The following is a 72,089-nucleotide window of genomic DNA, read 5'->3' on the forward strand; positions in this document are numbered from 1 at the left end:
GATTGATGTGAAGGGGAAAAAAACGATTTAATCAATTTTAGAATAAGGCTGTAATGTAACAAGACGTGGAAAAAAAATCAAGGGGTCTATTTACTTTTTGAATGCAGTGTAGATGTTATTTCATGCTACTGAGACTTGTATGGATGACACCAGTATTGCCAGCATTTGTTTTATTCACTGGTCTATCTGGAGTGTTCAGAGTGTAGACTAAAGAAGTGAAGTATTGCTTGCTGTTTGGGGTTTTAGGCTGGGTTTCTGTACAGCACTTTGAGATATCAGCTGATGTACGAAGGGCTATATAAATAATATTTGATTTGATTTGATTCAGAGTGTAGACTAAAGAAGTGAAGTAGACAAACTGCCAGTGTTTTAAAGTTCTATGAAATGAGTCTATGTAGTTACTAACCCTTGTGATTTTGAGTGGAGGACTATATAGCTCATCATTTTCACCACTTTTGCCTCTTTGTTTTTGACTCCTACCCAGTTTTAGAATAGTTTGATTCCCCTTCCCATACAGCCTACTGAAATGAATACATACACTACCGTTGAAAAGTTTAGGGTCACTTAGAAATGTCCTTGTTTTTGAAAGAAAAGTATGTTTTTTTTGTCCATTAAAATAACATCAAATTGACCATTAATACAGTGTAGACGTTGTTAATGTTGTAAATGACTTGTAGCTGGAAACGGATGATTTTTTAAAATGGAATATCTACATAGGTGTACAGAGGCCCATTATCAGCAACCATCACTCCTGTGATCCAATGGCATGTTGTGTTAGCTAATCCAAGTTTATCATTTTAAAGGGCTAATTGATCATTACAAAACCCTTTTGCAATTATGTTAGCACAGCTGAAAACTGTGGTGCTGATTAAAGAAGCAATAAAACGGCCCTTTTTTAGACTAGTTGAGTATCTGGGTCATTTGTTTCTTTCAAAAACAAGGACATTTGTAACTTTAGAATTTATTAATTTATTTCACCACTAATGGTAGTGTATTAATTAATTAATAAATAAAAATTGAACCTTTATTTAACTTCCTTTACATACTGGTTATTGTCCGGAATTTCGGATGACTGACGTGCCCAAAGTAAACTGCCCAAAAGCCAGGATATGCATATACTTGATGGCATTGGATAGAAAACACTCTGAAGTTTCTAAAACTGTTAAAATAATGTCTGTGGGTATAACAGAACTGATATGACAGGCGAAAACCTAGAGGAAAATCCATCCGGAATATTCATTATTTGAGGTCACAGGTTTTTTCAATGCTTGCCTATGGGATATACAAATAGATAGGACCCAGATTGCAGTTCCTTTTGCTTCCACTAGATGTCAACAGTCTTTAGAAAGGGTTTCAGGCTTGTTTTTGAAAAATGAACAAGTATTTGTAGTTTTTCCAAAGTGTCCCCCATTAGAAAAGTAGCCATGTTGCGCGCATCAACGAGAATGCGCTCTTCGTTATTCGTCTTCGCTATTGAACACACTATTCTCCGTATTAAATATGATTGTTTATTTAGATATTAGAATACCTGAGGATTAATTAGAAACATCGTTTGACTTGTTTGGACCAACTTTACCGGTAACTTTTTGGATTTGTTTGTGTGCATGTTGAACGAGTGAATTACTGAATCAAGCGCGCCAACTAAACTGACAGTTTTGGGATATAATGAAAGACTTTATCGAACAAAACAACCATTCATTGTGTAGCTGGGACCCTTGGGATTTCAATCAGAGGAAGATCTTCAGAGTTAAGTGATTTATTTCATTGCTGTCTGTGATTTTGTGACGCCTGTGCTGGTTGAAAAAGTATTTTGATGTGGGGTGCTGTCCTCAGATAATCGCATGGTATGCTTTCTCTGTAAAGCCTTTTTCAAATCTGACAACGCAGTTGGATTAACAAGAAGCTTTTAAATTATGTCAGACACTTCTATTTTCATGAATGTTTAATATTCCGATTTTTGTATTTTGAATTTCGCGCTCTGCAATTTCACCAGATGTTGTCGTAGGTGTCCCACTAGCATTTGGACATGCACCCAAACAGGTTAACTAGGCAAGTCAGTTAAGATCAAATTCTTATTTTTAATGACAGCCTAGGAACAGTGGGTTAACTGCCTTGTTCAGGGGCAGAACGACAGATTTTTACCTTGTCAGCTCAGGGATTCGATCTTGCAACCTTTCGGTTGCTCTAACCACTAGGCTACCTGTCACCCGGTATGGCCAGAAAAGGACTGGTCACCACTCTGAGCCTGGTTCCTCTCTAGGTTTCTTCCTAGGTTACTGCTTTCTAGGGAGTTTTTTTGTGGCCACTGTGCTTCTACATCTGCATTTCTTGCACTTTGGGGATTTTCGGCTGGATTTCTGTTAACTTCACTAGGTAGGGGGCAGCATTTAGAATTTTGGAAACAGCGTGCCCAAATTAACCTGCCTGCTACGCAGGCCCATAAGCTAGGATATGTATATAATTAGTAGATTTGTATAGAAAGCACTCTGAAGTTTCCAAAACTGTTAAAATAATGTCTGAGTATAACAAAACTGATATGGCAGGCGAAAACCAGAGGAAAATCCAACCAGGAAGTACTATTATTTTGAAAGGCTGTTTTTCCATTGAAAGCCTATCCACCATTCAAAGACTTAGGACCCAGTGGAAATCTGTCTTCCTCAACATGTGATCAATCTTTAGGCATTGTTTCAGATCTCTATGGCATTGTTTCAGATCTCTATGGCTTCCTCAACATGTGACCAGTCTTTAGGCATTGTTTCAGGCTTTTACTCTGAAAAATGAGGGAGATACACCACTTTCAATGAGAGGACAGTGGAAATTTCCATCCATGAGCCAGGCACGTGATCGGGAGCGCGCATTTCTTGTTTACCTTTTTCCATTGACGAAGCTTTTGTCCGGTTGAAATATTATTGATTATTTATGACAAAAGCAACCTGAAGATTGATTTTAAACATCGTTTGACATGTTTCTACTATCTTTAAATGTGTTTTTTGTTTTTTTGACTTTTTGAGAGTGCTTATTGTGCCTTTGGATTTCTGAACTAAACGCACCAACAAAACGGAGGTATTTGGACATAAAGATGAACTTTATCGAAGAAAACAAACATTTGTTGTCTAACATGGAGACCTGGGAGTGCCACCAGATGAAGATCATCAAAGGTAAGTGATTAATTTTAATGCTATTTCTGACTTTTGTGAAGCTCTCCTTGGTTGGAAAATGGCTGTATGGGTTTCTGTGTCTAGTCGCTGAACTAACATAATCGCAGAGTGTGCTTTCGCCGTAAAGCCTTTTTGAAATCTGACACAGCGGTTGCATTAATGAGAAGTTTATCTGTATTTGTATGTTTAACACTTGTATCTTTTATCAATGTTTATGATGAGTATTTCTGTTTTTTGATGTGGCTCTCTTTACTTTCATCGGATGTTTGTTTGAGACAATAGCATTTCTGAACACAAACACCAATTTCAAATGAGGTTTTTGGACATAAAGATTAACTTTATCGAACAAAACACACATTTATTTGTAACATGAAGTCCAGGAGTGCCATCTGATGAAGATCATCAAAATGGTGATTAATTTAAATTCTGACTTTTTGAACCTCTTTGGCTGGAAAATGACTTGGTTTTCTGTGACTACAGCTGACCTAACATAATCGTTTGGTCTTGTCATTTCCCGTAAAGCCTATTTGAAATCGAACACTGTGGCTGGATTTACAAGAAGTTTGTCTTTAAAATGGTGTAAAAAATTTTAATTATGGGATTTGAACCAGACATTTTTAAGCACTTTGTGACAACTACTGATGTAAAAAGTGCTTCATAAAATACATTTGATTAACATGTATATCACAACTGACTCTTTTTTCTGATGTTCACACAGGATACCATGTTGAGACATTCTCACATCCAGAGAGCAACAGCAGGAAGATCAGAGAGCTAAGAGGTCTCATCACTGCCCACATTGTGAAGAGATTTTCCCATTTCTATCAAAGCTAAAAATACACCTAAAAATACACACAGGAGAGAAGCCTTACTCCTGCTCTGACTGTGGAAAATGCTTCAAAACATCAAGGTGCTAAAACTTCACCAGAGAACAACACAGGAGAGAAGCCTTTCTTCTGCCCTGACTGTGGAACTAGTTTCTCTCAGCTTTGCCACTTAAAATCACATGAACATATACATACAGGGAGGAATTCTCCTGCTCTGATGTTTTAAAACATATTTTATTGTGGGAGAAATCTTTCTTCTGCCCTGACTGTGGAAATGCTAAGTTTTTCTCAGCTTTCGGGTCTTAAAATTGAAAGCATAAATATACACACAGGGAGAAGCCATATTCCTGCTCTGACTGTGGGAAATGTTTTAAAACATTATATGAGCTAAAAGTTCATCAGAGAACACACACAGGAGAGAAGCCTTACGTCTGCTCTGACTGTGGAAAATGTTTTCACATCATCAACATCATCTAAAAGTTCATCAGAGAACACACACAGGAGAGAAGCCTTATTACTGCTCTGACTGTGGAAAACTCTTTAAAACATCAAATGTTTGCTAAAATGTTCATCAGAAAACAACACACAGGAGAAATGCCTTTTTCTGCTCTGAAAGTGAGGCGAGTTTCTCTCATCTGGGCACTTAAAAACACACATGTATGTAACTGGTGAGTCCTTAGTGCCTGCTCTGACTGTGGAAAATGCTTCAAAACATTACTGAGCTAAAAGTTCATCAGAGAACACACACAGGAGACAAGCCTTATTACTGCTCTGAGTGTGGACTAGTTTCTCTAAATGAGTTTTTTCCATCTTAAAAACACATGAACGTATACATACAGGGAGAAGCCATACTCCTGCTCTGTTTGTGTGGAAAATGGCTGAGCTAATAGTTCATCAGAGAACACACCATGAGAGAAGCCCTAATCTGCTCTGACTTTTGGGTGAGTTTCTCTCACCATAGCAAGCCTAACATTTGAAATGTAGTCACACAGGCTGGAATTTACAAGATCCTGCTCTTTAAAATGGTGTTAAACTTCTAGCCAAACTTGAATGTTTGAGAATTTAATTATGGGATTTCTGTTGTTTTGAATCAGCAACTTTGCCTGCACTTTCTACTTTTTAGCTATTACTTAGCATGTGGGACTTAGCATGCAACAGGTTAACACTTTTGACAACTACTGATGTTAGCATTCATAAATTACATTTGGTTAACATTTATATGAATACCAACTGACTGTAAAATAACTAAGAATTTAATTCAGAACATACAGGATACATCAGAAGCTAAGAGGTTATACTGAACAATTTTAAACACAACAATTTCAAAGATGTATAGTTTGTATAAGGAAATCAGTCATTTTAAATAAGAGGCCATAATCTATGGATTTCACATGACTGAAGGAGGGGCTCTGCCATGGGTGGGACTTGGGAAGCAAAAACACACTTGGGAGCCAGGCCCATTCAAATGAGTTTTTCCCCACAAAGGTCTTGATTACAGACAGCTTTAAAAAATCAAATGAGCTAAAAGTTCCTCAGAGACAACCTGCAGGAAGAAGCCTTTCTCCTGCCCTGACTGTGGAACTAGTTTCTTCAACTTTCCCACTTAAAATCCAGACGTATACATACAGGGGAGAAGCCATAGACCTGCTCTGACTGTGGAAAAGCCACTTTACAACATCATACTCATCTAAAAGTTTTAGAGGGGGAGAGAAGCCTTATTACTGCTCTGACTAGGTATTCCTAAAACATCAAATGAGTGTCTCCAGAGAAGGTGGTGATTGACTCCGCTGTCCTTCTGCGTCAGGGAGTTTGTTCCACCATTGGGGGCCAGATACACACACGAGAACAGTTTTGACTGGGAAAACGTTTTAAAAACACTTCCTCAGTGGTAAAAGGGACCAGCAGGCCAGAGGAGATGAGCCACGTGCCCTTGTTTGGGTGTAGGGCCTGATCAAAGCCTCAACTGAGCTAAAAGTTCCCCTCACACACCGGAGAGCAAGCCACCTGGTCTGACTGTGGATGCGAGCTTCAAAAGCCAGTGGAAGAGCGGAAGCGGGGTGACATCAGAGAACTTGGGAAGGTTGAGAAGCCTTTTACTGCTCTGACGTTCTGGATGAGTTTAGGGGTCTTAATGGCACAGGCTTAAAAACACACCAAGTAATACACACAGGAGAGAAGCCTGGATTAGGACCTTCTGCTCTGACTGTGTGAAAACGGATGTTTAGAGCATGAACCTTAAAAACACGCCTTGATGTTAGTTGAACACACAGGGAGTTGTCCAGGATCACGCCAAGGTTCTTAGCGCTCTGGGAGGAGGAAAATGGAGTTTAAAACATCAACTCAGCTAAAAGTTGATCAGGAACGGGCAGTCCTTGGGAGGAAGCCAGCTCCGTCTTCTCTGAGGTTCTTTTGAGGTTATCCGTCATCCACACTGATATGTCACCAATGTATACACATGCAGAGATGTCTTACACCTGCTCTGTGGATGGGGGAAAGGAGAACGTTAGCCAAAGGCTGCGTGTTTGAATCTCATCAAGAAGGATCTGCAGTTTGAGCTAATTGGATTTGCAAATTCTTACTACTTTTTACCTAGGTCAGCATGTTAAGATATAGCATGCAACTCTTCTGCATGTTATGCTAACACATTCCCTAAACCCATTTAACTGTGACATTAAACCCCTGGCCCTAACCTAGTCCGTTAGCACAAGGTGCACTTGTGTAATGATAATGCTGTTTTATCAGCATCTTGATATGCCACACCTGTCAGGTGGATGGATTATCTTGACAAAGGCTGAAATGCTCACGAACAGGGATAGTAACTGAAAACAATTCTAACAAGTTCAAACAACAGTTTGTATAAGGAAATCAGTTTTTTGAAATAAATTGCTGGAATGTTTTATTTCAGCTCATGAAACCAACACTTTACATGTTTAGTTTATATTTTAGTTCAGTTTATATTGGTATTGTAATGTAACCTAACATACTAAATGGGAGCCAGGCGGATGTTTTTGTAATCAGCATGAGTTTTGCTCTGAGAAAAGGTTGTCCCTCTGCATTATTCTGTGGGAATGAACTAGTAGACACTTCTTTAAAAAACAATTTTTGAACCTTTATTTAACTAGGCAAGTCTGTTAAGAACAAATTCTTATTTACAATGATGGCCTAGGAACAGTGGGTTAACTGCCTTGTTCAGAGGCAGAACAACAGATTTTACCTTGTCAGCTCGGGGGGACCTTTTGGTTACTGGCCCAATGCTCTAACCACTAGGCTACCTTCCGCCCCTAACATGTATCAGATAGAGATGGTGTGATGATCACTTTTCACCAGTTTAGTTTGGGGGGATTATTTTACAACTTTATTTAATGATACACAGTTTATGAAATGAATCCATGTGTTTATTAATTGTCTTTAAAACTAGATGAGTTATTTTAGTTACTGATCATGAATGTGTTTGGATAACTGCATTGAAGCAAACTTTATTGATCTGCCAATGAAAAATAAAGTTAGAATATGTACACTATGAATGGTTCTTAACCTCTTCTTCTCTTTAGTATTCAGTTCTTCATATTAGATCTGACAGTATGAATGGTTCTTATGGTTGTATTCAGTTCTTCATATTAGATCTGACAGTATGAATGGTTCTTATGGTTGTATTCAGTTCTTCATATTAGATCTGACAGTATGAATGGTTCTTATGGTTGTATTCAGTTCTTCATATTAGATCTGACAGTATGAATGGTTCTTATGGGCTGAGTGCCTGGATTGTTTTTGTATGACTACAGTCAGGAGTTCTCTCTGACCCTGTGACGTCACCAGCACATTAAGTACATTCATCTTAAGATAGCCAGGTGAGACAACCACATATCACAGTAAACACATTTCTCCTCAATTAGTCAGTTTCACATTATTATTATTATTATTATTAGTAGTATGTTGGGGGGGATACTCTTTAAAGAAGGGTTTCAGACCTTTTCGGGCAGATGGGCAGGACTCTGCTTTAGCATCAGAAGGATGCTGGTGACCATTTACCAGGGCAGTGCTTTGACTGGGCTGAGAGGGAGCTTGACCTCCTGTAGCAGTGGGACATGAGACCAGAGGTGGCAGAACTGAGTGCTCGGGTTGGGATACAGGGTTTGAGCCTGAAAGAGATGGGGCAGTTCTCTTGCTGCACCAAACACCATTGTCTTTAGTGGATGTGAGCTTTACTGGAAGCCAGTGGAATTTACAGAGGAGCAGGGTGACATGGGGGAACTTGGGAAGGTTAAATGCCTAGATGGACTGCAGTGTTCTAGATAAGTTCAGTGGAGACCCATCATTCAGGGCAGGTGAGCCACCTGTTTTGAGCCCCACAGTTTTAGGATAAAACAGTGTGAAATAAAAATCTGTTTGCAAACAATGTAAAAAAACAAATTGAGTTATTAATAAAGCATACAAACATGGTCTTTTTTGTTTTCTGGGTTCCAAAAAGCTTCAGAAAATACGGAGCGTTTGTGCCGTGATTGGCTCAGTGTTCTGTCATTCATGGGGACAATACGTCACTGCCAAGTCTAAGGGTAGAACTTGAAAATTCAAGCCCCTTGGGTGCTGCCATAGAGTTACATTATAAGTGCCAATCCAAGAAGGCTCAAGGTCATTGTCCACAGATAAAATACCTTCAAATCATGTGATATCTACAGTCGCTTTGATTGGACTGATCATGTCAACATCATACTTTCAACATCTGAGCTTGCAGTCATCATCATTAATCAAGTCGACAGTCTACTGGCAAATCCTTTTTAATCTTTGTCATATGAAGAGAAATAATGAGAAATTATAGATAAAATGTATCGGTGCTCATCGGCCATTGGACATAAACATCACACAACAAATTGCAAATTCAACAATGAGTGGTTTGGAAGGAATCAGTGGCTAACTGCAAACATTGCAAAGCAATCATTAGCCTGCTATTCATTGGAGTGGCTGTGTGGTCCCAAGTCTAAGATTAAGGGGCTCTTTTCCTAGTTTAAAACTGTAAACATTCAACATTGGCCGTGCTGTCAATGAAGCTTGATTTGTGCCACGCTCAAATCAACTTAACTCGGTACTGCAAAATCTGACTTGTGTGAGTTCAAAACAACTGGGAACTTGGGGAAAAACAAGCTACGACTGAGAAAATACGTTTTGAACTTTCATCCAACTCAGAATTGTAAATTGGGAACTCGGGCCTTTCTTTCTATGACCTGAAGATCACTGACGCATCATTTTGTCCCCTGAGTTCCCAGTTGTCTTGAAAGCACCATAAATCCAGAGAATGACAGATTTGTTGACGAAGTTTGATGACAAAATATGCCCACAAATTACTGCCTCGCCACCTTCCTGTTCAAGTGAGCACAACACAACAAGGTGAGTCCAAAAATGTCTTGTATGCTGCTGCATAAATTATGTAATATACCAGGGAGATGTGTTTACTGTAGCTAAGAAAGTAATACTAAGTGTATGTTGTGTAGTAAGATGTTAGTAGCCCATGTGCCTCACCCTAATAATTTTATCTAGTTTCACATCTTAATTTTGCCTACTGTTCTGACTTGGTGGTTCACATGTAGCCTATAACCTGTTTTTGAGAAATGTAATCATTGAATATTGTAAGAATTTTCATTGTCTGCTTACATGCCCCTTTATTTATCCTACGGTTCTGACTTGGCGTACAGGAGAACACTGTAAGAATGGCCCATGTTCTGAATTATGTTGCTGTACATTTCAAAAGTGCTGAACAAATAGTTACATTGACTACGTCCGTCCTAGCTCGCTCATTAATGTCTTAATCGAAATTACGGTTTGCCTCATGTACTTCCGGGTTGGAGCGAGTGGTCGCATCCACACTTCGGTCCGCAGGCTAGTATAACTTTTCATTACATTTCATTACATTTCATTATAGTACAACGGTTGATTTGTCTAATCTTAGCAATTTCTTCTTAGCTAGCTACATAGCCGTCATTGTATCAAAGATAATTGCGTAATTATCGTATTTCGTCGTCCTAACCTAGTCTACACTGCTATCTGCCCAGCAGCTAGCCAGCTAGCAAACGTCCACCGTTTACCGAATAGCAGCACTGTAGAAACTTTTACACTCAACTGAACGACTTGATTAGTGTAGTGTTAGCTAGCTACATAGTTGTCTTTGCTGTCTTCGTATCCAAGATAATTGTGTAGTTTAGAGTGTGTAGTTTTAGAGTGATTATCTTAATTTACCGAGGTTAGCTAGCCAGCTATTTGTCGTCCTTAACATAGGAGACACTGCTAGCTAGCCAACAGCTAGCCAACGTCTACCGAATAGAACTTCCGCACTCAACAACCCGGTCCGCTTCGCTCCACAGGTAGTATCACATTTTCATTTCATTTCATTACAGTACAACGGTTTGATTTGTTTGATCGTAGCTAGCTACATAGCTAGCTACAAAGCCGTCTTTGTATCAAAGATAATTGTGTAGTCTAGAGCGATTTTCTAGGTTAGCTAGCCAGCTATTGTTGTTCTTTTAACGCAACGTAACATAATCAACACTGCTAGCTAGCCAGCTAGCCCCGAATAGCAGCACTGTAAAAACTATTACACTCAACGGAACGACTTGATTAGTGTAGTGTCAACAACGCAGCCACTGCCAGCTAGCCTACAGAGTCAACAACGCAGCCACTGCCAGCTAGCCTACTTCAGCAGTACTGTATCATTTTAATCATTTTAGTCAATAAGATTCTTGCTACGTAAGTTTAACTTTCTGAACATTCGAGACGTGTAGTCCACTTGTCATTCCAATCTCCTTTGCATTAGCGTAGCCTCTTCTGTAGCCTGTCAACTATGTGTCTGTCTATCCCTGTTCTCTCCTCTCTGCACAGACCATACAAACGCTCCACACCGCGTGGCCGCGGCCACCTAATCTGGTGGTCCCAGCGCACGACCCACGTGGAGTTCCAGGTCTCCGGTAGCCTCTGGAACTGCCGATCTGCGGCCAACAAGGCAGAGTTCATCTCAGCCTATGCCTCCCTCCAGTCCCTCGACTTCTTGGCACTGACGGAAACATGGATCACCACAGATAACACTGCTACTCCTACTGCTCTCTCTTCGTCCGCCCACGTGTTCTCGCACACCCCGAGAGCTTCTGGTCAGCGGGGTGGTGGCACCGGGATCCTCATCTCTCCCAAGTGGTCATTCTCTCTTTCTCCCCTTACCCATCTGTCTATCGCCTCCTTTGAATTCCATGCTGTCACAGTTACCAGCCCTTTCAAGCTTAACATCCTTATCATTTATCGCCCTCCAGGTTCCCTCGGAGAGTTCATCAATGAGCTTGATGCCTTGATAAGCTCCTTTCCTGAGGACGGCTCACCTCTCACAGTTCTGGGCGACTTTAACCTCCCCACGTCTACCTTTGACTCATTCCTCTCTGCCTCCTTCTTTCCACTCCTCTCCTCTTTTGACCTCACCCTCTCACCTTCCCCCTACTCACAAGGCAGGCAATACGCCGACCTCATCTTTACTAGATGCTGTTCTTCCACTAACCTCACTGCAACTCCCCTCCAAGTCTCCGACCACTACCTTGTATCCTTTTCCCTCTCGCTCTCATCCAACACTTCCCACACTGCCCCTACTCGGATGGTATCGCGCCGTCCCAACCTTCGCTCTCTCTCCCCGCTACTCTCTCCTCTTCCATCCTATCATCTCTTCCCTCTGCTCAAACCTTCTCCAACCTATCTCCTGATTCTGCCTCCTCAACCCTCCTCTCCTCCCTTTCTGCATCCTTTGACTCTCTATGTCCCCTATCCTCCAGGCCGGCTCGGTCCTCCCTCCCGCTCCGTGGCTCGACGACTCATTGCGAGCTCACAGAACAGGGCTCCGGGCAGCCGAGCGGAAATGGAGGAAAACTCGCCTCCCTGCGGACCTGGCATCCTTTCACTCCCTCCTCTCTACATTTTCCTCTTCTGTCTCTGCTGCTAAAGCCACTTTCTACCACTCTAAATTCCAAGCATCTGCCTCTAACCCTAGGAAGCTCTTTGCCACCTTCTCCTCCCTCCTGAATCCTCCTCCCCCTCCCCCTCCTCCCTCTCTGCAGATGACTTCGTCAACCATTTTGAAAAGAAGGTCGACGACATCCGATCCTTGTTTGCTAAGTCAAACGACACCGCTGGTTCTGCTCACACTGCCCTACCCTGTGCTCTGACCTCTTTCTCCCCTCTCTCTCCAGATGAAATCTTGCGTCTTGTGACGGCCGGCCGCCCAACAACCTGCCCGCTTGACCCTATCCCCTCCTCTCTTCTCCAGACCATTTCCGGAGACCTTCTCCCTTACCTCACCTCGCTCATCAACTCATCCCTGACCGCTGGCTACGTCCCTTCCGTCTTCAAGAGAGCGAGAGTTGCACCCCTTCTGAAAAAACCTACACTCGATCCCTCCGATGTCAACAACTACAGACCAGTATCCCTTCTTTCTTTTCTCTCCAAAACTCTTGAACGTGCCGTCCTTGGCCAGCTCTCCCGCTATCTCTCTCAGAATGACCTTCTTGATCCAAATCAGTCAGGTTTCAAGACTAGTCATTCAACTGAGACTGCTCTTCTCTGTATCACGGAGGCGCTCCGCACTGCTAAAGCTAACTCTCTCTCCTCTGCTCTCATCCTTCTAGACCTATCGGCTGCCTTCGATACTGTGAACCATCAGATCCTCCTCTCCACCCTCTCCGAGTTGGGCATCTCCGGCGCGGCCCACGCTTGATTGCGTCCTACCTGACAGGTCGCTCCTACCAGGTGGCGTGGCGAGAATCTGTCTCCTCACCACGCGCTCTCACCACTGGCGTCCCCAGGGCTCTGTTCTAGGCCCTCTCCTATTCTCGCTATACACCAAGTCACTTGGCTCTGTCATAACCTCACATGGTCTCTCCTATCATTGCTATGCAGACGACACACAATTAATCTTCTCCTTTCCCCTTCTGATGACCAGGTGGCGAATCGCATCTCTGCATGTCTGGCAGACATATCAGTGTGGATGACGGATCACCACCTCAAGCTGAACCTCGGCAAGACGGAGCTGCTCTTCCTCCCGGGGAAGGACTGCCCGTTCCATGATCTCGCCATCACGGTTGACAACTCCATTGTGTCCTCCTCCCAGAGCGCTAAGAACCTTGGCGTGATCCTGGACAACACCCTGTCGTTCTCAACTAACATCAAGGCGGTGGCCCGTTCCTGTAGGTTCATGCTCTACAACATCCGCAGAGTACGACCCTGCCTCACACAGGAAGCGGCGCAGGTCCTAATCCAGGCACTTGTCATCTCCCGTCTGGATTACTGCAACTCGCTGTTGGCTGGGCTCCCTGCCTGTGCCATTAAACCCCTACAACTCATCCAGAACGCCGCAGCCCGTCTGGTGTTCAACCTTCCCAAGTTCTCTCACGTCACCCCGCTCCTCCGCTCTCTCCACTGGCTTCCAGTTGAAGCTCGCATCCGTTACAAGACCATGGTGCTTGCCTACGGAGCTGTGAGGGAACGGCACCTCAGTACCTCCAGGCTCTGATCAGGCCCTACACCCAAACAAGGGCACTGCGTTCATCCACCTCTGGCCTGCTCGCCTCCCTACCACTGAGGAAGTACAGTTCCCGCGCAGCCCAGTCAAAACTGTTCGCTGCTCTGGCCCCCAATGGTGGAACAAACTCCCTCACGATGCCAGGACAGCGGAGTCAATCACCACCTTCCGGAGACACCTGAAACCCCACCTCTTTCAGGAATACCTAGGATAGGATAAAGTAATCCTTCTCACCCCCCTTAAAAGATTTAGATGCACTATTGTAAAGTGGCTGTTCCACTGGATGTCTTAAGGTGAACGCACCAATTTGTAAGTCGCTCTGGATAAGAGCGTCTGCTAAATGACTTAAATGTAAATGTAAACACATAAGAAGCCAGGAATGGTATTTATAGCGGATTTTGAAAAGGCATTTGATAAAGTAAGACTGGATTTTATTTTTAAATGTCTCAAATTCTGTAATTCTCTTATAAAATGGGTAAAAATAATGTAGAGCAACACCAGGTGTAAAATAGTAAATAATAGCTACTTCTCAGAGATTTTTGAATTGTCAGGAGGAGTTAAACAAGGGTGTCCGCTGTCACCATATCTATTCGTTATGTCCATCGAAATGCTAGCTATTAAAATAAGATCCAATAACAACATTAGAGAATTAGAAAACCAAGGCTTAAAGGTTTTAAATGTTTTATTTTGTTTATTGTTTTTGCATTGTTGTTTGCTGTTCTTGGGGGTGGGGAATGGAATTAATTGTATTTTTATTTTTTTATTTCTTCCTGTGGGGACTGGGGGAGGGGTCTCGAATGGTTGAGGGACAGCTATTGGGGAACTGTGTATGTGTGGTGGGGGGTGGCATCAACAACGGCTCAGCTGCGAAGTGGTAGGCCACACAAGCTCACAGAATGGGATTGCCAAGTGCTAAAGCGCGTAGCTTGTAAAAATCGTCTGTCCTCGGTTGCACCACTCGCTACCGAGTTCCAAACTGCCTCTGGAAGCAATGTCACAACTGTTCATCAGGAACTTCATGAAATGAGTTTCCATAGCCAAGCACCCGCACACAAGCTTAAGATCACCATGTGCAATGCCAATTGTCGGCTGGAGGGATGTAAAGCCCGCCGCCATTGGCGTTCTCTGGAGTGGGCAATCAGGCTTCATCATCTGGCAGTCCGATGGATGAATCTGGGTTTGTCTGATCGTTAACTGTCCGAATGCATAGTGCCAACTGTAAAGTTTGGTGGAGGAGGCATAATGGTCTGGAGCTGTTTTTCATGGTTCGGGCCCCTTAGTTCCAGTGAAGGGAAATCTTATTTCTACAGCATACATTCTAGACGATACCGTGGCAACAGTTTGGGGAAGGCCCTTTCCTGTTTCAGCATGACAATGCCACCGTGCACAAAGCGAGGTCCATACAGAAAAGTTTTGTTGAGATCGGTGTGGAAGAACTTGACTGGCCTGCACAGAGCCCTGACCTCAATCCCATCGAACACCTTTGGGATGAATTGGAATGGCAACTGCGAGTCAGGCCTAATCGCCCAACATCAGTGCCCAACCTCACCAATGCTCTTGTGGCTCTTGTGGAAGGAAGTCCAAATAGCAATGTTCCTACATCTAGTGGAAAGCCTTCACAGAAGAGTGGAGGCTGTTATAGAAGCAATGTTCCTACATCTAGTGGAAATCCTTCACAGAAGAGTGGAGGCTGCTATAGAAGCAACGTTCCTACATCTAGTGGAAAGCCTTCCCAGAAGAGTGGAGGCTGTTATGACAGCAATGTTCCTACATCTAGTGGAAAGCCTTCCCAGAAGAGTGGAGGCTGTTATAGCAGCAATGTCCCAACATCTAGTGGAAAGCCTTCCCAGAAGAGTGGAGGCTGTTATAGCAGCAATGTCCCAACATCTAGTGGAAAGCCTTCCCAGATGAGTGGAGGCTGTTTTAGCAGCAATGTTCCTACATCTAGTGGAAAGCCTTCCAAGATGAGTGGAGGCTGTTTTAGCAGCAAAGGAAGGACCAACTCCATATTAATGCCCATGATTTTGGAATGAGATGTTCGATGAGCAAGTGTCCACATACTTTAGGTAATGTACTGAATTTTACAACGGAGGCATTACAAGGAATCTTGTCGATGAATGTTCCATTCACACAGTCAGCCTATGTTGGGATGTGATTTGGATTATTACTGAAGGAGGGAGGTAGGGATTTTTGTATTTTTTATTTGTTGCATTCCCCCCCTTTCCCGCAATGGATATTTAGAAAATGGTATTTGTACCCCTTTTTCATGGTATCCAATTAGTAGTTAGTCTTTTCCCATCGCTGCAACTCCTGAAAGGTCGAAGCCTTGCATCCTCCAAAACACAACCCAACCAAGCCGCACTGCTTCTTGATGCAATGGCCGCTTAACCCGGAGTCCAGCCGCACCAATGTGTCAGAAGAAACACAGATGGAACAAGAACATCCCTGCCGGCCAAACCCTCCCCTGACCCGGACGACACTGGGCCAATTGTGCGCCGCCCCATGGGTCTCCCGGTCGTGGCCGGCTGTGACAGAGCCTGGACACAAACCAGGATCTCTATTGGCACAGCCTTAGACCACTGCGCCACTCGGGAGGCCTGATATTTACATGTTTTATTCACTACCGGTGAAGTCTGCCATAAAACATTGAAGGAGATATAAGTTATCCTGTACGAGCTTTTGTGCTGAAAACATTACATTATTACAGGTGTCAAGGTTATGGGCATGTGGCAGCAGTATGTAGGAGGGAGGTTCCTGGGTGTGAGAAGTGTGCAGAAGGGCATGAGACAAAGGAATGTGAAAACATTGGGGAAAGTAGTGGAATGTGTTAATTGTAGGGGTTCCCATGGGGCTGGGGATCAGAAATGACCCCTGCGAGAGACGTAGGTTGAGGTTTCCAGGGTTAGTGTAGTGCAGAAGTTGTCATATGCTGAGGCAGTGAAGAAAGTAGAGGAAGATGGTCAAGGGGGAGGGATTATGAGAGGAGTGGTGTCGGTGATATATTTTTCAGTAAGATTGGATTTTTGGCATTTATAGCAATGGTTATCAACTGTACTGAAGGGATGGAATGTAGGTCGCAGAAAACTGAGGTGATGGTGGCAGCTGCAGAGAGGTATTTGTGTGTGTGAGACTTGACATCAAAAGAGTCACAGGGTGTGTGAAGTGGTGGTGTCCCATCCTTTCAGGATGTTGGCCTGAGGAAGACTAAATAGATTGAAATAGTGGAATAGGGTGGTGTATTTTAATTTATTTAAATTTGTGAGTGTAGATAGAAGCGTATTTTATATTTTTCCAAGCGAAGTATTAATTAACGAGTTGTACTCCAGTCTAGTAGGTGGCGGTAATGCAACATGCATTGGATGCCAACCGCCGTTAAACCTCATAGAAGAAGGAACACTAGAACTGTGCTGTGAAGACGATAGCTTTTGTATCCGTTTCAAATGCATTACTACAGGTATGTAATAGCACGTTTACACTTTATAATATCGAAAGAACATGTCATAACATGTTAGGTAGCAAATCCGTCAATGTATTGTCACGTTTGCTGAAGGTTTTATGACGTTGTTGTTGTGTGAAACCGAGTGAGTGAAGGAAGTGATAAGTCACATCGTTAGAGACTGGGTTTGTCTGAGTGAATGAATATACATTACTTCGTCAAGATACATTCATAAAGAATCCATGTATTTGAGATTTCGGAGTTCGTTTTACATGTTAGTTATTGTTTTGTTGTGTAATGTGTTTCTTACGAGCTGATAAAATGGCGGCGGCAACTCCGTCTGAGTCAATGGAATTCAGTCAGGCAGTGAGGAAGCATCAGAGAGACCAATAATACATAGTTAATAAATATAACAACTGGCAGACTCTACAGTGAAACGCTTCCTTCCAATAATACATAGTTAATAAATATAACAACTGGCAGACTCTACAGTGAAACGCTTCCTTCCAATAATACATAGTTAATAAATATAACAACTGGCAGACTCTACAGTGAAACGCTTCCTTCCAATAATACATAGTTAATAAATATAACAACTGGCAGACTCTACAGTGAAACGCTTCCTTCCAATAATACATAGTTAATAAATATAACAACTGGCAGACTCTACAGTGAAACGCTTCCTTCCAATAATACCTGGTTAATAAATATAACGGCAGACTCTACAGCTTCCTTCCAATAATACCTGGTTAATAAATATAAAACGAAACGCTTCCTTCCAATAATACATAGTTAATCCTTCACAATAATACCTGGTTAATAAATATAACAACTGGCAGACTCTACAGTGAAACGCTTCCTTCCAATAATACATAGTTAATAAATATAACAAACTGGCAGACTCTACAGTTATAAACATCTTTCCTTCCAATAATACATCAGATCAATTGAGAATGCTTACAAAACAATTCTTAGTATCATTTATAGCCAAGACACACCCCTCTCAACTCACATGACGAATAACAGATATTAGGAACATTACAAAGGAAGACTTTTACTGGAGAGAGTAAATAGCCAGAAGGCATTAGCTATAACTTATTGTTCAGTTTGCTCTCTTAGACAAGGTTCTACTTCTCATTCTTGGTACTTCATATTACCAAACCATTACCATCTTCCAATGGCATATATCAGTTGTCAATTCTAGATACTCCCATCTGAAATACAACCTCTTCTGGACAAGCTCACAGAGAGTAGTGAGCCTCTGGGTCATATACTAGGTCAAGATAAGTTTCGACACAAGAGGGGACATACAATGGTTCCAGACACTGCCATACTCCTCCTCCCAATATGGGAAAAGTAGGGAGTGACTGGTGTACAGATATTGTGGAGCCCTTCACATGGTTTAACAGATACCCTCACATATGAAGACAAGCCTGACCTCTCCCCTCTCTGGGTCCCAAGTGACTTTCCCCTGGAGAAGAGAGAGGAAAATGCAACTGCCAACAGTATTATCCAAAAGAAGACATTCTAATGACAAATATCTCACATAAGCATTATTATGTAAATAAAACATCTTATTTATCAATGTTACCTAACTAATTGTGATTCTGCTACGACACTATCTCTGTCCTCCATCCCTCTCCGTTGGACGGTAGCTGGGGACGGCCAAAGGCCAAAATAACACTATATAATACAGTGAATATTATTCAGGAAAATAGTACATAGTGCTGCCTAAAACATACTGTAACCTTGAACTAAATGGTTTTTGAGTAATTTATTTAATGTAGGGAATCTACTATAGATTAAGTGCACTTATGTTGTGCAATTTTAAAGTGTGCACTTTGTCTAAGGTGAATTAATGTTTTGTTGTCAGTGATTAGTTACCTGATAAATGGAAATGAGATAAATTAACAAGAAAACATTATAATATATTTTGTTATAATAAAGAAGTTATAATAACTTTTTGTGTCCGTTTCTCATTATATCTACAGGACGACTTGAATTAAGTCTGAGGTCGGTAACATCAACAGTGAGGACAAACCCAACCTGCCTCTCTCCTTCCACACTGAATCCAAACCTACAGTCACTGGGTCCTGATTGTGACAGTGGAGCCCAGTTTGCACTGCAGGATCCAGAGATGGCATCAGTGAAGCTGGAAGACTGCAGTCAAACACTGGAGCTGAATGTCAACATTAAAGATGAAGAAGAAGAGGAGAAGATTGGAACATCTGTTTCTCATGGTAAGAGCAGGTTCTATCTAACTAAGTTTGTTGTTCATTCCAACTTCCCACTGTGTATGATAAGTTGCAGTAGAACTGTGTCAATGAGAAGGTAGATGTTATTTCATGCTAGTAGGATGTTATTTCATGTGTTTTATTCACTGTGCTGTCTGGAGTGTTCAGAGACTAAAGAAGTGAAGTAGTAAAGTTCTATGACATGGCTGTGTAGTTACTAACTCTTGTGAAAGTGAGTGGAGGATGATATGGCTGTGTAGTTACTAACTCTTGTGATAGTGAGTGGAGGATGATATGGCTGTGTAGTTACTAACTCTTTTGATAGTGAGTGGAGGATGATATGGCTCATAATTGTCACGACTTTTACCCAGTTTTAGAATAGTTTTATTCCCGTTCTGTAATTGTACAGCCGACTTACATGAATTCATATGTCACCCGGTACAGCCAGGAGAGGACTGGCCACCCCTCAGAGCCTGGTTCCTCTTTAGGTTTGTTCCGAGGTTCCTACCATTCTAGCAAGTTTTTCGTGGCCACTGTGCTTCTAGATCTGCATAGGTTGCTCTTTGGTGTTTTAGGCTGGGTTTCTGTAGAACACTTGGACAAACTGCTGATGTAAGAAGGGCTTCCTAATATACATTTGATTGACATGTATATCACACCAACTGACTGGTTCTTCTGATGTTGTTCACACAGGAGACCACGTTGAGACATTCCCTGCATCCAGACAACAACAGCAGGAAGATCACAGAGCTAAGAGGTCTCACCACTGCCCACATTGTGTGGAGATTTTCCCATTTCTATCAAAGCTAAAATACACCTAAAAATACACACAGGAGAGAAGCCTTACTCCTGCTCTGACTGTGGGGTGAGTTTCTTCTCGACTCAACTTAAAAACACACCTAAAACGTCAGAGAACATACAGGAGAGAAGCCTTACTCCTGCTCTGACTGTGGGGAGAGATTCTCTCAAATGAGCAGCTTAAAAGCACACAAACAAGTACATACTGGAGAGAAGCCTTACTCCTGCTCTGTTGTGGGAAGTGTTTCTCCTGATCTTTCCAACTTAAAATCACATGAACGTATACATACAGGAGAGAAGCCTTACTCCTGCTCTGACTGTGGAAAAAGTTTCTCTTCACTGGGCACCTTAAAATCACATGAACGTATACACACAGGAGAGAAGCCTTATTCCTGCTCTGACTGTGGAAAATGTTTTAAAACATCAAATGAGCTAAAAGTTCATCAGAGAACACACACAGGAGAGAAGCCTTACTACTGCTCTGACTGTGGAAAATGTTTTAAAACATCAACTGAGCTAAAATCATCAGAGAACACATACAGGAGAGAAGCCTTACTTCTGCTCTGACTGTGGAAAGAGTTTCTCCAGATTGGATACCTTAAAAACACATGAACGTATACATACAGGAGAAAACCCTTACTCCTGCTCAGACTGTGTAAAATGCTTCAAAACATCAACTGAGCTAAAAGTTCATCAGAAAACACACACAGGAGAGAAGCCTTATTACTGCTCAGTCTGTGGAAAATGTTTTAAAACATCAAATGAGCTAAAAGTTCACCAGAGAACACACACTGGAGAGAAGCCTTACGTCTGCTCTGGCTGTGGCAAAAGTTTCTCTCACCAGAGCAACTTAAAAACACACCAACGTATACATTAAGGAGAAAAGCCTCATCAGTTCTCTGACCAGCTAAGAATAAAGTCACTCCATCACTTCATTCTCATCTCATAAAAGAAGTTGTAACGTTGAATTGGATCAAATGAAGAAAGCGGAGAACACTGTAATCCTATTGGTTCTCACTGTGAGAGAACTGTGCAGAGGAAAGGGAGCGTTATAGAATTTTAGCCTCTCTGTTCTTACCAATCAGTGTGCACCTTGTCAGTTTTAGTGTGTTTTGTTTTGTTAGCTTCTACTGTAAAGATTTGCACTTGGTGTTGAATACCCTCTGTTATTCTTCTCATTTTGAAATAAAACAGTCTGCCAATTGACTGGGTGGTACTGCTTCCCTCTCAGTCTGGTCTGTCTCTGTCTGTAGGGAGAGTTTCAACTGGGCAGCTTAAAAACACACCAACGTTTACACACAGGAGAGAAGTCTTACTCCTGCTCTGTGGAAGGGTGGGCGTGTAACTCAAACGTCTAGCCAAAGGTTGCTGTTTTGAATCTCATCAGGAGGAGCATTTTAGCTAATTAGCAACTTTGCAACTACTTACTATTTTTAGCTATGTCAGCATGTTAGCTAACATGCCCCTAAAACCATTTAACCCCTCACCCCTTTTTAGCTAACGTTAGCAACAACAAATTGAATTCGTAACATATCATACATATTACAAGTTCGTAACATATTGTATGAATAGCAATGCGTAAAATAACATAAGAATTGTAATTCTTAACATACGATTCATCCTGCAAGTCGTATTATACTGAACAACAATTTAAACACAACAATTTCAAAGATTTACAGTTTGTATAAGGAAATCAGTCATTTAAAATAAATGAGGCCCTAATCTATGGATATTATATGACTGGGCAGAGGCTCAGCCATGGGTGGGAGTTGGGAGGGCATAGCCCACTTGGGAGCCAGCCCATTCAATCGGCATGAGTTTTTCCCCACAAAAGGTCTTGATTACAGACAGAAATACTACTCAGCCCCCCAGACAATCCTGCAGGTGAAGAGGTCCTGGGCTGCCGTGGTTACATGTGATCTGCAGTTGTGAGGCCGGTTGGATGTACTGCCAAATTCTCTAAAAGGACATTAGAGGTGTCTTATGCTAGAGATATAAACATGAGTTCTCTGAAGCTCTGGTGGACATTCCTGCAGTCATCATGAGAAATGCACATTCCCTGAACTTGAGATATCTGTGACATTGTGTTGTGTGGCATTTTATTGTCCCCAACACAAGGTACACTGTGTAATGATCATGCTGTTTTATCAGCATCTTGATATCTACACCTGTCAGGTGGATGGATTATCTTGACAAAGGCTGAAATGCTCACTAACAGGGGGTCACAACATTTGAGAGAAATTAGCTTTTTCTGCACATTGCTGGAATGTTTTATTTCAGCTAAACATGTTTAGTTTATATTTTGAAGTTTATATAGTTTTGCTCATGAAACCAACACTTTACATGTTTAGTTTATATTTTAGTTCAGTTTATATTGGTATTGTAATGTAACATACTAAATGGAGTGGCACGGATGTTTTTGTAACATAAAATACATTTTGCTCTGAGACCAGGTTGTCCCTCTGCAGTATTCTGTGGGAATGAGCTAGTAGACACTTCTTTAAAAAAAAAATTTTTTGAAACTTTATTTAACTAGGCAAGTCTGTTAAGAACAAATTCTTATTTACAATGATGGCCTAGGAACAGTGGGTTAACTGCCTTGTTCAGAGGCAGAACAACAGATTTTACCTTGTCAGCTCAGGGGCAACCTTTTGGTTACTGACCCAACGCTCTAACCACAAGTCTACCTTCCGCCCCTAACATGTATCAGATAGAGATGGTGTGATGATCACTTTTCACCACTAGTTTGGGGGGATTATTTTACAACTTTATTTAATGATACACAGTTTATGAAATTAATCCATGTGTTTATTAATTGTCTTTCAAACTAGATGAGTTATTTTAGTTACTGATCATGAATGTGTTTGGAAAACTGCATTGAAGCAAATTTTATTGATCTGCCAATGAAAAATAAAGTTACATGAATATGTACTGGTCAACCTCTTCTTCTCTTTAGTATTCAGTTCTTCATATTTCTGACAGTATGAATGGTTTTAGTATTCAGTTCTTCATATTAGATCTGACAGTATGAATGGTTCTTATGGTTGTATTCAGTTCTTCATATTAGATCTGACAGTATGAATGGTTCTTATGGTTGAAAAGTACATTCATCTTTAGATAGCCATGTGAGTGTTTTTGATGACTACAGTCAGGAGTTGAAATGATTAATTATTATACATTCATCTTAAGAACCATTTATTTAAATACATTTCTTCAATAGTCATGAAATGTAGGACAAGTTCACATTATTAATGTTACTGAAAATATGGGGGTAAAACAAATTAGGATTTCAGACCTTTTCGGGCAGATGGGCAGAGACTCTGCTGTTGTTATTAAAGCCGCATACAGACATGGTCTCTCTTTTTGTTTTCTTGAGTAAGGCAGCTCCAAAATGCAGGTGTTTCAGCCAGCTCAGTGCTTTCTGTGGAGGTGGGGCAATAGAAGAAAATACGGACATTTGACCGTGATTGGCTCAGTGTCCTGGATTCGGAGGGGACAAGACGTCAGCTGATGTCATTTTAGGGTTGAACTTGAAAATGTCAAGTTCTTTGTATTGCTGTCAGAGAGTTACATTTGAAATAAACGCTGTTACCTGAGTTTAAGCTCAAGGTCATTGTCCATTCAGATAAAATGAATAAAATCATGGGTGATATCTACAGTTGCTTAAATTGACTGATCATGTCAACATCATACTTTCAAAATCTGAGCTAGCAAATCATCATGAATCAACCACAATCTACAGCAAATCCATTTTTAATGTTTGTCATATGAAGAGAAATAATGAGAAATTATAGATAAAATGTATCAGTGCTCATCGGCCTTTGGACATAAACATTACACAACAAGTTGGAAATTTCAAATTCAACAATGAGTGGTTTGTCAAGGAATCAGTGGCTAACTGCAAGCATTGCAAAGCAATCATTAGCCTGATATTCAGTGGAGTGGCTGTCTGGTCCCAAGTCTAAGATTAAGGGGCTCTTTTCCTAGTTTAAAATTGTAAACATTCACCATTGGCCGTGCTGTCAATAAAGCTTGATTTGTGCCTGCTCAAATCAACTTAACTCTCTTTTTGGTACTGCAAAATCTGTGTTTCAGTGAGTTCAAACAACTGGGAACTTGGGGCAAGCCGACTGAGAAAAACGTTTTGAACTTTCATCCAACTCTGAATTGTAAATTGGGAACTGTCCTGTCTTTCAGCTTCGACCTGAAGATCACTGCCAAGTCATCATGATTCCATGTTTTCCCCTTGAGTTCCCAGTTGTCATTAAAGCACCATAAATCCAGAGAATGACAGACATTTCCAGGGAATTTGATGACAAAATCATTTACATCATATACAGGCTTTGATTGGACTGATCACCTTCCTGTTCAAAATCTGAGCACAACACAACAAGGTGAGTCAAAAATGTCTTGCAAATCCTTTTTAATGTTTGTCATATGAAATAATGAGAAATTGATAAAACGTATCAGTGGCTGCATAAATGATGTAATATACCAGGAGATAATGTATACTGTAGCTAAAAAGTAATCAAGTGTATGTTTGTAGTAAAGATTACACAGCCAAGTTGCCTCATCCTAACAATTTGGTTTGTCAAGGAATCAGTGGCTAATTGCAGATGCCATTGCAAATCAATCATTAGTCCCCTGATATTCAGTGGAGTGGCTGTGTGGTCCCATTTGTTTAAGATTAAGTCAGCTCTTTTTATTTTAAAATTGTAAACATTTCAAATGAGGCTGTCGATGAACTGTTTTGATGTGTTCAAAACAACTTAACTCCGTACTTGAAAATCTGACAGTGGTGAGTTCAATTCAACTAGAACTGGGAAAAACAAGCTGGGCACCGTTATTTGGCAATTAAATTGTTTAAAATTGCTGGCATGCATCCCACTTTAATTATTTATTTATTTAACTACGTAAGTCAGTTAAGAACAAATTCTTATTTTTATGAAGGCCAAACCCGGACGATGCTGGGCGAATTGTGCGCTTCCCTATGGGACTCCCAATCATGGCTGGATGTGATTCAGTCTGGCTTCGAACCAGGGACTATAGTGATGCCTCTTGCACTGAGATGCAGTGCCTAAGACCGCTGCGCCACTCGGGAGCCCTTAAAAGGTTTACGCCCAACGTGGGGTAGGAGTTGGATGGCACAAGCTGGGAGCCCAGCCAACAGAGATTTGATGCATTTTGAATTTTGAGTTAGAGCAAAGGGTCTGAATACTTACGCAAATAAGGTATTCATTTTTATAAATTTGCTAAAATGTATAATAACATTTTTTGGCTTTGTCATTATGGGGTATTGTGTGTATTGATGAGGGGTAAAACATGCATTTAATTAATTTTTGTATACGCCTGTAATGTAACAAAATATGGAAAAAGTTCAGGGGTCTTGTATAATGCCGTGTATATGCTTCAAACTACAAATTTAAGGATCTGAAGTGGTAGAAACAATGGCATAATGGAACTGCATGTCCAATGGTTCTCTGTATTAGTATTACCCACATCAAGAGCGTTGTCAGACTGTCAGTTCGTATCGCTCTCGGAGCGTTCAGAGCCACACTGGACGCTCTGGCGGAGGAGGAGGGTTGATTCAAGCGTTCTGACCTCACAACGGCAGTCAAGCATCCAAGATAACTGGTTAACATTGGCTAGCTTGCTAGCTACTTTCAGTACAAATGAGAGAACTCTGACATTTTACTCGCCTTAGCAGAGCTGGTTAGGCTGTGTTCATGTTAACCAGAGCATTGGTGACTTTAACTGTGCTACAGGCAACAATTTAATAACGCTTTTTTTGCCGACGCTTACTGACACCCGCCGTATTCAAGGGGTGTTGAAGCGTTTGTTTTTCATCAATTATTCTTCCCTCTGGCACTCAGACCAGAGTGCTCTGAAATCAGAGTATATAGCCAGAGCGAATTTAGGAACGCAGGCTATGTCTGAGTGTTGGAGTGTGCCCCTTACAGGTTAGGATAATTAAAGTGGCAGGTTAGATGAATTACCGTGGCAGGTTAGGAGACTAGGGTTAGGGTTAGCTACAATGTAACAGATGTCAACAACTGTTGTCCCAACGCAAAAGAAACGGCCACGGACCAATGGGGTGCATCAATTGGTGTAAACTAGATCCGTGAAACGCCCGATACCAGAGAACGCCCCCAATTGCGGTCTTTTTTTTAAAACAAGACAATTTACTCATCAAGTCTGTAAACAAAACATCCATTGAATTATTCAAGTAATTGCCGAGGTTAACCATTTTAGATTCATGCTGTGAGGTGGGTGAGTTTATGCCACATGCAGATGCTGAAGGGAAAACACACCTCTTGACCTGCTTTGCATAATTTAGGTGCAGCCTCGTCTCATAGACTAGGTGTAACATAGTAAATATAAATCAGGGACTCTCAAAACAGAATTATGTTACGTTTTTCTGGTTACAAAAGACAGATGGTTACTTAATACATGGAATTTGGTGGTGCTGTACTGTAACAGCGAGCTGAGCCAGTTGAAAGTATTGACAACAGGGACATATTGTTGGTGACTGTGTGCTCCTTCATTAGTTTTGTGTTTTTATTATTTTACTTCTGGTACCCTCCTACCTGAGAGGCATGAGGCCTGAGTGGCGTTGCAATGTTAAAATTATCCCAGTGTGGAGATGAAACTCTTCTGCAAAGATACATCTTCTGCAAAGATACATGCTCTGTCCTCTCTGCTCTACCCAGGTGATTTAATGTAGATAATACTAATACAGAGATAACCACTTCCCTACCTAGTGTTTTAATGTGACTCATACAGAGATAACCATTGGACATGCATTTTCCATTATGCCATTGTGTTTACCACTTCAGATCCTTAAATTGTAGTTTAAAGCATATACAGGGCATTATACAAGACCCCTTGACTTTTTCCACATATTGTTACGTTACAGGCTTATACAAAAATTGATTAAATGCATTTTTTTACCCCTCATCAATATACACATAATGACAAAGCGAAAAAGTTTTTATAAATTTGTCAATTTATAAAAATGAATACCCTTTCCTCTGAGACTCAAAATTCAGCTAACGTACATCCTGTTTCCATTGATCATCCTTGAGATGTTTCTACAATTTGATTGGAGTCCACCTGTTCAAATTCAAATGTATGGACATGATTGGAAAAGGATCACACCTGTCTTTATAAGGTCCCACAGTTGACAGTGCAATTCAGAGCAAAAACCAAGCAATGAGGTCGAATAAATTTTCGGTGGAGCCTCAACCAGGTTTGTGGTGAGAAACAGATCTGGGGAAGAGTACAAAACAATTCTCAACTCTCTGTTGGCTGGGCTCCCCACTTGTGCCTTCAAACTCCTGCCCTACATTGGGCGCAAACCTTTTAAGGGCTCCCGAGTGGTGCAGTGGTCTAAGGAACCTCATCTCAGTGCAAGAGACATCACTACAGTCCCTGGTTCGAATCCAAGCTGAATCATTTACTGCCTTTTAAAATAACATGCCTGACTTACTTAAACAAATGTGGTTTCTACTGACAATTGATATTTACAAACTATGGCATAAGGGGACGGCAAGAGGCAATCCGCAATTTTGATTAAGACATTAATGAGCGAGCTAGGATGGACGTAGTCCAGAACATGGGCCGTTCTTACAGTATTCTCCCTGTACGCCAAGTCAGAACCGTAAGATAAATAAAGGGGCATATATGCAGACAATGAAAATGCTTACAATATTCAATGATTACATTTCTCAAAAACAGGTTATATGCTACATGTGAACCACCAAGTTGGACTCACCACGCAGTCCTTCGTGGGCATATTTTGTCATCAAACTTCATCAAAGTCTGTCATTCTCTGGATTTATGGTGCATTCAAGACAACTGGGAACTTGAATTTTAAAAAATGGAATCATGATGACGTCAGTGATCTTCAGGTTGTAGCTGAAGAAAGAGGTCCAAGTTCCCAATTTACAATTCCGAGTTGGATGAAAGTTCAAAACGTATTTTCTCAGTCGTAGCTTGTTTTTCCCCAAGTTCCCAGTTGTTTTGAACTCACACAAGTCAGATTTTGCAGTACCGTGTTAAGTTGATTTGAGCACGGCACAAATCAAGCTTCATTGACAGCACGGCCAATGTTGAATGTTTACAGTTTTAAACTAGGAAAAAGGCCCCTTAATCTTAGACTTGGGACCACACAGCCACTCCAATGAATAGCAGGCTAATGATTGCTTTGCAATGTTTGCAGTTAGCCACTGATTCCTTCCAAACCACTCATTGTTGAATTTGCAATTTGTTGTGTGATGTTTGTGTCCAATGGCCGATGAGCACCGATACATTTTATCTATAATTTCTCATTATTTCTCTTCATATGACAAAGATTAAAAAGGATTTGCCAGTAGATTGTCGACTTGATTCATGATGATGACTGCTATCTCAGATGTTGACATGATCGAACATATAATTTATTTCATACTGTTTTATTGCTATAACTGTGGGGCTCAAAACAGGTGGCTCACCTGCCCTGAATGATGGGTCTCCACTGAACTTATCTAGAACACTACAGTCCGTCTGGGTGTTTAACCTTCCCAAGATCCCTCATGTCACCCTGCTCCTCCGTACATTCCACTGGCTTCCAGTCGAAGCTCACATCCACTACAAGACAATGGTGTTTATTACGGTGCAGCAAGAGGAACTGCCCCATCTCTACTTTCAGGCTCAAACCCTGTATCCCAACCCGAGCACTCAGTTCTGCTACCTCTGGTCTCATGGCCGTCCCACTGCTACAGGAGGTCAAGCTCCCTCTCAGCCCAGTCAAAGCACTTGTGGTTGTCTCACCTGGCAATCTTAAGATGAATGTACTTAATGTGCTGGTGACATCACAGGGTCAGAGAAAACTCCTGACTGTAGTCATACAAAAACACTCCCAGCACTCAGCCCATAAGAACCATTCATACTGTCAGATCTAATATGAAGAACTGAATACAACCATAAGAACCATTCATACTGTCAGATCATGAAGAAGAACCATTCATACTGTCAGATCTAATATGAAGAACTGAATACAACCATCAGAACCATTCATACTGTCAGATCTAATATGAAGAACTGAATACAACCATAAGAACCATTCATACTGTCAGATCTAATATGAAGAACTGAATACAACCATAAGAACCATTCATACTGTCAGATCTAATATGAAGAACTGAATACTAAAGAGAAGAAGAGGTTGACCAGTACATATTCATGTAACTTTATTTTTCATTGGCAGATCAATAAAGTTTGCTTCAATGCAGTTATCCAAACACATTCATGATCAGTAACTAAAATAACTCATCTAGTTTTAAAGACAATTAATAAACACATGTATTCATTTCATAAGCTGTGTATCATTAAATAAAGTTGTAAAATAACCCCCCCAAACTAATGGTGAAAAGTGATCATCACACCATCTCTATCTGATTCATGTTAGGCGTGGAAGGTAGCCTCGTGGTTGGAGCGTTGGGCCAGTAACCAAAAGGTTACTAGATCAAATCCCCGAGCTGACAAGGTAAAAATCTGTTGTTCTGACTCTGAACAAGGTAGTTAACCCACTGTTCCTAGGCCATCATTGTAATTAAGAATTTGTTCTTAACTGACTTGCCTAGTTAAATAAAGGTTCAATAAAAAATTTAAGAAGTGTCTACTAGCTCCTTCCCACAGAATACTGCAGAGGGACAACCTGGTCTCAGAGCAAAATGTATTATATGTTACAAAAACATCCATTCTACTCCATTTAGCATGTTAGGTTACATTACATTGGCCTACCAATATAAACTGAACTAAAATATAAACAAAACATGTAAAGTATTGGTTTCATGAGCTGAAATAAAAAATTCCAGAGATGTTCCATAGGCACACAAATCTTATTTCTCTCAAATGTTGTGCACAAATTAGTTAATATCCCTGTTAGTGAGCATTTAAGCCTAAATAAAGGCCACACTTCATCACAGATGTCTCAAGTTTAGGGAACGTGCAATTCTCATGATGACTGCAGGAACGTCCACCAGAGCTGCCACCTCTAACGTCCTTCGTCCTTTTAGAGAATTTGGCAGTACATCCAACCGGCCTCTCACCTGCAGGATTGTCTGGGGGGGCTGAGTAGTATTTCTGTCTGTAATAAAAACCTTTTGTGTGGAAAAACTCATTCTGACTGGCTGGGCCTGGCTCCCAAGTGGGCCTATGCCCTCCCAAGTCCCACCCATTCATGAGCCCCTGCCCAGTCATGTGAAATCCATAGATTAGGGCCTAATTTATTTAAAATGACTGATTTCCTTATACGAACCATAAATCTTTGAACTTGTTACGTTTAGATTGTTGTTCAGTATAATATGACTTGCAGGACGTATCGTATGTTATTTTACGCTTTGCTATTCATACAATGTGTTACGTACTTGTAATATACATGATATGTTACGAATTCCAATTTGTTGTTGCTAACGTTAGCTAGGTTAGGGGTGAGGGGTTTAAGGTAGAGTTAAATGGGTTTAGGGGAAAGGTTAGCTAACATGCTAAGTAGTTGCATGCCAAGCTAACATGCTAACATAGTTAAAAAGTAGTAAGTAGTTGCAAAGTTGCTAATTAGCTGAAATGCTCAAGTCCTCCTGAATGAGATTCAAACAAGCAACCTTTAGCTAGACGTTTGACTTACAGAAACTCACCCAAAAGTCAGAGCAGACGTAAGCAGGCTTCTCTCATGAGTGTGTTCTCTGATGAACTTTTAGCTCAGTTGCTGTTTTGAAGCATTTTACACAGGCAGAGCAGGAGTATGGTTTCTCTCCATGTGTATGTTTATGTTTTTTTAAGGTATACAGTCGAGAGAAACTTAAACCACAGTCAGAACAGGAGTAAGGCTTTTCTCCGGTGTGTGTTCTCTGATGAACTTTGAGCTCACTTGATGTTTTGAAGCATTTTCCACAGTCAGAGCAGACATAAGCCTTCTCTCCTGTGTGTGTTCTCTGATGAACTTTTAGATGAGTTGATTTTGTGAAGCATTTTCCACAGTCAGAACAGGAGTAAGGCTTTTCTCCTGTGTGTGTTCTCTGATGAACTTTGAGCTCATTTGATGTTTTTAAACATTTTCCACAGTCAGTCAGAGCAGGTATTTTCCACATCAGAGCAGGACGTAAGGCTTCTCTCCTGTATGTATACGTTCATGTGTTTTTAAGATGGAAAGTTGAGAGAAACTAGTTCCACAGTCAGAGCAGAAAGGCTTCTCTCCTGTGTGTGTTCTCTGATGTACGTTTTAGCCCAGTTGATGTTTTGTAAAGAATTTTCCACAGTTGGTGAAGTGCCCAGTTGAGAGAAACTTTCCCACAGTCAGAGCAGAGTAAGGCTTCTCTCCTGTGTGTGTTCTCTGGTGAACTTTTAGCTCTTTTGATGTTTTAAAACATTTTCCACAGTCAGAGCAGAAGTAAGGCTTCTCTCCTGTGTGTGTTCTCTGATGAATTTTTAGCTCAGTTGATGTTTTGAAATATTTTACACAGTCAGAGCAGGAATAAGGCTTCTCCCCTGTATGTATACGTTCATGTGATTTTAAGTGGGAAAGTTGAGAGAAACTAGTTCCACAGTCAGGGCAGAAGAAAGGCTTCTCTCCTGTGTGTGTTCTCTGTGAACTTTTTCTTTTTGTTTTGAACTTTTCAGAGGCTTCTCAGTTGATGAACTTTTAGATCAGTTGAAGTTTTGAAGTATTTTCCACAGTCAGAGCAGGAGTATGCTTTTCACCTTGTATTTCTCCTGATTTTAAGTGGGAAGTTGATGTGAAACTAGTTCCACAGTCAGAGCAGGAATAAGGCTTCTCTCCTTTGTTCATGTGAATTTTAAGTGGGAAATTTGATGATTTAAAACTTTTTCCACAGTCAGAGCAGGAGTATGGCTTCTCACCTGTGTGTGTTCTTTGATGAACTTTTAGCACCGTTGATGTTTTAAAACGCTTTCCACAGTCAGAGCAGGAGAAAGGCTTCTCTCCTGTGTGTATTTTTAGGTGTATTTTTAGCTTTGATAGAAATGGGAAAATCTCTTCACAATGTGGGCAGAGATGAGACCTCTTAGCTCTCTGATCTTCCTGCTGTTGCTCTCTGGATGTAGAGAATGTCTCCAGATGGTATCCTGTGTGAACAACATAAGAAGAACCAGTCAGTTGGTGTGATATACATGTCAATCAAATGTATTTTATGAAGCCCTTTTTACATCAGTAGTTGTCACAAAGTGCTGAACAGAAACCCAGCCTAAAAACCGCATTGAGCAAGCAATGCAGATGTAGAAGCACAGTGGCCACAAAAAAACTCCCTAGAAAGCAGGAACCTAGGAAGAAACCGAGAGAGGAACCAGGCTCAGAGTGGTGACCAGTCCTCTTCTGGCCATACCGGGTGACAGGTAGCCTAGTGGTTAGAGCAACCGGAAGGTTGCAAGATCGAATCCCTGAGCTGACGAGGTAAAAATCTGTTGTTCTTCCCCTGAATAAGGCAGTTAACCCACTGTTCCTAGGCCGTCATTGAAAATAATAATTTGTTCCTAACTGACTTGCCTAGTTAACCTGTTTGGGTGCATGTCCAAACGCTAGCAGGACACCTACGACAACATCCGGTGAAATTGCAGAGCGCGAAATTCAAAATACAAAAATCGTAATATTAAACATTCATGAAAATACAAGTGTCTTACATCATTTAAAAGCTTCTTGTTAAGGCTTTACGGAGAAAGCATACCATGCGATTATCTGAGGACAGTGCCCCACGTCAAAATACGTTTTCAAGCAGCACAGGCGTCACAAAATCACAGACAGCAATTAAATAAATCACTTACTTTGAAGATCTTCCTCTGATTGCAATCCCAAGGGTCCCAGCTACACAATGAATGGTTGTTTTGTTCAATAAAGCCACCGTGCTTCTACACCTGCATTGTTGCTGTTTGGGGTTTTAGGCTGGGTTTCTGTACAGCACTTTGAGATATCAGCTGATGTACGAAGGGCTATATAAATACATTTGATTTGATTTAATGGACCTAAAAAACATACCTTTCTTTCAAAAACAAGGACATTTCTAAGTGACCCTAAACTTTTCAACGGTAGTGTATGTATTCATTTCAGTAGGCTGTATGGGAAGGGGAATCAAACTATTCTAAAACTGGGTAGGAGTCAAAAACTAAAAAGAGGAAAAGTGGTGAAAATGATGAGCTATACCATCCTCCACTCAACATCACAAGGGTGATAGAAGAATTTGAATGTTTAAAGTAATGACTAAGATATTTCACCCTGAAACTGTATCACTGTGTGTGAAATCCATTAGACACATAAGACTATAAGTTGGTAATATGTGCAGCGTTGGCAGGATAGAATTAGAACATTGTGTTCCTTACAGGACATTCTGTCCCCACCCGGAGTGGAGAAACTGTTAGGCTTGCAGAAAATCATGAAACATGTTGCAGAATATGATAAACAATGTAAGTGTACAGTGGAACAATACAGCCATCCTAAAGCGGGGTGGGGTTCTCGACTGATGTGTGTATAAAAGATGGGCTCTGAACTTGAGAGGGCAGAGCTCTCTGAATAAAGAACTGATCATTTGTATGCTGGGACTCTGTTTATTAAAACTTAGAGCCTTACAACCTCTAGGATACAGATGGAGTTATAAAATAGTTCAGGTAGAACATTGGGATAGAAATTCTCGTGACAAAGTGGGTTAGTAACTACACAGACTCATTTCATAGAACTTCAAAACACAGGCAGTTTGTCTACTCCACTTCTTTAGTCTAAACTCTGATCACTCCAGATAGCCCAGTGAATAAAACAAATGCTGGCAATACTGTTGTCATCCATACAAGTCTTAGCAGCATGAAATAACGTCTACAATGCATTCAAAAAGTATTCAGACCCCTTGGCTTTTTGTTTTTGTTACATTACAGTCTTATTCTAATTCTCATCAGTCTACACACAATACCCATAATGACAAGGGCAAAAACAGGTTTTTAGAAATAACATGAAATATTACATTTATGTAAGTATTCAGACCCTTTACACAATAGTTAGTTGAAGCACCTTTGGCATCGATTACAGCCTTGAGTCTTGTTGGGTATGAAGCTACAAGCTTGGCACAATTGTATTTGGGGAGTTTCTCCCATTCTTCTCTGCAGATCCTCTCAAGCTCATGGTCAGAGTCCTTTAGGTGCCTTTTGGCAAACTCCAAGTGGACTGTCATGTACCTTTTACTGAGGAGTGGCTTCCGTCTGGGCACTCTACCATCAAGACATGATTAGTGGAGTCCTGCCGAGATGATTGTCCTTCTGGAAGATTCTCTCGTCTCCATAGAGGAACTCTGGAGCTCTGTCAGAGTGACCATCATGGTTCTTGGCCACCTCCCTGAACAAGGCCCTTCTCCCCCGATTGCTCAGTTTGTCCGGGTGGCCCGCTCTAGGAAGAGTCTTGATGGTTCCAAAGTTCTTCCATTGAAGAATGATGGAGGCCTCTGTGTTCTTGGGGACCTTTAATGCTGCAGAAATGTTTTGGTACCGGTCTCCAGATCTGTGCCAACACAATCCTGTCACGGACCTCGACGGACAAATCCTTCCACCTCATCGTGACTTGGTTTTTACTCTGAAATGCACTGTCAACTGTGGGACCTTAAATAGACAGGTGTGTGCCTAATCATGTCCAATCAATTGAATTTACCACAGGTGGACTCCAAGTTGTAGAAACATCTCAAGGATCATCTCATAGCAAAGGGTCTGAAAACTTATGTAAATAAGCATTTTTTTTATTTTTAAATTACATTTTCAAGAATTTCTAAAAACCTGTTTTGGCTTTGTCATTATGGGGTATTGTGATGTCATTATGGGGTATTGTGATGTAGATTGACGAGGAAAAACATGTAATCAATTTTAGAAGAAAGCTGTAAAGTACCAAAGTGGGAGAAATGGGAAGGGATCTGACAGTGCCCTCGGAAAGTATTCAGACCCCTTGACTTTTTCCACATTTTGTTATGTTACAGCCTTATTCTATAATTAAATAAAAAAATATCCTCAGCAATCTACACAATACCCCATAATGACAAAGCGAAAACAGGTTTAGACATTTTTTCAAATGTATAAAACATTTTTTTCTTTTAAACAAGAGACTCAAAATTGAGTTCAGATGCTTCCTGTTTCCAATGATCATCCTTGAGATGTTTCTACAACTTGATATATACAAAATATTAAAAATCCACTACTGTTCAAACGTTTGGGGTCACTTAGAAATGTCCTTGTTTTGAAAGAAAAGCACATTTTGTGTCCATTAAAATAACATCAAATTGATCAGAAATACAGTGTAGACATTGTTATTGTTGTAAATGACTATTGTAGCTGGAAACGGCAGATATTTTATGGAATATCTACATAGGCGAACAGAGGCCCATTATCAGCAACCATCACTCCTGTGATCCAATGGCATGTTGTGTTAGCTAATCCAAGTTGATCATTTTAAAAGGCTAATTCATCATTAGATAACCCTTTTGAGGGCCTCCCGGGTGGCGCAGTGGTTAAGGGCGCTGTACTGCAGCGCCAGCTGTGCCACCAGAGACTCTGTGTTAAGAAGCAGTGCGGCTTGTTTGGGTTGTGTATCGGAGGACGCATGACGTTCAACCTTCGTCTCTCCCGAGCCCAGGAGTTGTAGGGATGAGACAAGATAGAAGCTACTCAACAATTGGAATCCACGAAAAAGGGGTAAAAAAAAAAAAAAAACTTTTTGAATTTGTCGCTGAAAACTGTGGTTCAGACTAAAGAAGCAATAAAACTGGCCTTTACAACTCTGCCTAGAAGGCCAGCATCCCGGAGTCGCTTCTTCACTGTTGACGTTGAGACTGGTGTTAAGTGACCCCAAACTTTTGAATTGAGCTTTGGTGCATCCTGTTTCCATCTCATCCTTGAGATGTTTCTACAAATTGATTTATAAAATATAAAATATATATGTATCAGATATAAATCATCAGGATGTGGTAGTCTACTGGTTATGTTCAACACTTCTCCAATCGTTGTTGAGATCTGATATTCTGTGCAGCAAACAAATCATAATTCAATATTGACAGTGATGATGCCATGGCCTATGTTGAAATGAGGTATGCCTAACTTGGTGATTGAGGGTATTAAACATTTTCAACGTTCTTGAGACAATGTGTGGGCAAAGGCAGGCGTTACAAGTTTAAATGTTTTGCTTCACTGTGAAGTCTTGAGTTGTTCAGGGATGTGTGATGTCAGAATTACAGAATTCAACCTAGCAATAGACTGGTCATAACTTATGGAGGTCTAATATATGAAGATAACTTATAGATAGAACCAGCTCTTACCATGACTAACAGTTGTCCTATTGTTCTCCTCCTCTTCATCTTTAATGTTGACATTCAGCTCCAGTGTTTGACTGCAGTCTTCCAGCTTCACTGATGCCATCTCTGGATCCTGCAGTGCAAACTGGGCTCCACTGTCACAATCAGGACCCAGTGACTGTAGGTTTCTACTCAGTGTGGAAGGAGAGTGGCAGGCTGGGTTTGTCCTCACTGTTGATGTTACTGGCCTCAGACTTAATCTGAGTCGGTCTGTAGTAATAAAGACAAACGGACACAAGAGTTATTTTCTTGACAGTTCTGGCACTTTATTCTGTAAAAATATTTTCTATTTTTTCTTGATCAATTATCTAATTTCAGTAGATCAGGTAGCTAATCCCTGACAAAATATTAATTCACATCAGACACAAAGTACACATTTTAAATTGCACAACATAAGTGCACTTAATCTATCGTAGATTTCCTAAATTCACAAAAATGCATAAATGACTCAAAAACCATTTAGTACAAGATCACAGTATGTTTCAGGCAGCACTATGTACTATTTTATGAATAACCTTGTCTTCACTGTATTATTTCACTCACAAAAAACAAATGTATTTCCCATTCACACCATATTAAGAATTATCAGGGATCATATAGTGGCAAGTCAAATTCAAGGACTTTTTCAGGCACTAATATTTATTTACTTGAAGCCCTGTATGAAAACCATGAATTATAGATAAACATAGAAACAACTAAATGTGTCTGAATATTAGTACAATATTAGTACACATGTATCAAGTACAAGTACGGAGCTAAAACAAGCAGGCACTTGGTCCTCCATGGAATGGGTTTGATACGTGAACCGATTCATCCGCATTAATCGACGCCATTCCATGCAGTTGGCCTCTCTCACCAATTGGTGAAGGATAACTTCAGCTAGCTTCCCTCTATTTTGACACTTCATCACACAGCTTCATGGCGCCATTTCACCACCAGCAAACTCCTAGGAAGACGACCGAAACCGTTGAAGCCGCCATTTGACTTGCCTCGTCCGAATCATCCAGGTCTCGCGAGCTTATATTGACGAAACTGTGTATATAAACTCGCGAGAACAGGATGGTTCGCACGAGGCTATTTACCAGCTCACAAACATTTTACACAAAACCAAGATCATGTAAAAACGAACTTAAATAAATGGAATCTTTATGAAATGACTTTGACGAAATGATGTACATACACTCAGACAAACCCAAAGTCTATCTATGTGACTTGTAAAATCGTTTTTAATCACGTTCTTCACTCACTCGGTTAGACTCCAAAATAACACATACAATTAAAACCATTACCAGACGTGAAACGGATTTGTTACCTAGCATGTTATATATTCTTTCGACATTAGAAAGTTAAACATGCTATTACATACCTACAATGATACATTTGAAACCGACATAACAACACAGTTCTGTCGTTTCGACCCGGAACTTCCTGTTCCCCACTTGGACAGTGCATCAGCGTCATCTTCTTCTCTGGTATACTGACATTTACACAAATATAACCTGTCTGCCGCCACCTACTGTACGGTTAGTAAACTGTAGAAAAATATACACGTCCAATGTTGAAAAGAGGGGGAACAACGACATCAAAACAAAATACAAATATAGATAAATAAAAACTTCCCACTCCTTCAGTCACAGTCCTATTCAAATCACATCCCTACACAGTCTCATGGGCCTCGTAGGGAGGAACATCTTCAGTCAGTATTCCCTGCAATCAGTGGTGTAAAGTCCTTAAGTACAAATATTTAAGTGGGGTATCTGTACTTTACTTTTGATATTTTTGACAACTTCTACTTTTACTCCACTACATTCCTAAAGAAAATAATGTACTTTCAACTCCATACAATTTCCCTGACACCCAAAATTACTCGTTACATTTTGAATGATTAGCAGGACAGGAAACATTTAAATTCGCACATCCCTACTGCATCTGATTTGGCGGACTCACCAAACACAAATACTTTATTTTAAAATTATGGATGTGGTCTTAAATTCAATCTGGAGTGCCAGAGTGCGCTTGGTCGTTCTTAATGTAGTGTCTTAACACTTAGTACTTATTTATGTAGTAAGAAAGACTCGGAATACAAGCAATTGAACTGGAGCTTCACATTTACTCAAACGAGTTAGTACCAGAATAACATAGAACAACACTGCGCATGACCAAGGGTGCTCCATCCTTAAAGGGGACATCAGTAATTAACAGAACATAACATTCCTTCTCTTATACAATCAGAGTTACTTTTACCAAACCACAACTGAAACATTTCCCAGAACTTGTTGTAGTTATTTTGCATCTTTTAATTTGAACTTGAACAGTTAGTTTTTGTTTGTTTGTTTATAAGTCTAGTCTGTCTGGTGGACGGTGCCTTTGTTCTGGGTAGCGCCTCGGATTGTCTGGAGGCTCCTGAACATCCTCGCATTTGGTTAATGTGACGCCCGCCACATTATGTCTGGGCTCACTTGAACCTGGTAAGTTCTGGGTCCCGTTTGTGTGTGTACGGTCCCTCTTGTCCATTTCCCTCCTCTTCTGTAGTCTCGCACCATCACTTCCTGTCCTGTTTGGAGATGACGCTCCCGGCCACCGGAGAGCATCTTGGCTTGTTTGTTCAGCACTTCATTACGCCTGTTTGGCCTCATGATGTCCAGCTGTGTGCGGAGAGGCCTCCCGAACATCAGTGCGGCTGGGCTTTCATTTGTTGTGGCATGTGGGGTGTTTCGGTAGGAGGCCAGGAACTTGGCCAGTTTTGTTTGCAAAGTCCCTTCGTCTCATTTTGCTGCACGGAGTCCTTGCTTTAGGGTTTGCACAAAGCGTTCTGCCAACCCATTGGTGGCAGGGTGGTATGGAGCTGAGGTTGAGTGTTTGATTCCATTTACTGACATGAATCTTGTAAACTCGTCACTTACAAAAGCTTGCGCGTTGTCACTTAACAGCTGCAGTGGCAAACCGAAGCGTGCAAACGTTGTTCTGAGACACTCTATCGTCTGAGCTGAGGTGGAGGAGTCAGTGCAAAACACCTCTGGCCATTTGGAATGGGCATCAACTATAACCAGAAACATGTGCTTTTCAAAGGGACCAGCGTAGTCCACATGAATTCTCTGCCATGGCTCTGCGGGCCATTCCCATGGGTGGACTGGGACAGGAGCAGGCATGTGAAGGGTTTCGAAACATCCGCTACAGTTCTTCGCCATGTTTTCTATCTGTTGATCCAGACCTGGCCACCAGAAGTGGCTCCTTGCGAGCAGCTTCATTTTGACAATTCCAACATGACCTTCATGTCAGTGCTGCAAAACTAGATGTTGGCATTTCTGGGGTATCATGACTCTCATTCCCCACATCAAACATCCTTGGTACGTTGTAATTTCGTTTCTCCGCTGGAAATACGGAGTCAGCTCTTGTCTGCCAGTAGCTGGCCATCCTGACATGGTGTAGGTGTACACTTTTGACAAGGTCACATCTTTCCTTGTCTCCTGTTTGATAACTGTGTTTGTGACTGGTAGTGCCTCTAGCTGAGCGGTATGGTACATGTCCACTGCATCCACCCTCTTTTGTCTTTCTCTTGTACACGGCAGTCTGGATAATCCATCTGCATTTGTGTGGAGGGATGACGGCTTAAACTCAATGTCATACATATGACTGGCAAGGAACAGGGCATATCGCTGGAACCTGGCTGCTGTCATTGCCGGAATGCCTTTCTTTGGACTGAAAATGGAAAGCAACGGCTGGTGATCTGTAACCAGTGTGAAACACTTGCCATATAGGTATGGGTGGAATTTCTTGCCGCCCCACACTAGTGCCAGTGCTTCTTTGTCGATGTGTGAGTAGTTTTTCTCTGCATCATTCAATGTTCGTGACGCAAATGCAACTGGCCTCTCTGACCCATCTTTCAGTGTGTGTGAAAGTACTGCACCTAATCCATAAGGGGACGCATCACAAGCCCACTTCACTGGCATTTCAGGGTCGTAATGCATCAGGACCTGTTCAGATGTTATGAGCCGTTTTGCCTCCAAAAATGCATTTTCACACTGCTCTGTCCACCGCCATGTCCTATTCTTTTCCAGGAGCTGATTTAGAGGCTGGAGTACTGCTGAAAGGTTTGGGAGGAATCTTCTGTAGTAATTGATCAGTCCCGTGAAAGATCTCACTTCTGTGATATTTTGTGGTCGTGGTGCCTGTACCACTGCCTCGATTTTGTCCTGTGTTTTGTGCAATCCATTGCAGTCAATCTCATGTCCACAGAAGACAATCTTGTCTTTGAAGAACTCACACTTCTTTAAGTTTGCCTGTAGACCATACTCTTTCAGTCTTTTCAGGACCTCTTCCAGGTTAGCCAGGTGCTCTTTGTCTGTGTGTTCTGTTATGATCATGTCATCCAGGATACACTGGGTTCCTGGGATTCCTTGCAAAATCTGGTCAATAGTTTGTTGCCAAATGGCTGGGGCTGATGCAATGCCAAAAACCAGGCGGTTATACCTGTATAGACCTTTGTGTGTGTTTATTGTCAGGTACTGTTTGGAACTCTCTTCAACCGGTAGCTGCAGGTAAGCCTGTTTCAGATTGATTTTACTGAAGTGTTTCCCACCAGCTAGTGCAGCAAAGATGTCATCCAGGCGTGGTAGGGGGTATTGGTCCACATGCAACATTGAATTCACAGTTACCTTGAAGTCCCCACACATTCTAACAGACCTGTCTTTCTTCACAATAGGAACTATGGGTGTGGCCCATTCGCTTCTGTCCACTTTCGTCAGGATCCCCGTTTCCTGCAAGCGATCGATTTCCGCTTCTACCTTTGGTCTCAGGGAGTATGGAACAGATCTGGCTTTGCAGAATTTGGGGGTTGCATCATCTCTTAGTACAAGTTTTGCTGTGAAGACTTTTACTGTTCCCATCTGATCACTGAAAACTGTGTTGTATTTCTTCCGCAAGTGTTCCAGTGTTTGGTCTGTGCCTTTCTCTTTGGAATGGAACGTGTGGAGCATTTTCAAGTCACACCAGTTCAGCTTTATTTTTGAAAGCCATTCCCTGCCAAATAATGGGGGGCCAGTTCCAGACACCACATACAGCTGTAACTGCTGTGTTTGCCCCCCATAATGCACTCTGACCTGCAACGCCCCCATTGGGCTCAATCTCTCTCCTGAGTATGTCTTCAGCAACACATTTGTGTTCTTCAGCTTGATAGCCTTAAAGTGCTCATTGTAGACGGTAGTGGAAATTATAGACACTGCAGATCCTGTGTCCAGCTCCATTTTGAGGGGCTTGCCTTCGATATCTGGTGTCACCCATATTATGCTACTGCTGGGAGAAGTCACTGTGTTCAACTCCATTGTACCAATTAATTCTTTATCTGAATCACTGCCACTGTTCTCTGCTAGTGCATTCACAGACCCTTTAATTTTCTCAGTGTTCCTGTTGTGACTGAATTTTGCTTTGCATGCTCTTTGAATGTGCCCCCTTCTACTGCATTTGTGACAAATTTTGTCTTTGAAACGGCAGTCCTCTGCTCTGTGACCATCTCTGTCACACCTGTTGCATTTTTCAGCCACACGGGGACGCTGTCGACTGCGTGAAAACTTGTGCAGGGAAATTTGTGACAGGTCAGTACTTCTTTTACTTTGCAACTCAAATGCATCTTTCGTCGCGATTTCCATAGCCACAGCAATTTCAACAGCCTTTGCAAACGTGAGCTCTGATTCTGTGAGCAAAACGTTTTTGAATGTGTTCATGTTTCAGTCCACAAACAAATCTATCCCTTAATGTGTCATTTAGGTTCTCTCCCAACTGGCAATGTTCAGACAGTTTCTTCAACACTGCTACATATGTACTAACACCCTCCCCCTCATTCTGATCTCTCTTGTGGAAACGAAAACGTTCCGCGATGAGGAGTGGTTTAGGTGATAGGTGATTTTGCAATATCTCCACAATCTCTGTGAATGTTTTATTTGAGGGCTTCAGAGGGGCAGTCAGATCTCTTAGCAAACTATGTTTTTGGGCCAATTAAACTCAACAACGCTGGTACTCTTTTATTATCAGCAATGTCGTTTGCAATGAAGTACTGTTCCAGTCGTTCAATGTAAGTTGCCCAGTTTTCTTGCGTGTCATCAAACACATCTATTTTCCACGGGTCTTTGATCTGCCGCCTCGTTCTCGTCAGCTCTCCCCTCGTCTTCACTGCTTGCTAGCTGTTGTGCTACAGGGTCAAAATCTTCCTATTTTCCTACGAACTCCATCTGTATTCGTGATGCACACTGCAGGTAATCATCCTCGTCGCCATTGTACTGTCTTAACACTTAGTACGTATTTATGTAATAAGAAAGACTCGGAATACAAGCAATTGAACAACACTGCGCATGACCAAGGGTGCTCCCGCCTTCAAGGGGACATCAGTAATTAACAGAACATAACACTTAAATTCAGAGCGTTGTCAGATTGTCAGTTCGTATCGCTCTCGGAGCGTTCAGAGCCACACTGGACGCTCTGGCGGAGGAGGAGGGTTGATTCAAGCGTTCTGACCTCACAACGGCAGTCAAGCATCCAAGATAACTGGTTAGCATTGGCTAGCTTGCTGGCTACTTTCACTACAAACGAGAGAACTACGATAATTTTACTCGCCTTAGCAGAGCTGGTTAGGCTGTGTTCATGTTATCCAGAGCATTGGTGACTTTAACTGTGCTTCAGGCAACAATTTAATTACGCTTTTTTGACGACGTTTACTGATACCGGCCGTATTCAAGGGGTGTTGAGCGTTCGTTTTTCATCAATTATTCTTCCCTCTGGCACTCAGACCAGAGTGTTCTGAAATTGGAGTATATAGCCAGAGCGAATTTAGGAACGCAGGCTATGTCTGAGTGTTGGAGTGTGCCCCTTACAGGTTAGGATAATTAAAGTGGCAATTTAGGTGAATTACCGTGGCAGGTTAGGAGACTGAGGTTAAGGTTAGGAAAAGGGTTAGGGTTAGCTATTTGATGTCATCAACTGTTGTCACATCAACTGTTGTCCCAAAGCAAAAGAAATTACGGACCAATGGGGAGCATCAATTGGTGTAAAGTAGATATCACGAAACACCCGATATCAGAGAACGCCCCTAATTGCGGTCTGCAATTACACCTCTTTCGGATCAAGGGGCAAGGCTTCCAGTCTGTAAGCATGCTTTCCACTGTGCTCATGCAACGGATGTGAAACGGCTAGCTTAGTTAGCGGTTCGCGCTAAATAGCGTTTCAATCGGTGACGTCCTTGCTCTGAGACCTTGAGTAGTAGGTCCCCTTGCTCTGCAAGACCCGCGGCTTTTGTGGAGCGATGGGTAACGATGCTTCGTGGGTGACTGTTGATGCAGGGGTCCCTGGTTCGCGCCCAGTCTGGGCGAGGAAACGGTATAAACTTTCCACTGTTGCTCAGAGGGCATTTTCCGTACTGCAGTTCAGCTGAAGCACGGCCCAATTCCTATTGATGGCCCCATTGCGAAGTCACGTTTTTTTTTAAACAAGACAATTTACTCATCAAGTCTGTAAACAAAACATCCATTGAATTATTCAAGTAATTGCCGTCGTCAGATTTTTTCCCATCACTCACAGCCTAGGTTAACCATTTTAGATTCATGCTGTGAGGTGGGTGAGCTTATGCCACATGCAGATGCTGAAGGGATAACACACCTCTTGACCTGCTGTGCATAATTTAGGTTAATTAGGTTAAGGTGCAGCCTCGTCTCATAGACTAGGTGTAACATAGTAAATATAAATCAGGGACTCTCAAAACAGTATTATGTTACGTTTTTCTGGTTACAAAAGACAGATGGTTACTCAATACATGGAATTTGGTGGTGCTGTACTGTAACAGCGAGCTGGGCCAGTTGAAAGTATTGACAACAGGGATATATTGTTGGTGACTGTGTGCTCCTTCATTAGTTTTGTGTTTATTATTATTTTACTTCTGGTACCCTCCTACCTGAGAGGCATGAGGCCTGAGAGGCGTTGCACTGTTAAAATCATCCCAGTGTGGAGATGAAACACCTGTGTGTTGCAAAGCCACATGCTCTGTCCTCTCTGCTCTACCTAGGTGTTTTAATGTGGATAATACTAATACCGAGATAATACTAATACCGAGAGAACCACTGCTCTTCCTAGGGTAATACAGAGATAATACTCATACCGAGATAACCACTGCTCTACCTAGGTGTTTTAATGTGGGTAATACTAATACAGAGATAATACTAATAGAGATAACCACTAATCTACCTAGGTGACTTAATGTGGATAATACTAATACAGAGATAACCATTGGACATGCATTTTCCATTATGCCATTGTGTTTTCCACTTCAGATCCTTAAATTGTAGTTTAAAGCATATACAAGGCATTATACAGGACCCCTTGACTTTTTCCATATATTGTTACGTTACAGCCTTATACAAAAAAAAATTATACCGCTCATCAATATACACACAATACCCCATAATGACATAGCGAAAAAAAGGTTTTTATACATTTTAGCAAATTTCTAAAAATGAATCCTCATTTGCATAAATATTCAGACCATTTGCTCTGAGACTCAAAATTCAGCTCAAGTGCATCCTGTTTCCATTGATCATCCTTCAGATGTTTCTACATTGGAGTCCTCCTGTGGTAAATTCAAATGATTGGACATGATTGGAAAAGCACACACCTGTCAAAATAGTTGACAATGCAAGTCAAAGCAAAAACCAAGCAATGAGGTCTCAGAAAGGTTCTGTCGAGCTTCGAGACAGGTTTGTGGTGAGGTACAGATCTGGAGAAGAGTAGAAAAACATTTCTCAAATCTCTGTTGGCTGGGCTCCCAGCTTGTGCCATCCAACTCCTGCCCCACGTTGGGCACAAACATTTTAAGGGCTCCCGAGAAGCGCAGCGGTCTTAGGCAATGCATCTCAGTGCAAGAGGTATCACTACAGTCCCTGGTTTGAATCCAGGCTCAATCACATCCGGCCATGATTAAGAGTCCCAAAGGGAAGTGCACAATTGGCCCAGCATATTCCGGGTTTGGCTGGGGAAGGCCTTAATTGTAAATAAGAATTTGTTCTTAACTGACTTACCTAATTAAATAAATAAATAATTAAAGTGGGATGCATGCCAGAAAAGCCACTAAACAATACATTAACTGCACAATAACGGTGCCCACAAACTGTTAGGACCCAACAGCATAGTCCCAACATCTTACCACTGCTACACCTGGCTATCAGCGGAGCCTTGTCTGTCATCAAAACAGTTCATTAGGCCTCATTTACTGCCTTTTAAAATAACATGGCTGACTTGCTTAAACAAATGTGGTTTCTACTGACAATTGAGATGTTCAAACTATGGCATAAGGGGATGAAAAGCGGATAAGAGGCAATCCGTAATTTCGATTAAGACATCAATGAGCGAGCTATGACGGACATATTCAATATAACTATTTGTGCAGCCCTTTTGAAATGCAAAGCGACAAAATTCAGAACATGGGCCATTCTTACAGTGTTCTCCCTGTACGCCAAGTCAGAACCGTAGGATAAATAAAGGGGCATATAAGCAGACAATGAAAACCCTTACAATATTCAATGATGACTCTAAAACAGTTTATTGGCTACATGTGAACCACCAAGTCAGAGCAGTGGGCAAAATTAAGAGGTGAAAATAGACCAAATTATTAGGGTGAGGCACATGGGCTACTGACATCTTACTACACAACATAGACTTAGTATTACTTTCTTAGCTACCATATACACATGTCCCTGGCATATTACATAATTTATGCACCAGCATACAAGACATTTTTGGACTCGCCTTGTTGTGCTGTGCTCACTTGAACAGGAAGGTGGCGCGGCAGTCCTTCGTGGGCATATTTTGTCCTCAAACTTTGTCATCAAAGTCTGGCATTCTCTGGATTTATGGTGCTTTCAAGACAACTGGGAACTCAGGAAAAAAAACTGATGACGTCAGTGATCTTCAGGTCGAAGCTGTAGAAAGAGGCCCAAGTTCCCAATTTACAATTCCGAGTTGATTGAAAGTTCAAAACATATTTTCCCAGTCGTAGCTTGTTTCTCTCTGAGTTCCCAGTTGTATTGAACTCACTCAAGTAAGATTTTGAAGTACTGAGTTATGTTGTTGTGAGCACGGCACAAATCAAGCTTAATTGACAGCATGGCCAATGTTGAATGTTTACCATTTTAAACTAGGAAAATAACCCCTTAATCTTAGACTTGAGACCACAGAGCCACTCCAATGAATTGTAGGCTAATGATTGCTTTGCAATGCTTGCAGTTAGCCACTGATACTTTCCAAACCACTCATGGCTGAATTGCAATTTGTTGTGTAATGATTATGTCCAATGGCCGATGAGCACCGATACATTTTATCAATAATTTCTCATTATTTCTCTTCATATGACAAAGATTAAAAAGGATTTGCCAGTAGATTGTCGACTTGATTCATGATGATGTTGCTAGCTCAGATTTTGAAAGTATGATGTTGACATGATCAGTCCAATCAAAGTGACTGTAGATATCACATGATTTGACGTTATTTTATCTGTGGACAATGACCTTGAGCCTTCATGGATGGGCACTTCTAATGTAGCTCTACGGCAGCAACCAAGGGGCTTGAATTTTCCATTTCTACCCTTAGACTTGGTAGTGACATATTGTCCCCATGAATGACAAAACACTGAGCCAATCACGGCACAACGCTCCGTATTTTCTGCTGGCTTGCCCCACCTCCACAGAAGGCAATGAGCTAGGCTGAAAGACCTGCATTTTGGGGCTGCCTTACTCAAGAAAACAAAAGAGACCATTTTTGTTTGTGGATTTATTAATAACTCAATTATAAGTGGTTTTATTTTTACATTGGTTGCAAACAGATATTTTTTTTCACACTTTATCGCTATAACTGTGGGGCTCAAAACAGGTGGCTCACCTGCCCTGAATGATGGGTCGCCACTAAACTAAACCAAAATACAAATAATTATGTAGAACACTGCAGTCCATCTGGGTGTTTAACCTTCCCAAGTTCCCCCATGTCACCCTGCTCCTCCGTACATTCCACTGGCTTCCAGTCGAAGCTCACATCCACTACAAGACAATGGTGCTTAATTACGGTGCAGCAAGAGGAACTGCCCCATCTCTACTTTCAGGCTCAAACCCTGTATCCCAACCCGAGCACTCAGTTCTGCCACCTCTGGTCTCATGGCCGTCCCACTGCTACAGGAGGTCAAGCTCCCTCTCAGCCCAGTCAAAGCACTTCTCTGTCCTGGTACCCCAATGGTGGCACCAGCTTCCCTCTGATGCCAGTGAAGCAGAGTCTCTGCCCATCTGCCCCAAAAGGTCTGAAACCCTTCGTCTTTAAAGAGTACCCCCCCCCCCAATACAAATAATAATAATCATAATAATAATAATGTGACACTGACTAATTGAGGAGAAATGTGTTCACTGTGACATGTGGTTGTCTCACCTGGCTATCTTAAGATGAATGTACTTAATGTGCTGGTGACATCACAGGGTCAGAGAGAACTCCTGACTGTAGTCATACAAAAACACTCCAGGCACACAGCCCATAAGAACCATTCACACAGTCAGATCTAATATGAAGAACTGAATACAACCATAAGAACCATTCATACTGTCAGATCTAATATGAAGAACTGAATACAACCATAAGAACCATTCATAGTGTCAGATCTAATATGAAGAACTGAATACTAAAGAGAAGAAGAGGTTGACCAGTACATATTCATGTAACTCTATTTCTCATTGGCAGATCAATAAAGTTTGATTCAATGCAGTTATCCAACACAATCATGATCAGTAACTAAAATAACTAATCTAGTTTTAAAGACTATTAATAAACATGTATTCATTTCATAAACTGTGTATCATTAAATACAGTTGTAAAATCATCCCCCCCAAACTAACGGTGAAAAGTGATCATCACACCATCTCTATCTGATACATGTTAGGGGCAGTAGGTAGCATATTGGTTAGAGCGTCGGGCCAGTAACCAAAAGTTTGCTAGATCAAATCCCCGAGCTGACAAGGTAAAAATCTGTTATTCTGCCTCTGAACAAGGCAGTTAACCCACTGTTCCTAGGACATCATTGTAAATAAGAATTTGTTCTTAACTGACTTGCCTAGTTAAACAAAGGTTCAATAAAATAAAAAACAGAATACTGCAGATGGACAACCTGGTCTCAGAGCAAAACGTATTCTATTATACAAAAAACATCCATTTAGTATGTTATTGAACCTTTGTTGACCTGATAAACTGAACTAAAATATGAAAAAAATAATAATCCAGTAATCCATCAACATCAGCTAACGTCAATGTCTCTCAAATGTTGTGCACAACTTTGTTTACATCCCTGTTCATGAGCATTTCAGCCTTTGTCAAAATAATCCATCCACCTGACAGGTGTGGCATATCAATATGCTGATAAAACAGCATTATCATTACACAAGTGCACCTTGTGCTGGGGGACAATAAAAGGCCACACAACACAATGTCACATATATCTCAAGTTCAGGGAATGTGCAATTGTCATGATGAATGCAGGAATGTCCACCAGAGCTGTTGCCAGAGAACTATTTATATATCTACCATAAGTCTCCTCTAACATCCTTTTAGAGAATTTGGCAGGACATCCAACCGGCCTCACAACTACAGATCACATGTAACCACGGCAGCCCAGTACCTCTTCAACAGCAGGATTGTCTGGGAGGGGGCTGAGTAGTATTTCTGTCTGTAATAAAGACCTTTGTGGGGATAAACTCATGCTGATTGGCTGGGCCTGGCCCCCAGTGGGCCTATGCCTGAGCCCCTGCCCAGTCATGTCAAATCAAATCAAATTTTATTTGTCACATACACATGGTTAGCAGATGTTAATGCGAGTGTAGCGAAATGCTTGTGCTTCTAGTTCCGACAATGCAGTGATAACCAACAAGTAATCTAACTAACAATTCCAAAACTACTGTCTTATACACAGTGTAAGGGGATAAGGAATATGTACATAAGGATATATGAATGAGTGATGGTACAGAGCAGCATACAGTAGATGGTATCGAGTACGAGTATGAGATGAGTATGTAGACAAAGTAAACAAAGTGGCATAGTTAAAGTGGCTAGTGACATAAGAATGCAGTCGATGATCTAGAGTACAGTATATACATATGCATATGAGATGAATAATGTAGGGTAAGTAACATTATATAAGGTAGCATTGTTTAAAGTGGCTAGTGATATATTTACATCATTTCCCATCAATTCCCATTATTAAAGCGGCTGGAGTTGGGTCAATGACAGTGTGTTGGCAGCAGCCACTCAATGTTAGTGGTGGCTGTTTAACAGTCTGATGGCCTTGAGATAGAAGCTGTTTTCAGTCTCTCGGTCCCAGCTTTGATGCACCTGTACTGACCTCGCCTTCTGGATGATAGCGGGGTGAACAGGCAGTGGTTCGGGTGGTTGATGTCCTTGATGATCTTTATGGCCTTCCTGTAACATCGGGTGGTGTAGGTGTCCTGGAGGGCAGGTAGTTTGCCCCCGGTGATGCGTTGTGCAGACCTCACTACCCTCTGGAGAGCCTTACGGTTGAGGCGGAGCAGTTGCCGTACCAGGCGGTGATACAGCCCGCCAGGATGCTCTCGATTGTGCATCTGTAGAAGTTTGTGAGTGCTTTTGGTGACAAGCCGAATTTCTTCAGCCTCCTGAGGTTGAAGAGGTGCTGCTGCGCCTTCTTCACGACGCTGTCAGTGTGAGTGGACCAATTCAGTTTGTCTGTGATGTGTATGCCGAGGAACTTAAAACTTGCTACCCTCTCCACTACTGATCCATCGATGTGGATAGGGGGTGTTCCCTCTGCTGTTTCCTGAAGTCCACAATCATCTCCTTAGTTTTGTTGACGTTGAGTGTGAGGTTATTTTCCTGACACCACACTCCGAGGGCCCTCACCTCCTCCCTGTAGGCCGTCTCGTCGTTGTTGGTAATCAAGCCTACCACTGTTGTGTCGTCCCAAACTTGATGATTGAGTTGGAGCGTGCATGGCCACGCAGTCGTGGGTGAACAGGGAGTACAGGAGAGGGCTCAGAACGCACCCTTGTGGGGCCCCGTGTTGAGGATCAGCGGGGGAGGAGATGTTGTTGCCTACCCTCACCACCTGGGGGCGGCCCGTCAGGAAGTCCAGAACCCAGTTGCACAGGCGGGGTCGAGACCCAGGGTCTCGAGCTTGATGACGAGCTTGGAGGGTACTATGGTGTTGAATGCCGAGCTGTAGTCGATGAACAGCATTCTCACATAGGTATTCCTCTTGTCCAGGTGGGTTAGGGCAGTGTGCAGTGTGGTTGAGATTGCATCGTCTGTGGACCTATTTGGGCGGTAAGCAAATTGGAGTGGGTCTAGGGTGTCAGGTAGGGTGGAGGTGATATGGTCCTTGACTAGTCTCTCAAAGCACTTCATGATGACGGAAGTGAGTGCTACGGGGCGGTAGTCGTTTAGCTCAGTTACCTTAGCTTTCTTGGGAACAGGAACAATGGTGGCCCTCTTGAAGCATGTGGGAACAGCAGACTGGTATAGGGATTGATTGAATATGTCCGTAAACACACCGGCCAGCTGGTCTGCGCATGCTCTGAGGGCGCGGCTGGGGATGCCGTCTGGGCCTGCAGCCTTGCGAGGGTTAACACGTTTAAATGTCTTACTCACCTCGGCTGCAGTGAAGGAGAGACCGCATGTTTTCGTTGCAGGCCGTGTCAGTGGCAATGTATTGTCCTCAAAGCGGGCAAAAAAGTTATTTAGTCTGCCTGGGAGCAAGACATCCTGGTCCGTGACTGGGCTGGGTTTCTTCTTGTAGTCCGTGATTGACTGTAGACCCTGCCACATGCCTCTTGTGTCTGAGCCATTGAATTGAGATTCCACTTTGTCTCTGTACTGACGCTTAGCTTGTTTAATAGCCTTGCGGAGGAATAGCTGCATTGTTTATATTCGGACATATTACCAGACACCTTGCCCTGATTAAAAGCAGTGGTTCGCGCTTTCAGTTTCACGCGAATGCTGCCATCAATCCACGGTTTCTGGTTTGGGAATGTTTTTATCGTTGCTATGGGAACGACATCTTGACGCACGTTCTAATGAACTCGCACACCGAATCAGCGTATTCGTCAATATTTCCATCTGACGCTAATCTGAAACATGTCCCAGTCACGTGATGGAAGCAGTCTTGGAGTGTGGAGTCAGCTTGGTCTGACCAGCGTTGGACAGACCTCAGCGTGGGAGCCTCTTGTTTTAGTTTCTGCCTGTAGGCAGGGATCAGCAAAATGGAGTCGTGGTCAGCTTTTCCGAAAGGGGCGGGGCAGGGCCTTATATGCGTCGCGGAAGTTAGATTAACAATGATCCAGGTTTTACCACCCCTGGTTGCGCAATCGATATGCTGGTAAAATTTAGGGAGTCTTGTTTTCAGATTAGCTTTGTTAAAATCCCCAGCTACAATGAATGCAGCCTCCGGATAAATGGTTTCCAGTTTGCAAAGAGTTAAATAAAGTTCGTTCAGAGCCATCGATGTGTCTGCTTGGGGGGGATATATACGGCTGTGATTATAATCGAGGAGAATTCTCTTGGAAGATAATGCGGTCTACATTTGATTGTGAGGAATTCTAAATCAGGTGAACAGAAGGATTTGAGTTCCTGTATGTTTCCTTCATCACACCATGTCTCGTTAGTCATGAGGCATACGCCCCCGCCACTCTTCTTACCAGAAAGATGTTTGTTTCTGTCGGCGCGATGCGTGGAGAAACCCGTTGGCTGCACCGCGTCGGATAGCGTCTTCCCAGTAAGCCATGTTTCTGTGAAGCAGAGAACGTTGCAGTCTCTGATGTCCCTCTGGAATGCTACTCTTGCTCGGATTTCGTCAACCTTGTTGTCAAGAGACTGGACATTGGCAAGAAGAATGCTGGGGAGTGGTGCGCGATGTGCCCTTTTTCGAGTCTGACCAGAACACCGCCTCGTTTCCCTCTTTTTCGGAGTCGTTTCCTTGGGTCGCTGCATGCGATCCATTCCGTTGTCCTGTTTGTAAGGCAGAACACCGGAAAATCCATAGATTGGGGCCTCATTTATTTCAATTGACTGATTTCCTTATACATACTGTAAATCTTTGAAATGGTTGCGTTTAGATTGTTGTTCAGTATAATACGTATAATACAATTCTTATGTTATTTTACGCATTGCTATTCATACAATATGTTACAAACTTGTAATATGTATGATATGTTACGAATTCCAATTTGTTGCTGCGAGGTTAGGGGTGAGGGGTTTAAGGTAGAGTTTAATGGGTTTAGGGGAAAGGTTAGCTAACATGCTGACGTAGCAAAAAATTTGTAAGAAGTTGCAAAGTTGCTAATTAGTTAAAATGCTAAAGTCCTCCCTGATGAGATTCAAACACGCAGCCTTTGGCTAGACGTTTGACTTACAAGCCCACCTCTCCACAGAGTAAGGCTTCTCCACTGTGTGTATACATTGGTGTGTTAAGTTGCTATGGTGAGAGAAACTCACCCAATAATCAGAGAAGACGTAAGCAGGCATCTCTCATGTGTGTGTTCTCTGATGAACTTTTAGCTCATTTGATGTTTTAAAACATTTTCCACAGTCAGAGCAGTAATAGGGCTTCTCTCCTGTGTGTATACGTTCATGTGATTTTAAGTGGGAAAGTTGAGAGAAACTAGTTCCACAGTCAGAGCAGTAATACGGCTTCTCTCCTGTGTGTGTTCTCTGATGAACTTTTAGATGAGTTGATGTTGTGAAGCATTTTCCACAGTCAGAGCAGACGTAAGGCTTCTCTCCTGTGTGTATAAGTTGGTGTGTTTTTAAGGTGCCCAGATGAGAGAAACTCGCCCCACAGTCAGAGCAGACGTAAGGCTTCTCTCCTGTATGTATACGTTCATGTGTTTTTAAGTGGGAAAATTTAGAGAAACTAGTTCCACAGTCAGAGCAGTAGTACGGCTTCTCTCCCGTGTGTGTTCGCTGGTGAACTTTTAGCTCAGTTGATGTTTTGAAGCATTTTCCACAGTCAGAGCAGATGTAAGGCTTCTCTCCTGTGTGTTTACGTTCATGTGATTTCAAGTGGGAAAGTTGAGAGAAACTAGTTCCACAGTCCGAGCAGACGTAAGGCTTCTCTCCTGTGTGTATACGTTGGTGTGTTTTTAAGGTGCCCAGATGAGAGAAACTCGCCCCACAGTCAGAGCAGAAGAAAGGCTTCTCTCCTGTGTGTGTTCTCTGGTGAACTTTTAGCTCTTTTGATGTTTTAAATTTTTTTCCACAGTCAGAGCAGGAATAAGGCTTCTCTCCTGTGTGTGTTCTCTGATGAACTTTTAGATAAGTTGACGTTGTGAAGCATTTTCCACAGTCAGAGCAGGAGTAAGGCTTCTCTCCAGTGTGTGTTCTCTGATGAACTTTTAGATCAGTTGATGTTGTGAAGCATTTTCCACAGTCAGAGCAGGAGTAAGGCTTCTCTCCTGTGTGTATACGTTGGTGTGTTTTTAAGGTGCCCAGATGAGAGAAACTCGCCCCACAGTCAGAGCAGGAGTAAGGCTTCTCTCCTGTGTGTGTTCTCTGATGAGCTTTTAGATGAGTTGATATTGTGAAGCATTTTCCACAGTCAGAGCAGACGTAAGGCTTCTTTCCTGTGTGTATTTTTAGGTGTATTTTTAGCTTTGATAGAAATGGGAAAATCTCTTCACAATGTGGGCAGTGATGAGACCTCTTAGCTCTCTGATCTTCCTGCTGTTGCTCTCTGGGTGTAGAGAATGTCTCAACGTGGTATCCTGTGTGAATATCAAAAGAACCAGTCAGTTGGTGTGATATACATGTCATTCAAATGTATTTTATGAAGCCCATTTTACATCAGTAGTTTTCATAAAGTGCCTAACAGAAACCCAGCCTAAAATCCCCAAAGAGCAAGCAATGCAGATGTAGAAGCACAGTGGCCACAAAAAAATCCCTAGAAAGCAGGAACCTAGGAAGAAACCTAGAGAGGAACCAGGCTCAGAGCGGTGACCAGTCCTCTTGTGGTTAGAGCAACCGAAAGGTTGCAAGATCAAATCCCTGAGCTGACAAGGTAAAAATCTGTCGTTCTGCCCCTGAACAAGGCAGTTAACCTCTCTAGGGTACGTGATACGGTAGCATCCCACCTCTTCAACAGCCAGTGAAACTGCAGGGTGCCAAATTCAAAACAACATAAATCCCATAATCAAACATACATGTATTTTACACCATTTTAAAGATACACTTGTTGTAAATCCATCCACAGTCTCCGATTTCAAAAAGGCTTTACGCCGAAAGCAAACCAAACGATTATGTTAGGTGAGTGCCTATTCACAGAATAACACAGCCATTAATCCAGCCAAAGAGAGGAATCACAAAAAGCAGAAATATAGATCAAATTAATCACTAATCTTTAATGATCTTCATCAGCTGACACTCATAGGACTTCATGTTCCACAATACATGCATGTTTTGTTCGGTAAAGTTCATATTTATATCCCAAAATCTGAGTTTACATTGTCGCCTTACGAGAGCCACATCAATTTACAGGAATACTCATAATAAACATTACTAAAAGATACAACTGTTATGCAACATTTTAGATGCACTTCTCCTTAATGCAACCGCTGTGTCAGATTTCAAAAAAGCTTTACGGAAAAATTAAACCATGCAATAATCTGAGTCGGCTCTCAGAGCCCATCAAGGCACAAATATAACCGCCATATTAAGCAGTCAACAAAATAAATAGCATTATAAATCTTCACTTACCTTTGCTGATCTTCGTCGGAATGCACTCCCAAGACTCCCACAAGAAATGTTTGTTTTGTTCGGTAATGTCCATCATTTATGTCCAAATAGTTACTCTTGTTAGCGCGTTTGGTAAACAAATCCAAACTCACGAAGTGCGTTCACTAACAGCAGACAAAATATCAAAAAGTTCCATAACAGTCAGTAGAAACATGTCAAACGATGTATTGAATCAATCTTTAGGATGTTTTTAACATAATTCTTCAATAATGTTCCAACCGGAGAATTCCTTTGTCTTCAGAAAAGCAAATGGAACTGGAGCATACTCATGTGAACGGGCATGGTCAGCTCGTGGCTGCTGGCAGACCTCTGACTCATTCCACTCTCCTTCAGCGCCACTTCACAGAAGAAGTATCAGACAAAGTTCTAAAGACTTTTGACATCTAGTGGAAGCTGTAGGAAGTGCAACATGACCAATATCCCACTGTATCTTCAATAGGAGCTGAGTTGAATATAGACCAAACTCAGATTTCCCACTTCCTGGTTGGATTTTTTTCTCAGGTTTTTGTCCATTAAAATAACATCCCTAGTGACCCTAAACTTTTCAACGGTAGTGTATGTATTCATTTCAGTAGGCTGTATGGGAATGGGAATAAAACTATTCTAAAACTGGGTAGGAGTCAAACACTAAAAAGAGGAAAAAGTCGTGAAAATTATGAGCTATATCATCCTACACTCAACATCACAAGGGTTAGTAACTACACAGACTAATTTCATAGAACTTTAAAACACTGGCAGTTTGTCTACTCCACTTCTTTAGTCTACACTCTGATCACTCCAGATAGCCCAGTGAATAAAACAAATGCTGACAATACTGTTGTCATCCATACAAGTCTCAGTAGCATGAAATAACATCTACAATGCATTCAAAAAGTATTCAGACCCCTTGAATTTTTCCATATTTTGTTACATTACAGCTTTATTCTAAAATGGATTAAATTGTGTTTTTGTTCTCTCATCACTCTACACACAATACCCATTATGACATCACAATACCCCATTATAACAAAGCAAAAACAGGTTTTTAGAAATAACTGAAACATTACATTTACTTAAGTATTCAGACCCTTCAGACAATAGTTATTGAAGCACCTTTGGCAGTAATTACAGCCTTGAGTCTTGTTGGGTATGAAGCTACAAGCTTGGCACACTTGTATTTGGGGAGTTTCTCTCATTCTTCTCTGCAGATCCTCTCAAGCTCTGCCAGGTTGGATGGGGAGCGTCTCTGCAAAACTATTTTCAGGTCTCTCAGAGATGTTTGATCGGGTTCAAGTCCAGGCTCTGGCACTTGGCCACTCAATGACATTCAGAGACTTGCCGAGAGCCACTGTCCGCTGAAAAATATCATGCTGCTGCCACCACTATGCTTCACTGTAGGGATGGTGCCAGGTTTGCTCAGACATGACTTGGCATTCAGGCCAAATAGTTCAATCTTGGTTTCATCAGACCAGAGAATCTTGTTTCTCATGGTCAGAATTTTAGGTGCCTTTTGGCAAACTCAAGGACTGTCATGTGCCTTTTACTGATGAGTGGCTTTTGTCTGGGCAAACTCTCTTCCACCTCTTTGAAGAAATGATGGATAGGCCCTTAAAAGATTTTGCACTATTGGAGTGGCTGTTCCCTGGATGTCATGCAGAAATGTTTTGGCTCTGGATAAGAGCGTCTCTAAATGACTTAAATGTAAATGTAATTAGTGGAGTCCTGCAGAGATCTGAAGATTCTCTCATCTCCATAGAGGAACTCTGGAGCTCTGACAGAGAAGAACCATCGGGTTCTTGGCCACCTCCCTGACCAAGGCCCTTCTCCCCGATTGCTCAGTTCAACGGGTGGCCCACTCTAGGAAGAGTCTTGGTGGTTCCAAACTTCTTCCATTGAAGAATGATGGAGGCCTCTGTGTTCTTGGGGACATTTAATGCTGCAGAAATGTTTTGGTACTGGTCTCCAGATCTGTCGACACAATCCTGTCTCTGAGCTTACGGACAAATCCTTCCACCTCATGACTTATTTTTACTTTGACATTCACTGTCAACTGTTTTGGACTTTGACATAGACAGGTGTGTGCCTGTCCAAATCATGTCCAATCAATTGAATTTAGAACAGGTGGACTCCAAGTTGTAGAAACATGGGAGCATCATCTCAAAAGGGTCTGAAAACTTAAGTAAATAAGCAATTGATTATTACATTTTTTGTTTTTTTTTTAAAACATTTGCAAGACTTTCTACAAACCTGTTTTGCTTTGTCATTATGGGATATTGTGATGTCATTATGGGATATTTTGTCAAATGGATATTGTGATGTCAAAAATACATTTTTAAAACAAGAGACTCAAAATTGAGTTCAGATGCTTCCTGTTTCCAATGATCATCCTTGAGATGTTTCTACAAATTGATATATAAAAAATATAAAATATCCACTACTGTTCAAAAGTTTGGGGTCACTTAGAAATGTCCTTGTTTTGAAAGAAAAGCACATTGTTTGTCCATTAAAATAACATCAAATTGATCAGAAATACAGTGAAGACATTACAATTGTTGTAAATGACTATTGTAGCTGGAAACGGCAGATATTTTATGGAATATCTACATAGGCGTACAGAGGCCCATTATCAGCAACCATCACTCCTGTGATCCAATGACATGTTGTGTTAGCTAATCCAAGTTGATCATTTTAAAAGGCTAATTCATCATTAGAAAACCTTTCTAAATGTATGTTAGTACAGCTAAAAACTATGGTTCTGACTAAAGAAGCAATAAAACTGGCCTTTGCAACTCTGCCTAGAAGGCCAGCATCCCGGAGTCGCCTCTTCGCTGTTGACATTGAGACTGGTGTTAAGTGACCCCAAACTTTTGAAATTAACTCAGGTGCATCTTGTTTCCATTGATCATCCTTGAGATGTTTCTACAAATTGATCTATAAAATATTAAATATATATGTATCAGATATAAATCATCAGGATGTGGTAGTCTACTGGTTATGTTCAACACTTCTCCAATCGTTGTTGAGATCTGATATTCTGTGCAGCAAACAAATTATAATTCAATATTGACAGTGATGATGCCATGGCCTATTTTGAAATGAGGTATGCCTAACTTGGTGATTGAGGGTATTAAACATTTTCAACGTTCTTGAGACAATGTGTGGGCAAAGGCAGGCGGTAGTTTTTAAATGTTTTGCTTCGCTGTGAAGTCTTGAGTTGTTCAGGGATGTGTGATGTCAGAATTACAGAATTCAACCTAGCAATAGACTGGTCATAACTTATGGAGGTCTAATATATGAAGATAACTTATAGATAGAACCAGCTCTTACCATGACTAACAGTTGTCCTAATCTTTCTCCTCCTCTTCTTCATCTTTAATGTTGACATTCAGCTCCAGTGTTTGACTGCAGTCTTCCAGCTTCACTGATGTCATCTCTGGATCCTGCAGAGCAAACTGGGCTCCACTGTCACAATCAGGACCCAGTGACTGTAGGTTTGGACTCAGTGTGGAAGGAGAGAAGCAGGCTGGGTTTGTCCTCACTGTTGATGTTACTGGCCTCAGACTTAATCTGAGGTCTGTAGTAATAAAGACAAACGGAAACAAAAGTTATTTTCTTGACAGTTCTGGCACTTTATTCTGTAAAAATATTTTCTATTTTTTCTTGTTCAATTATCTAATTTCAGTAGATCAGGTAGCTAATCCCTGACAAAACATTAATTCACATTAGACACAAAGTACACATTTTAAATTGCACAACATAAGTGCACTTAATCAATAGTAGATTTCCTAAATTCACATAAATGCATAAATGACTCAACAACCATTTACTACCAAAGGTTGCAGTATGTTTCAGGCAGCACTATAAACTTTTTATGAATAACCTTTCTTGTTTGTAAACATTAAGCTCCATCAGTCTGACAGTAGTTCCACCCCCAGGTCTTACAGCTTGCATAAAAATCATGACAGTAATTCTATATCTCTGAGCAACTCTCTGCAGTTCCACCAAATAACTTTCAACCTGGTATTTGTCCTCCACACAATCAACAGTTGTTGATCACATTGTCCAACATTCACTGTAATCATTTTATTTACACATTAAAGCATCTTTTGTCACAGCACATGTCCCATTTTTGAACAGCATTTAAAAACCATGTGATGATTCAGCATTCCTTCTAACAGTAGGTCCTCTTACTACTGAGGACCAGCCATGGAAGCTCCATCAGTCTGACAGTAGGTTCTTACTACGGGACCAGCCATGGAAGCTCCATCAGTCTGACATTTGGTCATCTTGGCATGGACCAGCCATGGAAGCTCCACCCAGTCTGACAGGCAGAAGTCCTCTTACAGGACCAGCCATGGACAGGACCAGTCTGACAGTAGAGACCACCCCTCATAGCCTGGTTCCTCTACAGGTTTCCATGGAAGCTCCATCAGTCTGACTAGGGAGTTTTTCCTAGCCACTGTGACCACCATGGAAGCTCCATCAGTCTGACAGTTTTAGGTCCTCTTACTGGACCAGCCATGGAAGCTCCATCAGTCTGACAGTAGGTCCTCTTACTACAGGACCAGCCATGGAAGCTCCATCAGTTGACAGAGGTCCTCTACTACAGGACCAGCCATGGAAGCTCCATCAGTCTGACAGTAGGTCCTCTTACTACGGGACCAGCCAAAACCTTCTAACTCCATCAGTCTGACAGTAGGTTCTTTCTTACTACGGGACCAGCCATGGAAGCTCCATCAGTCTGACAGTAGGTCCTCTTACAACAGGACCAGCCATGGAAGCTCCATCAGTCTGACAGTAGGTCCTCTTACTACAGGACCAGCCATGGAAGCTCCATCAGTCTGACAGTAGGTCCTCTTACTACAGGACCAGCCATGGAAGCTCCAATTGAATAATCTTCAGTCTGACAGTAGGTCCTTCTGAACCTGCCATGGAAGCTCCATCAGTCTGACAATCCCACTTTCACGGGACCACCATTTGGAAGCTCCATCAGTCTGACAGTAGGTCCTCTTACTACGGGACCAGCCATGGAAGCTCCATCAGTCTGACTTTTTATGGCCTTGGTTAATCAGGGGACCAGCCATGGAAGCTCCATCAGTCTGACAACACCAGGTCCCAACTTTCCAGGACCAACCATGGAAGCTCCATCAGTCTGACAGTAGGCCTCTTACTACAGGACCAGCCATGGAAGCTCCTTCAGTCTGACAGTAGGTCCTCTTTCTTCCTAGGACTTTCCATGGAAGACCATCAGTCTACTAGGCCCTCATCCTCCCGGGACCATATCATCAGAACTGTCTGACAGTAGGTGATCTTATTCCAGGACCAGCCATGGAAGCTCCAAAGTCTCCCCATTTCCATTGTTTCAGGGGTGTCAAACTCATTCCATTGACAGTCTCCTCAATTTAAAGCTAGACAATCCGATGAGAGGTCCTCTTACTACAGGACCAGTTCCATCAGTCTGACAGTAGGTCCTCTTCATTAATCAAGGACCAGCCATGGAAGCTCCATCAGGAACTTGGTCCTCCATGGAAGAGTTTGACAGGTCCTTCAGTCTGGCATTAATCGGTGCCATTCCAGGACCAGCCATGGAAGCTCCAAATGGTGAAGGATCCTCTCAGTTAGGACCTCTATTTTGAAGCTCCATCAGTCTGACAGCCTCATGTCCCATTTCACCACGAATAAACCATGAAAAACTCCAACAGTCTGCCATTTGTCCTCTTCGTACGGACCATCATGTCCTCAGTCTGACAGTAGGTCCTCTTAACGGACCAGTGCATGGAAACTCCATCAGTCTGACAGGATGGTCCTCTTACTAGGGACCAGCTCATAAACAACATTTGACCAAAACCAAGAACAGTAAAAACGACCTCAAATAAGTGGAATGCCATGGAAGCTCCATTTGTCTGAAATTATGTACATACACTCAGATAAAACCAAAGTCTAGTTAGGTCCTCTTCTGTGACTTGTAAAAATGTTTTAAACACGTTAAACACTCACTCGGTTTGACCCTGCAAAATAACATACATGACAATTAAAACCATTACCAAACGTGCATAATACCTGACTGATTTGTTACCAAATAGTATTATTATTCTCTCGACATTAGCAACACTTAAACATGCTATTACATACCCAACAATTTACTTTGAAACGGACCAACCACTATCGACACAACAGCACAGTTCTGTCTTTTCACTCAACAGAACTTCCTGTTCCCATTCATCGCACAATGCAACAGCGTGATCTTCTTCTCTGTTATGCTGACATTTCAAATATTCTGCCTGCTGCATGGAACCCTGACCTGTTAAGGATGTGTAAACTGTCCCAGACGAAAATACAGTTTTCAACTTTAGAAACAGGGGAGGGGGAAGAACGACTCTCAAAACAAAATACATAAATAGATCAATAACACATTACTCGTTCAGTCACTGTCCTATTCAAATCACATCCCACACAGTCTCATTTGGCCTCATAGGGAGGAACATCTTCAAACAGTACCCTGCAATCAGTGGTGTAAGGTAGATAAGTACAAATATTTTAAGTACTTTTTGGTGTCAGGGAAAATGTTGGAGTTTTAGGTATCTGTACTTTACTTTTGATATTTTTGACTAGCCACTTTACTCCACTACATTCCTAAAGAAAATAATGTACTTTTGGGGTTTTCCATACATGTTCCCTGACACCCAAAGGGCTTTATCGTTAGATTTTGAATGATTAGCAGATTGAAAATTGGCTGGGTCAAAATCCCTACTGCATCTGATCTATTCGGACTCACTAAACACAAATACATTTACATTTAAGTCATTTACACCTCAACAGCACTTATCCACTTCTTTAACCCGACTTACAAATTAGGCTTCAACCACCTGTAAGACATCAGTGGAACAGCCACTTTAACAATAGTGCATCCAAATCTTTTAGATATTGGGGTGAGAAGGATTTTTATCCTATCCTAGGTATTCCTGAAAGAGGTGGGGTTTCAGGTGTCTCCGGAAGGTGGTGATTGACTCCGCTGTCCATTCGTGAGGGAGTTTGTTCCACCATTGGGGGCCAGAGCAGCGAACAGAATTTTGACTGGGCTGCTGAACCTGTACTTCCTCAGTGATAGGGAGGCAATCAGGCCAGAGGTCAATGTTTTATTTCCCTTGTTTGGGTGTAGGGCTAGTTCAGAGCCTGGATTTACGGCTGCATCCCAGTTTAACTTCACAGCTTTTTATGGCCAAGCACCATGGTCTTGAAGCGGAGGCCCTGTGGTCTCAACTCAAACACCAGTGGAAGAGCGGAGGATTATTACTGAGAGAACTTGGGCCTCTAGTTGAACACCAGACGGGCTACATGCGCGTCTGCTGGATGAGTTATCTCTGTTTAATGGCACAGGCAGGGAGCCCAGCCAACAGCGAGTTCCAGTAATCCAGACGGGAGATGACAAGTGCCTGGATTAGGATTCCAGCGCAGCTTCCTGTGTGAGGCAGGGTCAATTTCTGCGGATGTTGTATTCCATTGAAGCATGAACCTACAAGAACGGGCCACAGGTTTTTTTTTTTCCCCATTTCAATTGATGTTAGATAATCAGATGAGAGTTCCTTCCTACAGGGTGTTTCCATTCATTAATCAAGTTCAATGGTGGAGCTGGGAGGAGGACACAATACAGTTGGTCCTCCATGGAATGAGTTTGACAGGCAGTCCTTTCATCGGGAGGAAGATGCAGTTCCTCTCTCCAAATGGTGAAGGAGGTGGTGATCAGTTAGCTTCCATTTTGACACTCCAGACAGCCTCATGTCGCCATTTCACCTGAATAAACAGAAGAAAAAAGACCCAAACCGTTCCCTGCATAGCAATTTAACCTTGTGAGGTTCATTAAGAAATAGTGACTTGGTGTAAACTCGCGAGAACAGGAGAGGGTTCGAACAGCTATTTACCAGCTCATAAACAACGTTGAGGAGACAGATTCTCGCCATAACCTGGTAGGAGCGACCTGTCAGGTAGGACGCAAACCAATGACGTGGGCCGCGCCAGAAACTCGGAGAGGGTGGAGAGGAGGATCTGATGGTTCACAGTATAAAGGCAGCCGATAGGTCTAGAAGGATGAGAGCAGACTTGGAAATAGTTTTTAAACACGTTAAACACTCACTCGGTTTGATACAAAATAACACATACAAGTAAAACCATTACCAAACTTGATAAACCTTGACTGATTTGTTACCATCGAATTATATATTCTCTCGACAGATAGCAAGTTTAAACATGCTATTACATACCAACAATGAGTTTTGGAGACAAACTATCGACCCAACAGGGATACTGTTCTGTCGTTTTGAACCGGAACTTCGAGTGTAGGTTTTACAACAGTGCATCAGCGTCATCTTCTTCTCTGAAGACAGACATTTACACAAATATAGGGATGAGTTGATGCCACCTACTGTAAGGTTAGTAAACTGGAGAAGAAAATACATTTCTTTGGGAAAAGGAGGGAAAGGGAACAACGACATCAAAACAAAATACATAAATATATAAATAACAACATCCCACTCGTTCAGTCACAGTCCAAGACTTTTGACATTTCATCTGGAGAGAGAGGGGAGAAAGAGGTCAGAGCACAGGGTAGGGCAGTTTGGCAGTATCTGTACTTTACTTTTGATATTTTTGACAACTTCCACTTTTACTCCACTACATTCTAAAGAAAATGGTACTTTTTAAGTCATCATGTTCCCTGACAGGGAAAGGGGGGGGGGCAGGGAGGAGGATTCAGGAGGGAGAGCATTGGACTAGTAAGAGCGAAAGGTTGCAAGTTCAAATCCTTGACTTTAGTTGGTAGAAAGTTCCTAGGCCGTCGTTGAAAATAAGAGGAAAAGAGAATAAGTACTTGTTAGATTTTGAATGATGCCAGGTCAGGACAGGACAATTGTTCAATTCCATCTGATCTGTCGGACTCACTAAAAATACTTTGTTAGTAAATTATGGATGTGATCTTAAAAAAACAATCTGGAGTGCCAGAGTGCGCTTGAGCGTTTGTAAATTCAGAGCATTGTCAGTTCGTTCAGAGCCATACTGGACGCTCTGGCGGAGGAGGAGGGTTGATTCAAGCGTTCTGACCTCTTCCAAGATAACTGGTTAGCATTGGCTTGCTAGCTACTTTCAGTTCAAATGAGAGAACTCTGACCATTTTACTCGCCTTAGCAGAGCTGGTTAGGCTGTGTTCATGTTATCCAGAGCATTGGTGACTTTAACTGTGCTACAGGCAACAATTTAATTACGCTTTTTTGCCGACGTTTACTGACACCGGCTGTATTCAAGGGACGTTGAGCGTTCGTTTTTCATCAATTATTCTTCCCTCTGGCACTCAGACCAGAGCGCTCTGAAATTGGAGTATATAGCCAGAGCGAATTTAGGAACGCAGGCTATGTCTGAGTGTTGGAGTGTGCCCCTGACTATCCGTACATTTAAACTACAAGAAAATCGTGCTGTCTATTTCGCTTAATATAATGAATTTGAAATTATTTATACTTTTACCGTTGATACTTAAGTATATTTTAGCAATTACATTTACATTTGATACTTATGTATATGTTAAACTAAATACTTTTAGACTTTTACTCAAGTAGTATTTTACTGGGTGGCTTTCACCTTTTCCTTGACTCAAGTATCTTTACTTTAACTCAAGTATGACAATTGGGTACTTTTTCCACCACTGGCTGCAATGTTTCCAATGTTAATTCCTGAACTCCCAAAAACCTTTCAGCCGCACATACAATTAATATTTACTATCGGTATCCTTCAACTGGTAAACGACATTATGAATCTCAACAGGCTGTGGGGGCATCCACTGCCAGAGCTTCCTCAGCACCAATCGCTCTTTAAACTATTTCCCGCGCCTCCCAGTAGGAGAACTACTGTACAGTTTCTTGATGTGGATGTTCCCTGAAAAATAAAAATTAATACATGACATTGGTCAGTTTCGGTGTTATGAAACTGATGGAGACTATTTGTAAAAAAAAATATATATATTTATTTAACTAGGCACAAAGCATATATAACAGGTTAGGATAATTAAAATGTCAGGTTAGGACAATTAAAGTGGATGTTAGGAGACTGATGTTAAGGTTAGGAAAAGGGTGAGGGTTAGGGATTTGTTTACCATGCAGGTTTGGATAACTAACGTGGCAGGTTATGATAATTAACGGTGGTTAGGAGACTGAGAATAAGGTTAGGAAAAGGGTTAAGGTTAGGCATAGCTACAATTCAACAGTTCTCAACAACTGTTGTTCCCAACGCAAAAGAAACGGCCACGGACCAATGGTGAGCATCAATTGGTGTAAACTTGATATCATGAAACACCCGATATTAGAGAACGCCCCTAATTGCGGTCTGCAATTACACCCTTCTCGGATCAAGGGGCAGGCTTCCAGTCTATAAGCATGCTTTCCACTGTGCTCAGAGGGCATTTGCGGTACTGCAGTTCAGCTGAAGCACGGCCCAATTCCCATTGACGGCCCCATAGCGAAGTCAATTTCTTTTTTAAACAAGACAAATTACTCATCAAATTTGGAAACAAAACATCCATTGAATTATTCAAGTAATTGCCTTAGTCATATTTTTTTCCCATCACTCACAGCAAAGGTTAACCATTTTAGATTCATGCTGTGAGGTGGGTGAGTTTATGCTACATGCAGATGCTGAAGGGAAAACACACCTCTTGACCTGCTGTGTATAATGTAGGTCAAGGTGCAGCCTCGTCTCATAGACTAGGTGTAACATAGTAAATATAAATCCGGGACTCTCAAAATAGTGTGATATGTTACATTATGGTTACATAAGACAGATGGTTACTTAATAAATGGAATTTGGTGGTGCTGTACTGTAACAGCGAGCTGAGCCATTTGAAAGTATTGACAACAGGGATATATTGTTGGTGACTGTGTGCTCCTTCATTAGTTTTGTGTTTTTTATTATTTTACTTCTGGTACCCTCCTGAGAGGCATGAGGCCTGTGTGGAGTTGCACTGTTAAAATCATCCCAGTGTGGAGATGAAACACCTGTGTGTTAGTTACAAAGCCACATGCTCTGTCCTCTCTGCTCTACCTAGGTGTTTTAATGTTGGTAATACAGAGATAATACTAATACAGAGATAACCACTGCTCTACCTAGGTGTTGTAATGTTGGTAATACTAATACAGAGATAATATTAAGAGATAACTACTACTCTACCTAGGTGATTTAATGTTGATAATACTAATACAAAGATAAGCATTGGACATGCATTTTCCATTATGCCATTGTCTTTACCACTATAGAAACATACATTTGTAGTTTGAAGCATATACAGGGCATTATACAGTGGGGCAAAAAAAGTATTTAGTCAGCCACCAATTGTGCAAGTTCTCCCACTTAAAAAGTTGAGAGGCCTGTAATTTATCATAGGTACACTTCAACTATGACAGACAAAATGAGAAAAAAAAATCCAGAAAATCACATTGTAGGATTTTTAATGAATTTATTTGCAAATTATGGTGGAAAATAAGTATTTGGTCACCTACAAACAAGCAAGATTTCTGGCTCTCTCAGACCTGTAACTTCTTCATTAAGAGGCTCCTCTGTCCTCCACTCGTTACCTGTATTAATGGCACCTGTTTGAACTTCTTATCAGTCGTTCAGGTTAGGGAGGGCTTGGCCGGTAGGGATTTCCTTGTCTCATCGCGCACCAGCGACTCCTGTGGAGTCCAAGGTTGCCAGGTGCACGGTGTTTCCTCCGGCACATTGGTGAGGCTGGCTTCCGGGTTGGATGGCGCTGTGTTAAGAAGCAGTGCGGCTTGGTTGGGTTGAGTATCGGAGTACGCATTACTTTCAACCTTCGTCTCTCCCGAGCCCGTACGGGAGTTGTAGCGATGAGACAAGATAGTAGCTACTAAACAATTGGACACCAATTGGGTAAAAAAAATAATTTATAATACATTTATAATTATAATTTTTTTTAAAATGTAAAAAGGGATTTGCCAGTAGATTGTTGACTTGATTCATGATGATGATTTTGAAAGTACGATGTTGACATGATCAGTCCAATCAAAGCAACTGTAGATATCACATGATTTTGTTATTTTATCTGTGGACAATGACCTTGAGCCTTCTTGGATGGGCACTTCTAATGTAACTCTATGGCAGCATCCAAGGGGCTTGAATTTTCAAGTTCTACCCTTAGACTTGGCAGTGACGTCTTGTCCCCATGAATGACAGGACACTGAGCCAATCAGGGCGCAAAGCTCCATATTTTCTGCGGGCTTGCGCCACCTCCACAGAAAGCACTGAGCTGGCTGAAACACCTGCATTTTGGAGCTGCCTTACTCAAGAAAACAAAAAAAGAGACCATGTCTGTATGCGGCTTTAATAACAACAGCAGAGTCCCTGCCCATCTGCCCGAAAGGGTCTGAAATCCTACGTCTTTAAAGAGTACCCCCCAAAATACAAGTAATATTAATGATGTGACACTTGTCCTACTTACACTGACTAATTGAGGAGGAATATGTTTACTGTGATATGTGGTTGTCTCACCTGGCTATCTTAAGATGAATGTACTTAATGTGCTGGTGACATCACAGGGTCAGAGAGAACTCCTGACTGTCGTCACACAAAAACACTCCAGGCACTCAGCCCATAAGAACCATTCATACTGTCAGATCTAATATGGAAGAACTGAATACAACCATAAGAACCATTCATACTGTCAGATCTAATATGAAGAACTGAATACAACAATAAGAACCATTCATACTGTCAGATCTAATATGAAGAACTGAATACAACCATAAGAACCATTCATACTGTCAGATCTAATATGAATAACTGAATACAACCATAAGAACCATTCATACTGTCAGATCTAATATGAAGAACTGAATACAACCATAAGAACCATTCATTCATGAAGAACTGAATCAGATCTAATATGAAGAACTGAATACAACCATAAGAACCATTCATACTGTCAGATCTGAAGAACTGAATACAACCATAAGAACCATTCATACTGTCAGATCTAATATGAAGAACTGAATACAACCATAAGAACCATTCATACTGTCAGATCTAATATGAAGAACTGAATACAACCATAAGAACCATTCATACTGTCAATATCTAATATAAAAGAACTGATCAATAAACCAATTCATACAAACACATTCATGATCAACTAAAATAACTAATCTATAAAGAACTGAATACATAAACCATAAGAACCATTCAGATCTAATATGAAGAACTGAATACAACTAAACTGAAAACCATGAATCATCACACCATCAGATCTATCTGAATACCATAAGAACCATTTACTGTCAGATCTAATATGAAGAACTGAATACAACCATAAGAACCATTCATACTGTCAGATCTAATTGAAGAACTGAATACAACCATAAGAACCATTCATACTGTCAGATCTAATATGAAGAACTGAATACAACCATAAGAACCATTCATACTGTCAGATCTAATATGAAGAACTGAATACAACCATAAGAATTCATAGTCAGATTAATATGAAGAACTGAATACAACCATAAGAACCATCATATTCAGATCTAATATGAAGAACTGAATACTAAAGAGAAGAAGAGGTTGACCAGTACATATCCATGTAACTTTATTTTTCATTGGCAGATCAATAAAGTTTGCTTCAATGCAGTTATCCAAGCACATTCATGATCAGTAACTAAAATAACTAATCTAGTTTTAAAGACAATTAATAAACACACATATTCATTTCATAAACTGTGTATCATTAAATAAAGTTGTAAACCCCCAAACTAATGGTGAAAAGTGATCATCACACCATCTCTATCTGATACATGTTAGGGGCGGAAGGTAGCCTAGTGGTTAGAGCATTGGGTCAGTAACCAAAAGGTTGCTAAATCGAATCACCGAGCTGACAAGGTAAAAATCTGTTGTTCTGCATCTGAACAAGGCAGTTAACCCACTGTTCCTAGGCCATAATTGAGGTGAAGAGGTCCTGGGCTGCCGTGGTTACATGTGATCTGCAGTTGTGAGGCCGGTTGGGTGTCCTGCCAAATTCTCTAAAAGGACGTTAGAGGTGGCTAATGGTAGAGATATAAATATTGAGTTCTCTGGCAACAGCTCTGGTGGACATTCCTGCAGTCATGAGAATTGCACATTCCCTGAACTTGAGACATCTGTGATATTGTGTTGTGTGGCCTTTAATTGTCCCCCAGCACAAGGTGCACCTGTGTAATGACCATGCTGTTTTATCAGCATCTTGATATGCCACACCTGTCAGGTGGATGGATTATCTTGACAAAGGCTGAAATGCTCACTAACAGTATATATAAACAAAGTTGTGCACAACATTTGAGAGAGATTAGCTTTTTGTGCTGGATCTTTTTATTTCAGCTCATGAAACCAACACTTTACATGTTTAGTTTATATTGGAGGTCCAATGTAATGTAACCTAACATAGATTAGGGCCTCATTTATTTCAATTGACTGATTTCCTTATTCAAACTGTAAATCTTTGAAATTGTTACGTTTAGATTGTTGTTCAGTATAATACGACTTGTAGGACGTATCGTATGTTAAGAATTACAATTCGTATGTTATTTTACGCATTGCTATTCATACAATATGTTACGAACTTGTAATATGTATGATATGTTACGAATTCCAATTTGTTGTTGCTGACGTTAGCTAGGTTAGGGGTGAGGGGTTTAAGATAGAGTTAAATGGGTTTAGGAGAAAGGGTAGCTAACATGCTAAGTAATAGCTAAAAAGTAGTAAATAGTTGCCAAGTTGGTAATTAGCTAAAATGCTAAAGTCCTCCATGATGAGATTCAAACACTCAACCTTTGGCATGACGTTTGAGTTTACACGCCCACCCTTCCACAGAGCAGGAGTAAGGCTTCTCTCCTACGTGTAAACGTTGGTGTGTTTTTAAGCTGCCCAGTTGAAACTCTCCCTACAGACAGAGTCAGACCAGGCTGAGAGGGAAGCAGTACCACCCAGTCAATTGGCAGACTAGTGTTTGTTTTCAAAATGAGAAGAATAACAGAGGGTATTCAACACCAAGTGCAAATCTTTACAGTAGAAGCCAACAAAACAAAACACACTAAAACTGACAAGGTGCACACTGATTGGTAAAGTAAAGAGAGGCTAAAATTCTATAACGCTCCCTTTCCTCTGCACAGTTCTCTCACAGTGAGAACCAATAGGATTACAGTGTTCTACGCTTTCTTCATTTGATCCAATTACAACTTCTTTTATGAGATGAGAATTAAGTGATGGAGTGACTTTATTCTTAGCTGGTCAGAGAACCGATGAGGCTTTTCTCCTTAACCTCACTAGGGTAGGGGTCACTATTTTCCCCTCCGGATTAAAAGCGTTCCCAAAGTAAACTGCCTGCTACTCAGGACCAGAAGCTAGAAAATGCATACAATTGGTAGAATTGGAAAGACAACACTCCAAAGTTTCTAAAACTTAAAACATATTGTCTGTGAGTATAACAGAACAGAAAAGGCAGGCAAAAACATGAGGAAAATTCATCCAGGAAGTGCCATTATTTTGAAATGGCTGTTTTTCCAATGAAAGCCTATCCACCATTTAAAGGGATAAGACCCAGATTCCGTTCCCTATGGCTAACACTAGATGTGAACAGTCTTTAGACATTGTTTCAGGCTTGTATTCTGAAAAATGAGGGATAATGACCATATTGAGTCAGTGGATAGTGGGATGTCCCCAGAGCTGGGTCCAGCAGAGCGCACCTTTCTTGTTTTTCTTTTATATTGACGACGCTGTTTCCAGTTTAAATATAATCTATTATTTAGGCTAAAAACAACCTGAGGATTGATTATAAACATCGTTTTACATGTTTCTACAAACTTTACGGATACTATTTGGAATTTTCGTCTGCCTCTTGTGACCGCATTTGAGCCATTGGATTACAGAACAAAATGTGCCAACAAAATGGAGGTTTCAAGATATAAAGAGGGACTTTATCGAACAAAATGAACATTTATTGTGTAACTGGGAGTCTTGTGAGTGCAACCATATGAAGATCATCATATTTCTGACTTTCGTGACAAGTCTACTTGGCTGGTAACTGTATGTAATGTTTTGTGTGCTGAGCGCCGTCCTCAGATAATCGCATGGTTTGCTTTCGCCTTAAAGCCTTTTTGAAATCTGATATGGCGGCTAGATTAACAAGTTAAGCTCTATTTTGATGTATTACACTTGTGATTTCATGAAATGTAAATATTTATAGTAATTAAATTTGAATTGGTCACTCAATTTCACCGGATGTTGACCAGGTGGGTACGCAACCGTCCCAGGTACCCACATGAAGTTAATGTATACGTTGGTGTGTTTTTAAGTTGCTCTGATGAGAGAAACTCTTCCCACAGTCAGAGCAGAAGTAAGGCTTCTCTCCTGTGTGTATTCTCTGGTGAACTTTTAGCTCAGTTGATGTTTTAAAACGTTTTCCACAGTCAGAGCAGGAGTAAGGCTTCTCTCCTGTATGTATAGGTTCATGTGATTTCAAGGTACCCGATAGGGAGAACCTCTTCCCACAATCAGAGCAGGAGTAAGGCTTCTCTCCTGTATGTATTAGTTGGAGTGCTTTAAGTTGGTCTTTTGAGAGAATCTCTCCCCACAGTCAGAGCAGTAGTAAGGTTTTTCTCCTGTATGGATACGTTGGTGTGTTAAGGTATCCAGTCGAGAGAAACTAACCCCACAGTCAGAGCAGGAGTATGGCTTCACCCCTGTGTGTGTTCTCTGATGGACTTTTAGATGAGTTGATGTTTTGAAGCATTTTCCACAGTCAGAGCAGGAATAAGGCTTCGCTCCTGTGTGTATACGTTGGTGTGTTTTTAAGGTGCCCAGCTGAGAGAAACTCGCCCCACAGTCAGAGCAGAAGTAAGGCTTCTCTCCTGTGTGT

At 41.5% G+C, this 72,089-nt stretch overlaps 2 protein-coding genes and 2 long non-coding RNA genes across 4 annotated transcripts in view; 1 reads left to right on the forward strand and 3 right to left on the reverse strand.

Moving 5' to 3' along the window:
- Positions 1-16,874: 16,874 nt before the first annotated feature.
- LOC135568997 (uncharacterized) lies at positions 16,875-19,999 on the forward strand. Its single transcript, XR_010462787.1, has 3 exons — positions 16,875-16,977; positions 18,951-19,199; positions 19,887-19,999. It is a non-coding gene; the product is annotated as an uncharacterized LOC135568997 (long non-coding RNA).
- Positions 20,000-31,855: 11,856 nt separating this feature from the next.
- LOC135569001 (uncharacterized) lies at positions 31,856-37,809 on the reverse strand. The gene is made up of 3 exons (XR_010462794.1): positions 37,722-37,809; positions 36,320-36,565; positions 31,856-32,114 (listed from the first exon to the last, which is right to left on the reverse strand). It is a non-coding gene; the product is annotated as an uncharacterized LOC135569001 (long non-coding RNA).
- Positions 37,810-52,423: 14,614 nt separating this feature from the next.
- Positions 52,424-58,714, reverse strand: LOC135569000 (zinc finger protein 658B-like). Its single transcript, XM_065015789.1, has 2 exons — positions 58,481-58,714; positions 52,424-54,147 (listed from the first exon to the last, which is right to left on the reverse strand). The coding sequence occupies exons 1-2, from the start codon at positions 58,536-58,538 to the stop codon at positions 52,913-52,915; spliced, it is 1,293 nt and encodes a 430-aa protein (XP_064871861.1). The 5' UTR covers positions 58,539-58,714; the 3' UTR covers positions 52,424-52,912.
- Positions 58,715-71,659: 12,945 nt separating this feature from the next.
- Positions 71,660-72,089, reverse strand: part of LOC135568999 (zinc finger protein OZF-like) — a 64,848-nt gene continuing 64,418 nt past the window's right edge. The window contains exon 4 of the mRNA XM_065015788.1: positions 71,660-72,089. This exon is cut by the window's right edge and continues 889 nt beyond it. Within this exon, the coding sequence (XP_064871860.1) occupies positions 71,759-72,089 (331 nt within the window). The 3' untranslated portion in view covers positions 71,660-71,758.

Source organism: Oncorhynchus nerka, unplaced genomic scaffold (genome assembly GCF_034236695.1).
Source record: "Oncorhynchus nerka isolate Pitt River unplaced genomic scaffold, Oner_Uvic_2.0 unplaced_scaffold_1272, whole genome shotgun sequence".
Taxonomy (NCBI): Eukaryota; Metazoa; Chordata; class Actinopteri; order Salmoniformes; family Salmonidae; genus Oncorhynchus; species Oncorhynchus nerka.

Coding starts and splice junctions, on each gene's coding strand:
- LOC135569000 (XM_065015789.1), bottom strand. CDS start 58,538: ATGTCAACATTAAAGATGAAGAAGAGGAGGAGAAAGATTAGGACAACT. Junction 54,148..58,480: donor TAGGACAACTGTTAGTCATG/GTAAGAGCTGGT, acceptor ATATTCACACAG/GATACCACGTTGAGACATTC.